We start from the raw sequence: 72,089 nt of genomic DNA on the forward strand, positions 1-72,089 counted from the left end.
TTTCAAATGTTGTGCTTGAATGTTAAGACTTTATTATGTCTTTTAAGTTCTCACTCCGACAAACTGATGTGATTTTTCATATTTGTGCTTGAATGTTATGACTTTGTTATGTCTGTCTAGTTTTTCATTCTGTTAACCATAAGTATTTCGAGCTTTTCTCCCCAGTCCTCCACTGAAAATGGATATCTCATGACGCAGTCAGACTTTTCTGGAAAACAAATGCCAAATAAATAAATAAATATGGGTTTATATCAAATTATCCAATGTTCAGAAAATCAAGCATTATATGGTTGAGACCATATTATCGACTTTCTGAAAACTTGAAGTGGTTATAATGAGATAATGGTACAGTGGGGATCAGGAAATATGACCTTTTTCCCTACTGTAGTTTAATCTCACAGTTGGTATATGTAATTTGCATGGGTTGTGGGGGAGGATAGCCTCCTCTATGGGGTATGGGGGTAGAAAGCACAAATTTTGTTTTTTTGTATTGATCGAATTTTTTGAAAGTCGAAGATATGGTCTCAAACATATGATATTCGACTTCCCAAACACTCGATAATCTGGTATAAATCCATATATATATATATATATATATATATATATATATATATAGTTATATTACATATATATATATTTTTATATTGCCCAAAATAATGAAAACCACTCATAAACAAATTAGGAATCAGGGGTTGTGCCCACCTAATTACTCAGCGAATACTAGGTCATTAAAGACACATCACTGTAGAGAAGCTTTGACAAGTTGAGGGGATGTCAGTGTAAATAGCCTATTCCTGTCACTGAAATATTATACAGTTATCACAATACCATAACAACTGTTGGACATGGCACAGACCACTAGTAAATGTACAAGATGTAGCAGTACAGTGTGTCATACAACCATGAAGCATGGCAATATAACTGATGTAAGATGCAGTGTTGAATGCATAAGATAGGGTGTAACTGTCTACAGGGTTCAAACTGTATTGGGAACATCAGAGATTGTAGTGTTGCTCATGCTTCTGCATTATAGGTTATTTTTGTATGCAATGACTGTAAAAAAATGCAGTTGAATGGAGTATTTATTATGTCTGCTAAAGATCACCTGCAGATGACACTCCCTGACCTACAGTCATCTGCTTTTCAGCATTAATGTGTTCCCTTAGAAAAGCACCTCACAAAATTCATCAATGACACTCCTTTATTTTACAGTAGGTTTGCAGCTTTTGCAGGGGTGCAGTGGTTTTGTGAGAGGGGCACAGAGCTACCTCTGCCAATCTTTAACTTGGTTTTGAGTCCAGGGCAAGCTCTAATCCACCAGCCCAACTGCACTCCAGTGGGTTATGAGTTACAGTGAAGACATTTGTTTCCACTTTACGATATATTTACCAGCCTTCTGCAGATAATGTTTGTTAGAGCTGAATTCCAGGATCTGCAGCCCATCACTATCCTTGCCTGTCATGGTGGCAGATACTTCTGCAAATGCTGGTGTCATCTTTTCTGAATGATGGAATGTCAAAATAAATAGCGTTTTCATATTTATTGTAAATAAAGGGTTACTCAGTGGGGTGCCAGTTAATGGCTCTAGATCTGTTGCCATATTATCTGTCCCAGGTCGTTGAAATAACCCTTTGTAGCAGCACATGGGTTGTTCTTTCAGTTAGATATTTATGGCAATTCCCTTGAAATTTGTAAGCATTTACTGAAGGTAAGGATTTCAAATTGCTGCTGTGTAATCTCCCAAAGAATATGCCACATGATACTGTAGGTGATCTCAGGCTTCTGTACCGTCAAGTAGTACACTACTGGGGCCATCTTTGGTTTCTTGTGGTGCTTATGCACCAGGTGAGAGTGTATACCTGCTGACATATTTTAGCATGAGTTGGAAATGTCCCATTACTGATGATCATCAGAGGTACACAGGCAACTAATGTGAGGTGCAGTTCTTAAGACGAAGAAGTTACAGCCACTGTTAAGGTCAGCAATAGTTTTCACTACAAATTGCCCATATTTGAGTAAGTAGACCTCTACAGTGAGGGTGGTCACATTAAGTGGGTATTAGTATGTAATCTGGTATGCTTTCTCTCCTTCAGATGTGATGTTCTTATCAATGGCCTTTATGGTTGGTATGTTTTGCTCTCTATCCATATCCATGTCAGTCACTAAATCTAGTATTATTTGGAATGGTAGGTCAAGTGATATCTAAAACAACTGCTTTATTATTATTATTTTCATCATTAGACTAACAGCTACTTTGAATGGATCTAGGGCGTACTATTTTCCCTGTGGATCATGCAAATTCTTCCTCTGAACCCTATGATATAGCTATGGTTCCATAATGCAGATCTTTAATCATTTTCCCTTGTAAGCCCAATGATTCTTCTCACCAGATACTTTCTCTATGTAGAAAGTGCATCTGTCCACCACCACTACCAGTCATACTGTTTGGTGAACATCCTGTGGATGTATTCCAAAATTTGCATAACTGAGCTGGGCACAGGGTCTCTCCTGTTGTTGTTGTTGGCGTTGTGGAGTTAGTTGTATGCTGTATCAGTGGTGTGCCTTACTTTATCTTTGTATATGATGGATTGGAATGCTTTCAGTTTTGCTTGGGTGTGGCATTCTTCCATTTCTGTAATTTGTGAGAGAACATCTTCCATTTCTGTCATTTGTAAGAGAATATCTTTATTTATTTTATTTATTTATTTGTCATTTGTCATTTGTTAACCAGATTAGTCCAATTGAACCAGTGGCCCATCTTCAGTAAAGACCCGAGGAGAAAAGTTCCAGACAGTTATTACAAAGTTACAAAAAAGAAAAACATCTGACAAAGAAGTTTTATGTAAACATTACAATAATGCGCTTTACATGAGAACATTAGAAATTTACAAAAGGCCTGAGAATAAAGTTCACATAAGCATTACAATAATGTGCATAACATGCAGTAGAAAAGTTAAGATTTTTTTATCAATAAAAACAGAAAGAGATGTAAATGACATAGGACATCTCTAATCTTTAAGCTCTATCATTGGTGCTTCTATCTTCATTTACTTTATTCAGCACATCTGTGGATATTTTTTGATCTTGACATGTTCCCCATTGATATGTTGCCATTTGTCAATGGATCACCTCATTACAATCTGACAAAAACATGCACGATTATTGCTGTCCAAGGTGCATGAACTTAATTTAAAAGTAAATCAGGTCAGTTTTTCCTCAGCTGACCACCTGATCTCTTTGGGTATTTTTTTAAATCTCTTTTATACTGCAAAGCAAGCAGTTTGTTTCTTTGTATAACAAGGCACTATACCCTATCCTATATTCACCCTATACAACTGTATATCCCATAAACATCAAGGACATTTTAAACAAATCACTAATCCCTGCACTATATAACTCACTTTGATATGACAAATCTGTCTGCATCAAGGACCCATTTAACATGCTTGTTCATTAAGAGACTATATGCCTGTACTGCCCTAAATTAAAATCTAAAGAGACTAATCATAGGATCATAGCATCATAGGAAATTACTAGGCTAATGGCAGTAGGGGCTTTACAAGTCTAGCCAGGTTCTGCCTTTGTTTTCACAATCAGCACCTATTTCCCCTGTTCCAGAGAGACACAGATGGAACCCCCCCCCCCCAGGTGAATTTGTGGTTATCCATCCAATCATCCAGATTGCATTTGAAGAGGGCCAAAGAGGTGCTCTGCTTGACATGAATTCTGAGTCTGTCCCACAGGTGCTGTAACCCCTGGGAGACAAATCTGTCCCACCAGCAGGTTCTATTAATGTCACATACCAGGTTAAAGTCTTTAGATCAAGTAACCCATGAGCCATTGGACTTATGGATATGGAGCATTTCCAATAAAGCAGAGTCAGAGATTACCTTATACGCAAGGTAGAGATCACCTCTGAGTAGTCTGTATGAAATGGAGTAAAGAGACAGTGATTTCAGCTGATCGACATATGACAGTTGCTGAATACTTTGAATTCTCCTTGTGAGGAACTTTTGTGGTCTCTCCAATTGCTGCAGGTGCCTGGAAAGGTACATACCAAAAGGGGCATTGTACTCAATTATTGGCCTGATGAGGGAAGAGTATACAGAGGTTATAACTTCTTTTTTTCTGAAGGCAATGCCCTTACTTATGAGGTGAGCAGTATAGAATGTCCTTCTTACCACTGTGGAGACATGCTGATCAAACGTAAGGTTGCTGTCAACATGTGTGCCCAGGTATCTTACCACTGAGTGCATGCTTAGGGTGTTACTATTGATGTGGTAGTTAGTAGGAGCATTGCTCTTACCTAAAGGGATGATAATACAGATTTACATTGAGTTTAATGCCATGACTTTGGCACCAATCATTTGTTTGTGTAAGACCCTCTTGTAGAATGTTGACATTGTTTGGGGATTCCACGATTGCTCCCAGTTTGCAGTCATCAGCAGACTTTGTCAGCCACAGACCTTTAGCTTTTGCTTGTACTTCAGAGAAATATATTTCAAAAAGTAGAGGTCCCAGGACTGATTCCTGTGGAACACCACAGGTTATGGTTTGCTGTTGGAGGGGAATTCCCCTATTTTGACTGTTTGGGTTCTATTGGTGAGCCAGTTAGTGACCCACCTAACAATATAAGGGTTGATACCTAGCTGGGTGAGTTTGTCAATAATGCCTGAGTGGGGGATAGTGTCAAAAGCCTTGGCCAAGTCCAGGTAGGCTGTACGCACAGTTTTCCCCTCATCCAGGGCTCTGATGACTGTCTCAAAGAAGTTCACTAGGTTTAACAGGCATGATCTCCCTTTGACAAACCCAAACTTAGTAGGGGCAAGTGTTTGGAGATTACTTATATCTTTGTTGATAAGGTCCATGATGATTCTCTCCATGGCCTTGCAGATAAGGCTAGTCAGGCTAATAGGTCTATAGTTCCTGGGGTCAGTGGAAGCACCAACCTTGTGCAAGGGGATAATGTTGGCCATTTTCCATTCAGCTGGGATGAAGCCAGTGCTTAGACTATGACTGAAAAGAGTACCTAATGGTGTTGTTAATTCTTGTTGGATCCCATGTATGATGCAGCTTGGGATGTTCTCAGGTCCCATAGATGCTGTGTTTTTGGCCTTAGAGAGGGCATTTATGGCCTACTCTGCAGAGATTCAAGGTATGGGACAGGTGGAAGGATTGTCATGGGATACATGTGGTGGAGTCAGGGGAGTAAAGTTTTCACAGAACCTGTCAGCTAAGAGGTTTGCTATTATGTCCACAGGCTCACTGTATGTAGTATCATTAACTACCAGTTCAGTGCAAATCTGGGTCTTACCTTTTAGGCTACAGATGTAACTAATGAATGCCTTAATGTTTCCCTCAGTTGAGGATGCTAATTTGGATTCCTAGTTTGCTTTGGAGGACTTCACAAAATGTCTTATTTGCTCTTTTAGGATGAGGAGGGAGTGTTTCCAGTTTAGGCCATGCTCCCTCTTAATTTTAGACTACAATTTCTTCCTTTTATTATAAAGTCTGTTAATAGCAGTTGTCAACCAGGCAGGATTGTTATTCCTTGAAGAGCTTGTCTTTGTCCTATCAGGTACAGCTGCGTCAATGCAGTTATACAAGTGTTTGTAAAAGCATTGGTGACAGTTCCATCTGAGGGGGTGGTGCAGTGAAGCTATTTATATCATCCCTTAGAAGGATATAATCTGCTTTGGAGAAGTTTTTTAGCTTAGTTGCTGCTGAGGGGGGGGGGGGGTCTGGTATAATAGTTACTTCAAATGAGACTGATTTGTGGTCAGATCTGACAAGGGAGGACCTTACAGTGAGAGTGCTATGCAGTCCCCCATATTGGTAAGCACCAGATCCAAGATATTGTTGCCCCTAGTTGGGGTGTCCACCAGCTGGTCCAAGGTGTTGGAGTTAATAAACTGAAGGACAATTTGTGCAACTAAGTTTGAGCATTAGTAATTTACCCAGTCAATGGGTAGGTAATTAAAATCACCCATAACCATGGTGTTTGGCTGCATCTTGAGGGATTCCAGTAGATCCTAGTAGGCAAAGTGGGTGTCTTGATTCATGGAGGGGGGGGGTCCGGTAGCTGGAAATGACTTGAATAGGTGTCCTACCAACACTTAGTTGCACCTGAAGTGTCTCTAGGGAATAATACTGTTTAACCAATCTGGAGGTGTATTTATCTTTAATGAATATTGATACACTGCCTCCTTTAGTTTTCACACCTTACATTCGTGATTTGAACTTGTGGTCGGAGGTTTAACCTAGTATGGCTGTGGTGCTCCCCACTGCCTTGAACTAAGTCTCCGTAACTGCACATGTCAGCATCTTCCAAGATGAGGACTGCTTCCAGTGAGGGCAGTTTCATGCTAAGACTCCTAGCATTTTGCAGCATAACCTTGAGGTTGTTATTTGATGAAATTTTTACGTTGGGAATTTTGTCTTTGTGTCACTGCCTAAAAAGACACTATGGAGGTGGCAAAAGCCTTTGCCAGTAGCAGAAATCCCAAAGGTGACAGAAGAAGACCATCTCTGGCAAAGCATAGAGGTCTATCAATCATGTCATCCTAGGCTGACAGAAACTGGATCCCCTTAGAATGACACCAGAAACTAAGCCAGTTATTGAAGTCAATGATTTTCTGTTTATATTGTGGCATCATCCTTGGCGAGGGTAACATGCTGCTGAAGGCTAAAGACATACCTGCCTGTGACACATAATCAGAGAGCTCAGTCATGTCTCTCTTTGTGTAGTCCACGGAGGTATATCTTAAGTCGTTCCCACCAACATGTACTATGGCTGAATCATAACAGTAGATGTTGTTGAGAGACTTGAGTGCCTGCATGAGCTGACAAATCCTGGCACCAGAAAGACAGCTAACTGTGACTTTCTCCTTGTTCAGCCTGGTGAGGGGGATGTCTGTGTGTCTCAGTATAGAGTCTCCTATGACTAAGATATTTGGAGTGGATGTGCATTGCCATATGGGCTTTGATGGTGAGACACTTGTGCTTGTGTCATTATGTGTATTGTTTGTTTTTGGCATTAAGGTTGGTTTAGTATGTATGTGTTTTGGAGGGCTCTGGTGTTTAGGTAGATTTTTTTGCAAGTACCTCTGCATATGTCGGTCTAGATGTATGCTGTGTGTCATGAGTTGGGGCTGTGGAAGGTGGGCTGATAACCCACTCTGTATTGCTATCTATTACATGAGAGAGCTGTGATTACAGATTCATAATGTAGGTGCTTCTCTCACAAATGGTACAGGAATGATTTAGAAGTAGGGTGTTGTCAGTGTACATGGGGCAGTTGCTACACTGCCTCAGTAGGTCCATGTCAACCAGGCTGGAAGGAGTAAAGGAGGGAAACTGACAGTTCATGGTCCCAAGAATAATCTTGGTCTGGTTATAACAGCTGAAGAGGGAATAGAGCAGGGGCAGGTATTAGTAGGTTTAGATGCAAAGAGCTCTGGTTTAGGTAATATTTGTGAGGCTAGAGAGCAGGCATCTGTAACCGGCTGTCCCTCTGAGAAGTAGTGCATGATGCTGCGCAATACACAAACAGGCTTAAACAGGCACAGGAACAGAGGCTTATTAAAGCAGAAAAACAGGAAACAGACAAAGTTCAAATTATCCAATCAAAATGCCCTAAACAGAGCCCTGAAACAGTAACCCTAGCTAGAGCAGTCAAATTTGTACCTTCCTCCCATGAAGGTACAGAAGAGCCTCTCCAGACAAAAGATTAACTGTTTTACAAGCTCCAAAGGTCACTGACAGCAGTAGGTTTAGCAAAAACCTGAACCTAGTCTATGCTAGTCTTTTCAAGTGCAGCAAACAAGTAAAATGAACAAACAAGCAGATGAACAGTGATTACAGTTGTGAGAGGAATTCAATTCGAAGACAATCTAAAATGCAGTAAAATACAGTTGCACAGTTTAAACAAACAGATATGCAGAAAATATTGTTTTAGTTAATCAGAAAGTGCAGAAAATAGTTGAAAATAAGCACTTATCTTTTGTAATCTCTCAGCAGGTATTTGGAAAACAAGGGCAGAAGGCTTAACTCAGTGCAGCTTTGAACAAACAAATGTAGCTCCACTCTAAATAATTAACACTGAAAATTTCTAAATCATTGTGGTCAGTACAAATAATAATGTCCAAAAAGAAACAACAAAGCTGACACACTACTAAAGGAAATTCATGAAAATGATCCCCTGATGACATTTAGTCACAAGATCGGAGAAAGAATATGCATATAACATACTAGTTTACCTTAGTAGCCAGTGCTTCCTCTATCCTTAACATAAAGTAGACTTTTACACTTGTAGTTTGTATCTTAGCACCTGTAAAATGTAACCACAATGTTACAACACCCTTTTCAGTGAAGGTTAAAGTCTCTGTAATTTCTAGATTTGAAAAAAATAATCTAATATAGAAAGATCAAATAATTTCATTAAAGGGTGACACCCTATATGCCATGCCTCACCCCATCTGACTGAAACTCCAGTATATAATACTTATCACATTCAAACTTCGTATTATCATTTGATTCAGAAAGCTTGTGTTTTACTTGCTTTGGATATCTTGTCAGTGTTCTTCATGACTTCCAAATGGCAGCATGCGAAATCCAGCCTAACTTCTGCTTGGAGCTGCCTCACAATAAGAATATATTTTGGTCTTTGAACCCATCACATTATAAAACCTTGTTTCATTCATCTATTCACAATAAAATGTGTTCTGGTTTGTGTTATTGTTTACTCAAACACTTGCTCACCAGTATTATCAATGCAACTTGAAATTTTGTAACTAAGTGCAAATAGAACCTACATTTTCCACAATATTATAAATAATACATTTCCACTGTATTCTAACCTGATCTGCTACCTGAGAATACCCACTGCATTCTTCTGTGAGCTGCTACCATTACACCTCAAATGATACAGAGCACTCTGATTCACTGCTTTATTCCCCCATTGGCTGTCTGTGCTATCTGCTACCAAACAGTGTCAAACATTCTCTCACTAAAATCTTATAACTTAATAAATGTACTCATCCTTTGGTAATATTTAACCTCTATAATATTCCAAGCCTTGCACATGTATAATTTTGTAAATTCTTTTTTTTTACCAATGCAGTAAAATTTATACACCAGAGTACATTATGAAGTAAAAATTATGTCTGATTACACTGAAACAATATATGATAATTAATCCCCTTTTAGAAACCCCCCCCCCCAACACACACAAGTGCACACAGCTTTCAACTGATGTAATAATGTGTCAAAAACTGTTTATGGTTGCCAACTTAAAGGTGGGTCAAAGTCAATACCTCTGAATTATTCATCTTTTTAATATATATTACTACCCAAAGACATTAAAGAGTTTTACCCAATTATCACAAAATAGACCTAAAGGTGATCAGCTAACAACTCCCTGTGGCGGTATTTGCAGGACACAATTCACAAACTTAATGAAAAGTCACTGCCAGTCCAAGATTGCTGCCCTACCTATTGAAACCTGACTAAATGCTGATCAGAACTGTTGATTTCAAGGACAGGCAGTACTTACTACGATTTATCATCAAAGTAATAACAAACATGCCTACATCATGACCCTGTTTTGCCTGTACTGATGTAACTACATTCTCATTTAGGTTTTGCAAGCCCAGCAATCTTTCATTTCTCATTCCAATGTTCATAGGTTCATTGGAGGTTACTAGGCTAATGGCCCTAGGGCCTTTACAAGTCTAGCCATGCTATACCCATGTTCCTTAATTGACCTTGCTTAGATGATCATTATTCACAGAGCGAGTCTATGATCAGCACCGACTGCCCCTGTCCATGAGGGACATAGGTGTCACCCCCAGGGTGAATTTATGGTCTCCCATCCAATTTTTTAGGTTGCACTTGAATAAAATTATTAAGGAACTCTGCTTCACATGAACTGGGAGTTTATTCCAGAGGATCATCAATCTCTGGGAGATATATCTGTCTCTCCAGCATGTTCTGTTAATATCACAGGCTAGGTTGAAATCCCTGGAGCAAGTAACTCTTCTTACATTTGATTTGCGGATGTACAGCATTTCTATTAGGGCAGGTTCAGACTGAGACTGCTCTGTAGACCAGGCACAAGTCACCATTCTGTAGAATACAGAGTACAGTGACAGGGCTTTCAGTTTTTCCATGTTGGTTATGTTTTGAAGGCCATAAATTTTCTTGATGAAAAGCCTCTGTGATCTCTCCAACTGCTGCAGGTGTCTGGTGAGGTATATGCAAAAGGGAGCAATGTACACTATTAGTGGTCTGATGCAGGTCAAGTACAGAGGAGTTATAACATCCTTAGTCTTGGATACGATGCCCTTACTTACGAGATGTGCAGCATAGAAGGCTTTCCTTATTACTCTTGACACATAGTGATCGAAGTTTAGATTGCTATCAATAGTATTCCCAAATCTCGCACTACTGGGTTTCAGCTTAGGGGAGTGCCGTCAATATTGTAATTTGCAGAGACTTCCTCTTTGCCAAATGGGATAATAATGCACTTTTTTGTGTTTAGTTTTAGTTCATGGCCTCTTTTGTAATATGTTAACATTGTTTAGGGACTCAGTGATTGCACCCAATTTGCAATCATTAGAGTACTTGGTACACCGCATACCATCTACTTTCCCCTGGACTTCCGAGAAACAGATTACAAACAGTAGATGGCCCAACACAGATCCTTGCAGTATGCCACTGGTAACTGGTCTACTGGTAGAGGTGGAATTCCCAACTTTGACAGTATGTGCTCTGTCGATGAGCCATTTGGCTACCCATCTACTAACATCTGGATTAATCCCCAGCTGAGAGAGTTTCTCAATGATACCTGAATGGGAGATTGTGTCAAAAGTCTTGGCTAAGTCAAAATAGGCAGTATGTACTGTTTTGCCTTCATCCAGGGCTTTGGTGATATTCTTGACGAAGTCCACCAGGTTCATTAAACATGATCTAATCTTAACAAAGCCAAACTGGGTCAGGTCCAGAGTTTGAAGGTCACCTATGTCCTTGTTGATAAGGTTCATAAAGATTCTTTCCATGCCTTTGCAGATAAGGCTGGTTAGGCTTATGGATCTATAGCTCCCAGGGTCGGTTGATGGACTCCCTTTGTGCAAGGGAATTACTGTTGCTGTTCTCCACTCTGCTGGAACAAAGTCAATACTCAGGCTGAGGATAAAGAGAGTGCTAAATGGTTCTACTAGTTCTAGTTCTACTGTTTTAGATTGTTTAGTAAGCAGCTTGGGATCTTAACTGGTCCCATAGAGGCTCTGCGTTTGGCAGAAAGAGAATAAAGTACAACCATGCCCCCTGGCTACACAGTCACAGTATAAGTCTGAATAATATCAGAGGTAAGGCATGGAATTGTCTCAAAACCTAAAACACTACCAAAAAAATTCAAAACTGCACAAAAAGACAACTCCATAATGATAAAATACTTTATTATTCTGATCCACAAAACATTTAAAAATATAATACTGGAACATTCTGGTCCTCCTAAAAAATATTCTACTCTGGTACTCCTAACCCATGCCTTAACCTCTACCCCTTAGAATCAACTACTAAATTAATTTCCTCTTCATAGACAGTACAACTGCCCTTATCTCAAATTTATTTCACGTCTCCTCAGAATCAGTACCTTCTTCCTCATCAATCAACCCCCTCTTTACACTAAAACCAGTTTTTACCTCGTATATTGCACAACTACTATATAAACTTAAGCCATACTTACCCCCTGAGCACAATCTCCCTCCAGAATACCTCAAATTAACTGCTGACTCCATTATTTTCCCTGTGTCTGTTCTTAACAATAGAGTAATACAGGAATCGTATGTTCCTTCCGTCTAGAAAAAATTCTTAATAATTCCCGTTTACAAGGGTGGGAACTCCAAAAACATCACCAGTTTTAGACCAATGCAATTCTTCCCCCTGACTTCAATGTATTGGAAAATGTATACACAGGCAACTTCTCCATCATTGCTTCCAAGAAAAACTGCTTCCCCTACACAACATGGTTTTCAACCAGCTCATAGTATAATGATTGCCCTAGTATCCTTTGTAGACACCATCAACAATGCTAGAGAAATGATACATTTCTGTCATTTCTCTCATTTTGGACTTATACAAAGCTTTTGATACAGTCTGCTACAACAAACTCATGACAATAAATGCCTACCCTGGGCCTCTCTGTCACTGCAGTTTTCTAGCTTCTTGTCAGGCAAATATCAGTCAGTAAAATGGCTCTTAGTTTCACCCATTATCTTCAAGTTAATACTGGTAACCCACAAGGTTCCATCCTTCATTCTGTCCTTTTTAACATTTTCATAAACAATCTTTACACATCTTCTCAACAAGCATCGCTTATACAACATGCTGATGATTTCACTCTATTCTGCACCTCTGACAGCCTACCACAGCTACAGACTATCACCCAAGACACCTTCAAATCAGTAGAAAGCTGTCTCTCTGACAATTGCTGCTGAATCCCTGAAAAACAAGCTACTTTTATTTTTCCTTAAATATCATACCCACAAAAAAAACTTCAAAATGTCCTTTCTAAAGAGTGCTGACATTGAAGTTGTTTCTCATACTGAACTCTTAGTTTTAACTATAGATAATAATCTAAAGTTTGATCTCCAGATACAAAACTGTAAGAAAAAAATCACCAAAAGTACGTATGCTTTATAGAGCGAAGAAATTTCTTATAAACCCAACCAGAACAATTCTAGTCAGCATGTATCTTTCACATTCTCTTCTTTTGGTCTCTCCCATCTTAACCAATCTATATTCCATTTAAAATCCAAACTAGAACAATGCTGCAATAAAGTTGCACAGTAGGCAGTCAATCACCCCTATTATACCCATCACTGATCTGTACTTAAATCACTAAACTAGCTCGAATTACCCCATTATCTAGCATTTGCAGTACTACAACTGGCAGTAATATCCTCCAACAGTATCTTCCAAATCAACAACTTTGCTCGACAGGCAAACAACTACTTGAAATTTATAAAGCAAAAAAAAAAAAAAAAACATGGGCCACAGCTTATATTCCAACTATGTGACCAAATTTTGAAATGCCTTTCTGTTTAAGACTTTACTAAGAGAATTCCTTTCCAAATATTGGCCTTGTTCCTGTGCCACAATAAGCTAATACCAAACATTTGTCTTTATTCCATATGTCTTGATATTCTTTTTGCTAACTCCTTTGTTTTAATCAGTGTAATCTGTCTCAAACCAGTATATCTGATTCTCTTATTGCCTGTATTGACAAACAACTCTACTACTTTACCATTCTACTGCTTAACTTGGTCATCTCAGTCTTCTCTCTCATACGACTCTACAGAGTGAAATCTTTACCTTCTGCCACCAGTATTATCATTTTGTTCCTACACATTTTTACCTTGTTCTTGTATATATTTATTATCCGTTTAATACTTATTTATCTCAAATGCATTTATAATGTATATTTTCTATAGATTTCTGTGATGATCATATTCTTCTCTTACCGTTGCATATTTTATTGTGAGTGATTTTGATATAATGTTTTAATTTGTATTCTGTGGAGCTTTTCTTCTTGGGCCTACACTGAAAATGGGTTCTTTCCCAGTCAGGCTTTCCTGGTGAACAAATATCAATGAATAAATAAATAAATCAGCATAAGGCTTGGATGGGTTAAGTTACAGGTATTATAAGGGGATGAGTGTAAGGAAAAAAAATTGTGGCAATATTTATATCAGTAAGGAAAAAAAATCAAAGTATATGTGCTGAGGTGATCAAATTTATACAGAAGAAAGACGATAAAAAATATTAAGAACTAGAGGCTAGTAACAATGGGGAATGCTGGTTGTAAAGGCTTTAGGAAGGGAATGCAAAAAAAGAACAAAGAAGTGATAGGGGAAGGGATATATGGTATAAGGAGAAGATAAGTGAAGGAAATGACATGTAATAATAAAAGAAATAACAGATACTATTTTGTGGGAGAATAACGATGTTAGTGTTATAGAAGTGTTGTGAGATGTCCTGTGTGAAGGTTATGGTAAATGGCTGATTAGGAAAGAAGACAGAAATAGAGAAAGGGGTAAGGCAGATGCGTCCAATGAGTATGTGTTTATTCATGCTAGTAATGAATACAGTAATACAAACATGCACGAGTGACGTGGAAGAAGTAGGATGGGAAATAGAAAAAGGTGTAATAATACCCGAGTGCCATTCATTTTCAGATGATTTTGTTCCTGTAACACAAATAATAGTAAGGACAATGGGTACAGTGACAACTGGTAAGCTTTCAGTTTATACTTTAGAAGTAAAGTATATATGTTACATATGTATATATTGGGAAGGCTGGGATATTTGGGGAATGTATATAATTTTCCTGGAAATAAGAAAGAAAAAAATTATTGTTATAGATTTTTTCAGTTTTATTTGAAAATCAAGACTCAATGCAGTTAGATGGGGAATTGTATATAGTAAGAAACAAGAAAGAGGTTTGAGTTAAAAAATCCAGTTGTATATCTAGCATCTATACATCTTGTTTCGACATTGAAAATGTGAAGGAAAGCTGTTTGATATGGAAAATAATGTATGTGAAATATGAATAGATGGAAACACTGAAGAGAAAGAAAGTCCAGCACTTGGACAGAAGCTCCAAAGGCAGTGGTGTTTCCATATTCATAAAGGATGCACACACTTCCAGACTGGTTGCCCAACATAATGCATCAGAGATACTTGAAGTGCAGCTAACATTGGATAGGACAGCGATTCAGGTCATAGCCTGCTATAGGTTCCCAACCATGTCCCAAGATTCACACTCCATGTTTCTAAGCACCCTGGAGAATATTAGGGTCCAACCTAACACTCATACTGGGTAACTTCAACTACCCCTCCATTAACTGGAAAACTACATGTACTAATAAACTTGCCCAACATTTCCTGGAATTAATTAATTCCAATACCCTGGACCAGCTCGTTCTTCCCCCCACTATTGGTAGCAATATCCTTGACCTGGTCATTACTAAATTGGGTGACCGCTGCTCTACACCAATAGTCAACTCCTCCTTGGTTAGATCTGACCACAAACTAATCATCTTGGAAATCCACATCCCTCCCACCTCCCGCAAAGGTAACCACCATGAAAAACTTCTCCAAAGCTAACTTTGGGATTGAAAAACAGAGTTGACTAACTTCACAGCACCCATGCAAATGGAGAATAGTTGCACGACTGCCAAATCATACACCAATGCACTGTACAAACACGTACACAAATGCATGGATCTCACCATACCCAAGAGAACCAAGATGCTCTCCTCCAAAAAAAGGAAGCCAATCTGGTGGTCCCCTGCCATAAACAAACTCTACAACAGAAGGAAGAAACTGATGCAGAATAAGGTGAAGTCCCAAGACTGCAAAACTCCCTTATCAGCCTCAACAAAAAGTTGACATCCCTCATCAAATCCTCTAAAGCTAGCTATTAAAAAAGAATTGCAGCAGATAGTAAAGACAATCACAATGCCTTCTATAGTTATGCAATACCCATATTTGCTCTGAGCTACTGTACAATGGTACCTCCTACACCGAGCCAACAGATATTGCCAATATACTGGCCGACATATTCAGTGCCAACTTTACCCCTCACCCTTCCCCAAAGGACCAATCACAATACCAGTAGATTGCCAGGCACCCAGTATTACTGCTGCACAGGTTAAAACAGCACTGTCCAAGGCCAAGAACACAGCTTCTATGGGACCTGACAATATCTCTGGCTGGGTTCTACATGAACTAAAGAGTGAACTGACACCTCACCTGTGTGCCCTGTTCAATCACAGCCTCACCTCAGGCTTTGTTCCTACTGAATGGCGCACTGCTACAGTCATCTCTCTCCACAAAAGAGGAGTGACTACAGACCCTGGGAACTATTGCCCCATTAGCCTGAGTCTGATATGCAAAGCTATGGAATGCATTATCATGGACCTAATAAACAACGATATAGGGAACCTCCAAACTCTGGATCCAACACAGTTTGGTTTTCTGAAGGGTAGATCATGCCTGCTCAACTTGGTCAACTTCTTTGAGTCAGTCACCAGAGCTGTGGATGAAGGCAAGGTGGTTCATACAGCCTACCTTGATCTGGCCAAGGCCTTTGATACCATCCCCCAATCAGGAATCATAGAAAAACTCACTAAGCTAGGCATCAACGCCTACATCATTAGGTGGGTTGCAAACTGGCTCACAGGTAAAACCCACAGTGTGAGAGTAGCTGATTCCAATTCAGACTAATGACTAGTCATGAGTGGAGTCCAACAGGGTTCAGTCCTGGGTCCTCTCCTGCTTGGTATCTACTTCTCTGAAGTCCAGGCCAACACAAAGGGACTCTGGCTGACAAAGTTTGCAGATGATTGCAAGTTGGGAGCTATTATTAATTCCAAAAGTGATGTTGACATCATACAGAATGGCCTCTCTGAGACCAATGACTGGTATCAGAACCATGGCCTTAAGCTGAATGCCAAAAAATGTGTCGTCTTCCCCTTTGGGAAAAACATGGTTCCCATGAATTACCACACTGATGGTAGTCCACTGAACACAGAAGGCGTTATAAGAGATCTGGGAGCACAGGTTGACAGCAACCTCTCTTTTGATCACCACATTGCCACTGGGGTCAGAAAGTCCTTCTATGTGGCACATCTCATTACTAAGGGTTTTGCATCCAGGAAGAAAGAGGTCATTGTCTCCCTCTACTCTTCCCTCATTAGGCCAATCATTGAGTACAATGCCCCATTTGGCATGTACCTCACTAGACACCTGCAACAACTGGAGATGCCAGAAAAGTACCTCACAAAGAGCATCCTAGGCCTTAAACATTTGTCCTATATGGACAGACTAAAAAAAAAATCCAACTATTCTCTGTCTCATATCGCCTACTTAGAGGCGATCTCTGCTTGACATACAAAGCCATGTGTGACCCAGCTCTGTTAGAAATACTACATCTAAAGAAATCCCAATCCCTCCTCACCACACACTCCAAAGACCTCAACCTGATCACCACAATCAACAGAACGTACTGGAGGGACAGGTTCATAACTCAGAGACTGCCCAAGCTGTGGAATAGACTTCCCATATATGTCAAGCAGAGCACCTCGCTGACCCTCTTCAAGATAAATCTTGATGAGGGATGAGAAATAGAAAATTCACCCCAGGGATCACTCCAGTGGCTCTATTCCACAGAAGCACTGGGAACTAAGGTTGGGTGGCACGATGCCAGGGTAATCCTATGGCTAGACTTGTAAAGGCCTCAGGGCCATTACCCTAGTACATACCTATGAACCTATGAACCTAAAAGGAGGAGATGCTGGAAAAAAGAATATGATGATAAATCACCCAAAATGTAAAGCAATGGAGTAGATAAAATATAAACATTGTAATAAGGAAGAAATGATAAAGCATTATTTTTTTGGATTGTAAAAGAATAATATAAAAAATCAAAATCAGTGTAAGTGGGAAGCTTTTCAAAATATAAACACAGACATAGTATTCACACCAAAAACTTTGTCAGCACACTTCTAACTTGATGAAGTGCAATGAAGTTCTGTATAGAATTAATAAACTGGAATGAAAGTGCTGAAGTATATTTTACTCTTCTGTCTCCTGGTTTTTGTCTCAGCAGCTGTTAGAAATGTGTCAAGGTTTTTGGTATGATTACTCTTGGGGTCTTGTTTGTTGGATCGAAATTTTAGTCTATAGACATAATATTGTATAGGAAATATGACAAAAAATGAAGCTGACAGATGGCATAGGATATGAAAGTAACAATATGGGTGTTATAGAAAATAAGGTGTGCTGAACCCCTGTATAAGAAAACTACAAATTATGATGATGATTTGGCTAGAATAAATAGATGGTAGTAGAGAAAATGATAGAGGATAGAATGAAATATGATAACATTTGTGAAACTGAGGATGTAAAATACTGAAATATTGTAAATATTGCAAATGTAAATACTGCAGAAATGTAAAGTGAATTGAAGGTGTGTGAAAATAATAAAGACAGAGAGAGATCTCTATTTATTTACTAACCATCAAATAGTCACTTAAGTTTGGCAATCCAAACTTGGCAGGATAAGTAGTAGTCCTGTAAGGCACATGCAAAAGTGGAAGTAGGATATGCCAAATGGTAGCAGTTCGAAAGAAAAACAATGACCAGATGTCCAATTTTGGATGAAATGTATATGCTTCCTAGGCTCTAGGCTGAAAGAAAACTCCACGGCAATGAAGGCTCCTTTTTCAGATCTTTATTGAAAGTAATTGTGATGAGCACTTTTGTCAGTTACAAGGCAGCTTCAGTTCAAGCAGTAGTAGCAGAGTTTTTAAATACTGTAGCATGGGGAAGTGGGGTAGGCAGTTGACATGACTGGACTCAAATAGGGGTGTGTGTTTGTGTGTGTGCGTGTGCGTGTGTGTGTGTGTGTGTGTGTGTGTGTGTGTGTGTGTGTGTGTGTGTGTGTGTGTTTGTGAATTAGTGTGTGATTGGTGGAAAAAATCCACCTAATTTGCATGTAGAAATTTCTGGTTGGTGGGAAAAATCTACCTAATTTGCATATGGAAGTATATTGCTGGTGGAAAATATTCACTAAATTTCCATATACTGTCCTAGACCATCTGCTGTCCCTAACTCCCCCCTGTTTTCCAAAGCTTTACACACTAAAATACAAAGTAAAATCAAGCTTGGTTTGGATGGTTATTACTTTAAAACTGATCAGGTTCTTTATTTCACTTCTTATGGAAATTAAACAAGGACGTAAGTATGAAAAGAACAGTAAGTTAGTAACCATATCCTGTCTGTATGAGGTGCCAATTTTTATGGGGCAACAGAAACTGAATATTAAAGAATATTAAAAAACCTGGTTGGCACCCATTTATATGTGGCATCTGATATAACAATGTTTCAGTAATATTTGTGCCATGAAGATTATATCTGCTTTTATGGGGATCTTTTTAGTCAGAATACCAGGAATTTGTGGGGGAGAAAGGTGTTCTTTGTGTGATTAAATGTTGACAAAAAGAGTGCTTTCACTTACCCCAGAGAGCTTCCTCAGATCACTTTTGTATGTTCATAGGTTCCTAGATAGGTACTAGGCTATCGGCCCTAGGGCCTATACAAGCCTAGCCAAAAAGGTACCCTGGCTTTCGCCACCCAAGAAAATTATTTTCCTGTGCCCCTGTCAAGCAGAGCCACAAAGGTGATCCCTGGCGTGAATTTCCCAATTCCCATCCAGTCATCAAGATTTTTATTGAAGAGTGCTAATGATGAGCTTTGTTTGATATAGATGGGTAGTTGGTTCCAGAGTAAGGGAAGTCTCTGGGACAGGAATTTATCCCTCCAGCATGTTCTGTTTATTGTGGTGACAAGGTTTAGGTCCCAAGAATGTGTAGCTCAGAGGGATTGGGATTTCTTTAAGTGGAGCATGTCCAACAGCTATGGGCTTGACATAGCTTTGCATGTTAGGTAGAGATCGCATCTGAGTAGGCAATATGCGATGGAGTAAAGCTGGAGTATTTTGAGATGGTCTGTGTACGTCATCTGTTTGAGGCCAGTAATCCTCTTTGTGAAGTATTTCTGTGGTCTTTCCGGTTGTTGTAGATGTCTTGTGAGGTACATAACAAAAGGGGCATTGTACTATATAATGGGTCTAATGAGTGATGAGTAGAGGGAAGCAACGACCTCTTTTTTCCTGGATGAGAAACCTTTTGGGATGAGGTGTGCCACGTAGAAGGATTTCCTGACTACTGTGGCGATGTGATTGTCAAAGGAGAGACTACTAGCCACCTGTGTCCCAAGGTATCTTATCACACTTTCAGTGTTAAGTAGACTATCACCTATGTTGTAGCTCATGGGTACAGAGTTTTTACCAAAGAGGATGACAATGCACTTTTTGGCATTGAGCTTGAGACCATGTCTTTGACACCAGGCATCTGTCTCAGTGAGACTCTTTTGTAGGATGTCCACATCATTAGGAGTTTCAATTATGGCTCCTAGTTTGCAGTCATCTGCGAACTTCATTAGCCAAAGACTTCTGTGTTAGCCTGTACTTCAGAAAAGTAGATACCAAACAGGAGAGGACCCAGGACTGAACCCTGGTATACTCCACTTCTCACTGGTCTGAAGTCGAATTTGCAGTCTGCTACTTTCACAGTGTGGGTTCTGTCAGTGAGCCAGTTGGCAACCCATCTTGTGACAGGGATTTATACCTAGTTTAGTGAGTTTATCTATAATTCCAGCATGGGAGATGGTGTCAAAAGCCTTTGGGAGATCTAGATAGGCTGTGTGAACCACCTTATCCTTGTCTATGGCTTTGGTGACTGCTTCAGAGAAGTCATTCAGGTTTAGGAGACATGATCTGCTTTTTACAAACATGAACTGAGTGGCATCCAGAGTTTGGAGATTACCAATGTCTTTGTTTATAGCTTCCATGATGATATGTTCCATGGCCTTGCAGACCAGGCCCGTTAGGCTAATGGGGCGGTAGTTCCTGGGGTCCATGGTGGCTCCCCCTTTGTGGAGTGGGATAACCGTTGCTTTGTGCCATTCAGTGGGCACAAAGCCTGAGGTGAGGCTATGATTGAACATGGTGCTTAGGTGGGGTGCTAGTTCATTCTGTAGTTCATGTAGAATGCAGCCTGGGATGTTGTCAGGTCCCATGGATGCTGTGCTCTTGGCTTTGGAGAGTGTGGTTTTTACCTGTGCAGCTGTGATTACAGGAACTTACCATTCTTCTGGTATAGAGATGGGCCTTTTAGGGGGTGGCGGGGGGGTAAAGTTAGCACTGAACCTATCTGCCAGGATGTTGGCAATATCAATTGGTTCTGCATATTTAGTGCCATTGTATTGTAACTCAGAGCAGATCTGAGTGTTGCCATTGAGATTCTTGACATAGCTATAGAATGCTTTGTGGTTGTCTTTAGAATCAGTGGTGATTTTGTTTTCATAACTAGCTTTGGTGGATTTTATGAGGGACCTCAACTTCTTACTGAGGCTGACCAGGGAGTTTTTTCAGTCATGGGATTGTACTCTTTTTTTGCAACAGTTTCTTTCTTCTGTTGTAGAGTTTGTTTATGGCAGGGGACCACCAGATTGGCTTACTTTTTTTGGAGAATAGCATCTTGGTTCTGTTAGGGATATCATGATCCATGCACTCGTGTAAGTGCTTATAAAGTGCATTTGTATAGGATTCAGCAGTCATACCTGTATTGTCCGTCTGTATGGGTGTTGTGAAGTTTGCCACTTCTGTCTTAAGAAGCGTGAAGTTGACTTTGGATACATTTTTTACGGTGGTTTCCCTAATGGGAGGTGGGGGTGGGATGTGGATATCTAGGCTGAATAGGTTGTGGTCAGATCTGACCAACGAGGAATTGACTTCTGGTGTGGAACACTCGTCGCCCATGTTGGTAATGACCAGGTCTAGGATACTGCTGCCCCTGGTGGGGGTGTGGATAAGTTGATCCAAGGTGTTGGAATTTATTAGTTCCAGAAAACGTTGAGCAAAAGAGTTGGTACATGAGTAGCTTTCCCAGTTAATGGTGGGGTAGTTGAAATTGCCCATTATTAGGGTGTTGGGTTGTACGCTAATATTTTCCAGTATATCAAGAAATGAGGAGTGGGAATCCTGGAGCATGGTGGGGGATCTGTAGCAAGTTACAATTTGGATTGCTGTCTTGCCCAGAGTTAGTTGCACTTGGATAATATTGGATGCATTATGCTGAGCAACTAGCCTGGAGGTGTGGATATCCTTAATGAATATGGACATGCCTCCACCTTTAGTGTTTCAGTCCAGGTTAGGTGGCCGAAAGGTGTGGTATGAATTAGAGCCTGGTAATGCAGGGGTGCCTTGAACCAGGTCTCTGTCACTACACAGATGTTGATGTTCTCCATTTTAAGGAGTGCCTCGAGTGAATGCATTTTGAGGTTTAGACTTCTAGCATTGTGTAGCATTACCCTCAGATTTTGCTTGCTTGTGCCTGTTATGGCGGTGAATTTGTCATTTGAACCTTGCCTAAAAAAATGCACTATAGGGGTGGCAAGAGCCTTAGCCAATATCTGGAATCCCAAGGGCGACAGGTGCAGGTCATCTCTGGCAAAGCATCGTGGTCTGTCGATCATGTCATCCCAGGCAGAAAGATACTGGATCCCCTTACAATGACACCAGAAGCTTAGCCAATTGTTGAAGTCAATCATTTTGTCCTTGTACTGTGGTATCATTCTGGGTGATGACAGGATGCTACTCAGGGCTAGGGTCATACCTGCCTGGGTTACAAGATCAGAGCTCCTCCATGTCTCTTTTCATATAGTCCAGGGAGGTATGTCTCAGGTCATTCACACCAACATGGACAATGACAGAGTCATATTTGTACTTGTGGAGTGACCTGAGTGCGTACGTTATTTGGCAGATCCTGGCACCCGACAGGCAGCTAACAGTAACTGTCTCCTTGTTTAGCCTGGTGAGTGGAACATCAGTGTGCCTGACTATAGAGTCACCTATGACTAGAGTGTTGGGTACGTTGTTATGCCTTATGGGCTGTGGTTGAGTGGCACACTGAGTTTGTGGGCTATGTGTCATTTGGGTTGTGTTGGGGGTGGAGGTTGCATGCATTTCTGCTTTGGAGGTCTCTGTTGCTTGAGCAGATTTTTAATGAGAGCCTCTGCGAATGTAGGTGTGTGTTTTGTGTTGCTATGTGTGTGTTTTGGTGGTGTAGGTTTTGAGGGACTATGTGATGAGTGTGGTGTGGGGCAAGTGTTTACCTTCTCCGCTTGACTGTCTAGTCCATTCTTGGGTAAAGAGAACTTTGCTTACAGTTTGGCTATATAACTGCATCTCTCACAGGTTGTAAGTGTTGGGTGGTAGGAGGAGAGGGTTGTCTGTGTACATGAGGCAATTGCTGCATTGCCCCAAGATGCCCAGATTCATAAGGTAGACAGGAGAAAACACCGGGAGTTGACCCTTAGATATGGCTGGATAGGTGCTTATTTATTAAGTACTAAAAACTGTTTTCCTCTAGACAAGTGAGGAAAGTTGAGTGCTGTAGTAATTTGTAGCTTATTTAGTGCTTACAACGAGTTCTGAACAAGTGCTGAGCTCAAAGAAACGGGTTTGAGTGCTAAAACTAAAACACTGGCTAGTTCTAAGGGAAAATTTGAAGAGCAGACTTTATAGCACCAGGAATAGTTTAGCCCTAGCTAAGGCCGATGCATAAAGTGTATTTTTTTAATATAACAGCAATAAAATGAGCAAACTGATTTAAACAAAGTAATCAATAAAAAGCTAACAACTGGGCCCCTATTTAGCAGCAGAAGCAAATAATAAAACAGACCAAAAAATCAAACAAGTAAAAATTCAGGAAATTCAGTAGAGAATTCCATAAGCTGAAACAAGTGTAATTATGGAAAGCCTAAGTTTTACTTTCAGATAGCAGTGTAAGGGTGGAGTGCATTAGCCAACATGAAGATGACAGAAGCTTTGCTAGCACAGTCGGGGGGGGTGACGTGCAAATGTTGATAAAATATTTTGGTGAAATGAAGCAGAAAATATCAACATAAGTTCTAATTGTAGAACTGCTATATGAAAGATTACAAAATGAGGACTTGGTTCTTTTGTTGCATGAGTCTGCAGCAAATGCTGGAAATGCTCTGAAATGGTCACAGCCAATGAAACCGTGCGCTGAAATGGATGGGGAGGAACCTGTAAAAGTAGATGCTTGGAGGAGGCCAGGTTCGTTATAGTGTAACACAGGAAATCAACATGTTGAGCTGGAAAGAGGTAAAAGCAAAAGAAGCTATGTAGCAGTAGCCAGTGTGGTTGAGAAAAGGCTGGAGAGAAAAGTAGCTGTCAAAAATTGCCCTGTAGTCTGAATTTAAATTTAAACAGACAATAATTGTGACAGATATACTGTGTGGAACAAACTTATTAAGTCTTTAGGCTTTTCAGTAGTTGATATTCAATCTTTCATTCATCTAGAAACTGAAATTTTCTGTGCTGTCACTTTTGAATCTGTGGACTTATTTACTTTTACAATACAAGTGACTGAAAACCACATACTATTTCCTTGGAATGCATATATATATCATGAGCGATCTTTTTACTAAAAAAGAAAAAGTTTTGCAGTTTAGAACTGATGCTATAGAAGAAATGGACATTCATGACTCCCTTAAAATGTATGTAAAGAACTGCATAATAATTCTAAAACCAGTGATAATGTAGGTACTTGGTATGGGGCATAGGAAGTGTGAGTCACTGTAAAGCAAAAAGACACAGAAATATGTAATTTATCTTGTTTTGTGAGTATAGCAAGCATTAGTAACACACCGAAATATACCCCCGGATTTACTATTCTTCCATGCAGGACTAGCTTAGTCTTGCACGGAAGCGGCCGTTTAGGAAAAGGACAGCAGCGCGCCATGCACATTAATGAAGGCTCACTGCCTGAGCTCCTAATCTTACATGGAGCATGTAAGAGTGCAGGGGGCATGTCTGACAGCAGAGCTCTCAAAATATACATGCCCCTGCAATGAAGAACAGCAGAAAGCCCTAAAAGAATGAGTGAAACTGCTCATAGGTGTCTGCATACCCCCAGTAACAACCCCCACATGTACAAGAGCAATAGGAAACACAAACAATATAAAGATACTTTTTTTATGAAACAGATGAGATTTAACTGTAGGTGCATGGGTTTGCTCATTGCTTAGCTATGGTTAATGCAGCTTAAATGGCACAAGAGGATAAAAAGCAAGCTATACACAAATGAAGCAGTACACAATAGTGTAGTGGGCAGAGCATTTGCCTTACAAGCAGTCATTCCTGGTTCGAGTTCCACTGCAGCACATTCCATTTTCCATGTCAAATCATTTTATGACCAATATACTTAGTTGCATAACCTACTAAATAACATATATTTCTGAACTGGAGTACTGCATTAAATGCAGACGTGAGGTGTCAGTGTCATAATGTTGCAAAGACCACAGTTAAACACATGTGCCCCATACAGTATATGTACACAGGAATCAGGGATACAAATGTAAGGTAAAATGTGCAATGAATGATAACTCCATACAGCTTCCAAATCCCCCACTTTCCCAAGAACCATTAGGCATTACTGTCTAAATTAGTGCAACGGTAAGCAGGAGTAAGCACTAGTGAGCAAGAGTAAGCAGTAGTAAGCAGTAGTAAGCGGGAGTAAGCATATGTAAGCACCAGTAAGTGGGTTTAAGCCACTTTGCGGGGGGGGGGGTAAACAATGCACACACAGGATAAGCAATACTGAAGCTAACTTTCTGTAAGCATATTTAACCGGAGGTTAGCATTGCTTACCCTCATGCAAACCCGTGCAAACCCACTTACAAGTGCTGAAAAGTACTTTAATCACTTTGTATCCAACAGCCCTTGTTCTGGCCAACAACAAAATAAACAGCCTCAGCAAGGTTCGAACCCAGGACCCTGAGCACCACAGCCAAAGTGATTTACCACTAATCCATCACAGCAATACATAAGATGGAGGTATCACCAAACAAATCCTCACTATGGGAAAAACAAACTGAATTTGTGAAAGGAATCTATATACAGTCTTATGCTGTATAACCTACTACATAACACAGATATGTGAACTGGAGTACTGCAGTAAGGCCAGATGTGAGGTGTAATTGTAATAATGTGTTGAAGTCCCCTAATAAACACAAGGACCCCATAGATTGTACATACACATGAATCATGGATACGAGGCACATATATAACATGTAATGAATAATATATCAATGCCAAAAAGCAAATATAATGCAAATGAAATATTAAGCAACTCTAAGCATTGCACAGGCCAACTTAGTAGGTGTAAGCAATGTGTAGGCCAGCTAACTCATTTTGCCCATTGATATACCCCTTTAAACAATGCCAACCTTAGGTAAGCAGGTTTGCCCATAGGTTAGCCTTTTCAAAACCGCCCAATCACGGCAAAGTGTGGGAAATTGTCCCTATTTAAACCCAACAGTCCGGACTGCATCTCATAACTGGTTGTAGCTTCCCCTTGCAGGCACCATGTCAGGAAGGGGAGAGGGAGTGCACTTTCGGGTGCAGCGCTGGGGCATCCAGGAGTCCAGAGTCATGGCAGGACTCCTTGTCAAAGACCATGAGCAGAGACTGCTGCAAGGCCAGTACCAGGGTTCCCAATATAAAGCAGAAGCCTGGGACTGTCTCACCCGTGACCTCACCAGTGCTACTGGCATACCCCAAACTGGTAAGCAGGTCAGGCATCACTTTGCTGACCTGAAGTGGCAAAAGGAGGATCTCTTGGATCAGTGGATCCAAGAGGCTAGGAGGACAGGGGATGTCCCAGCTGTGTGTAAGTATCACTCCACTACCTGTTTAATAATTTCCAGCTCATGTATATTATGGATAGGTATGGCTAAATATTCGTCTTGTGTTCATCACAGTGGCAAGTGAGTGGGCCGCAAACCAGGAGGCCCATGGCTGTCACTTGGAAAGGTCGCGACGTGAGGAAGGTTAGTAATACTATTGCGTGTACTGTCATAGGATATAAATCTAACTGTATTAGTAAGTCAACTGCCTGTAGAAAACCTGTATTGTTTAAGCCAAGTACTGCATAAACCAGAGGATATGGCAGGAAGAGTCTCATATAGGTTGTATGTAAATAAAAGCATAATAACCTGACAATGAAGGTCTAACTGCTGTACTGCATCTGTTTGCTCTGGTATCATATGATAATGTAGAATTGCAATCACTTAATAGTACTGTTGTATTAAGCATTGTAACCCACATAGTGCAACATAAATAACAAATGTGTAGGAATGTCTGTATATGATTGGTGTAATCCGCAGAGGTCAGCTAGTACAACTGGGAGAGACATAGACAGACAACAGTGAAAAGATGGGCAACAAAATCCAAATAGCACATACAACTGAGACGTGAACTGTTATATTTTTAGCATACACAGCCATGGTTTGAATCCTGGGAGTGGTAGTGGTCTGCATACAGAATCATACCCCACAACTGTACAGATATTTCCAGAATGTCCAGTAAATCAGCCCATATCTGCTGCCTGGCAATCTGTCCCCCTGGGAAATCAGTGGGATGATCCCAGACATATAGGCAGCAAACAAGAAATACAACTGATTGTCACACATCAATAAGAACAAACCTGTCACTCTAGCAACTCCCCAAACTGTTATGAGAGTAATAAGTCAAGTATGTCCTATCTACACCCCCATGTTGTCAAGCTGTGACCAGAGTGTTTACAGTAACAGAGTGAGATGTATGTGCATAATAGTAATGTGGAATCTATTACTTTGTGTGGCAACATTCAGGTAGTGCTAACAAACATTGCTCCCACAGGTCTGTCAGATACGAACACTGTGCCCAGAAATAAAAGAATGATATCCTGTACTGGCACTGTTTACTTTGGTATTGTATGGCATTGTGACTGATGCAGTTGCTCTGAATAATAAGGTATTACTCATCACTGTCACCCACACTGTGCTACATAATATAACTGTGTAGGAAATCCTGTATAACAGTGTTGTAAGTCATTAAAGGTTGAAGAGGCCAATAGTCTACATATGTCCTGGTTCACCTTCATGTGGTCAAGACATGGCCAGAGTCTGTGCAAAAAGAGATGGACAGGTATGTGCATAACATCAACCTGGAACCTGGGAGTATGTGTAGAAACTGTTAGTGTTAATGAACAATTCCTCCACAGGTATACCAGGTAAGAGGTGTATACTGTAGGTAAAACCAGTCCATGTATATAGATGTTGAATGCCATATCACTGTCCAAACTAAGGCAATAGGAAAGTGTAGTAATACTTGTAAGGTACAGATAACAGCACTAATTAGGAAAGTAATGCAAACTACAGGAATATACTAGTTGTTAATTGACATCTTTCTCTTTCCCCCACCATATCTCCAACAATACACAACAAGGACCTCTGAAGCTGAAACGCAAACAAACACCAATCACAACCAAAGTGTCACATAGTTCAAAACACCTGTGTGCCACCCAGCAACAGCCCCTAAGGCAAGACAATGTACCTAACACTTTAGTCATCGGTGACTCTATAGTCCGGCACACTGATGTCCCTCTCACCAGGTTGAACAAGGAGAAAATTACAGTCAGCTGCCTGTCGGGTGCCAGGATCCACCACATAATGCATGCACTCAAGTCACTCCACAACAAGTACAAATATGGCTCTGCCATTGTCCATGTTGGAATGAATGACTTGAGACCTACCTCCCTGGACTACATGAAAAGAGACATGGAAGAGCTCTTGGATCATGTGGCCCAGGCAGGTATGACCCTAGCCCTGAGTAGCATCCTGCCTTCACCCAGAATGATACCACAATATAAGGACAAAATGATTGACTTCAACAATTGGCTAAGCTTCTGGTGTCATTCAAAGGGGATCCAGTATCTGTCTGCCTGGGACGACATGATTGACAGACCACGATGCTTTGCCAGAGATGGTCTGCACCTGTCGCCTCTGGGATTCAGGTTAATGGCTAAGGCTCTTGCCACCCCTATAGTGCCTTTTTTAGGCAAAGTTCAAAGAACAAAACCACCACCGTAACAGGCACAAGCATGCAAAATCTGAAGGTAATGCTACTCAATGCTAGAAGTCTAAACCTCAAAATGCACTCTCTCGAGGCACTCCTAAAAATGGAGAACATCGATATCTGTGCAGTAACTGAGACATGGTTCAAGACTCCAGAGAGCACCCCTGCAATACCAGGCTACAACTCTTACCACATTTTTCGGCCACCAAAGCAGGACTGAAACACTAAAGGTGGAGGAATGTCAATATTCACCAAGGATATTCACACCACCAGGCTAGCTGCCCAACACAATGCGCCTGAAATTCTCCAGGTGCAACTAACACTAGGTAAGACTGCAATCCAAATTGTAGCTTGCTACAGATCCCCCACCATACCCCAAGATTCTCACTACACCTTTCTAAACATACTGGAAAATATTAAGATAGAACCAAACACCCTAATACTGGGTGATTTTAACTACCCTGCCATTAACTGGGAAAGCTACTCATGTACCAACACCTTTGCCCAACGGTTCTTGGAATTCATAAATTCCAGTGCCCTGGATCAACTAATCCATAGTCCCACCAGGGGCTCCAATATCCTAGACCTGGTCATTAACAACATGGGAAATCAATGCTCCACACCTGTGGTCACCCCCTCGTTAGTCACATCTGACCATAAGCTAATCACCCTTAACATCCACATCCCACCCACACCCCCCAGTAAGGAAATCTCCATAAAAAACTTCTCCAAAGCCAACTTCATGCTACTCAAGTCAGAAGTGACAAACTTCATGACACCCATGCAGACGGGAGCTGAAAGTTCAACTGCTGAATCCTACACTAAGGCACTGTACGAGCGCATCCACTCATGCATAAATTGTGCCATCCCAAATAGAACCAAGATGCTCTCATCCAAAAAAAAGAAGCCAATCTGGTGGTCCCCTGCCATAAACAAACTTTACAACAAAAGGAAGAAACTGTTGCAGAAAAGAGGAAAATCCCAGGATGCAAAAAACTTCCTTACCAGCCTCAGTAAGAAACTGAGATCCCTCATAAAATCCTCCAAAGCTAGTTATGAAAATAAAATTGCTAAAGATTCCAAAGACAACAACAAAGCATTCTATAACTATGTCAAGAATCTAAGTGGCAATGCTCAGATCTGCCCTGAGCTAAAACAGAATGGCATTAAATATACTGATCCCAAGGATATTGCCAATATCCTGGCAAATCGATTCAGTGCCAACTTCACCCCCCTCTCACCCCCTAAATGGCCCATCTCAATACCAGAAGATTGCCAAATTCCGGTAATAACGGCCACACAGGTAAAAAACGCACTCTCCAAAGCTAAGAATACAGCATCCATGGGACCAGATGTTATCCCGGGCTGTGTACTACATGAACTACAATATGAACTGGCACCTCACCTAAGTGTCATGTTTAATCATTATTAATTAATTATTATTAATCATAATTAATCATTATGTCTTATTGATATACATATTTATCATTTCTTTCTCACTCTCTGCTTAAATAGTAATAGTTAAATTAAAGCACGAAAGCTCTCTGATTTTTTTGAATTTTTAAAATATTTTAAATACTATGTATGATGAAGATATGATGGCGGCGATTGTTTATCTGAGAAGTCTTGTATATAACAAAAAGCAGCAGCTTTAATAAAGCGTTCATACTAATTTTGAAGTGGTTATAGTATCCTTTTTCTCCTTGGCTTCTACACTTACGTGTCTGGTTTGTCATGTTTAATCATAGCCTCACCTCAGGTTTTGTGCCCACTGAGTGGCACACAGCTACAGTTATCCCACTCCACAAGGGGGCATCCACCTTGGATCCCGGAAACTACCGTCTCATCAGTCTGACAAGCCTTATCTGCAAGGCCATGGAGCGTATTATCATGGAACTTATAAACAAAGACATTGGCAACCTTCAAACACTGGACCCCACCCAGTTTGGGTTCGTGAAGGGCCGATCCTGTCTCCTGAACTTGATTGACTTCTTCGAATCAGTCTCCAGAGCTATGGACAAGGGTAAGGTGGTCCTCACAGCCTATCTAGACCTTGCCAAGGCCTTTGACACCATTCCCCACTCTGGAATCATAGATAAACTTACTAAGCTGGGCATTAATCCCTACATCACCCAATGGGTTGCTAACTGGCTTACTGATAGAACCCACACTGTAAAAGTAGCCGACTCCAAATCCAGCTCCAGACAAGTGACAAGTGGAGTACCTCAGGGTTCAGTCCTGGGACCGCTCTTGTTTGGCATCTACTTCTCTGAAGTACAGACCAACACTAAGGGACTCTGGATAACAAAGTTTGCAGATGACTGCAAACTGGGAGCCATTATTGAATCCCCAAATGATGTGGATAGTCTACAAAAGGGCCTTACAGAAACAGATGCTTGGTGCCAGAGCCATGGGCTCAAGCTCAATGCCAAGAAATGTATAGTTATCCCCTTTGGGAAAAAACCTGCATCCGTGAATTACCATATAGGTGGCAGTACACTAAACACCGAAAGTTTGATAAGAGACTTAGGGACACAGGTGGACCGTGGTCTCACCTTCGATAACCACATCGCCACAACAGTCAGAAAATCCTTCTATGTGGCACACCTCATCACTAAGGGCTTTTCATCCAGAAAAAAGGAGGTCATTGTCCCACTGTACTCATCCCTCATTAGACCCATTATAGAATACAATGCCCCGTTTGGTATGTACCTCTCAAGACATCTGCAACAACTGGAAAGGCCACAGAAATACCTCACTAAAAGAATCACAGGCCTAAAGCAGATGCCCTACGCTGACCGCCTTAAAAACTCCAGCTATACTCTGTACATCGTCTACTCAGAGGCAATCTTTGCTTAACATACAAGACCATGTCAAACCCAGAGCTGTTGGACATGCTACACTTAAAGAAATCCCAATCCCTCAGAGCCACACGCTCCAGGGATCTAAACCTCATCATCACAATAAACAAAACATGCTGGAGGGATAGGTTCCTGACCCAGAGACTCCCCAGACTCTGGAATAGATTGCCCATACATGTCAAGCAGAGTGCCTCTTGGTCCTCTTCAAAAGGAACCTTGACGATTGGATGGGAGAAAGGAAATTCACCCCGGGGATCACGTCAGTCGCCCTGCTAGACAGGGGTCCAGAGAAGTAAATAGTGTGGGAAGAAATAGCCAGGGAATTGTTATGGCTAGGCTTGTATAGGCCCTAGGGCTGATAGCCTAGTACCAACCTATGAACCTATGAACCTATACCCACCTCAACTGGTATGTGATGACTCCACTGTAATGTTGGGACATATGACCTATTGTTTGATAATTATATAAATCTGTTTCTATGCATGTGCTATGTTGAAATACTCTAACATTGCTGGCATGGTACCATCAGTCTACCTGCATGCTGTTGTTATTACCACTGAGGTCCCATATATGCATGTGTTCCATTTGCAATGCAACTGTTCCATATCTGGTGTCTGGGTTAATGGGAATATCTATGTATGCTGTTATACCTAATCCTGGAATGTGTTGACTATTACTAATCCACATATGCTGATACACCATAACAACCATAGCACGTATGGGAATGCGGGTCCCAGTGAACCCACTTGTCTCATCTCAGCTGGCAGTGGCACCGGGCACCAGCACGTCTGGGGCCCAATCCGGGACCTCCTCGTCCATTGGTCTGCACCACCTTCGGGTGGAACCGCATCAGGGGATGGGGCTCGCTCATCCCCTGGGGAGCGGGTAAAGACAGGAACCTGTCACCCATTGCCAGGTCCGGGTAGTGGAGCGTAGAGAGCTCAATCAGCAGTTTGGAGATCTTCTATGCCAGCTCGAGGGCCGCTTGTCTCAACGAGAGGGTCGGCCTGGCTCTCTGATTCAGCCCCCAGCACAGCCACCTTCAGGGCTGTGAAGGTGCAGTGGTGACTAACCATAGGTGGGGATCTCAGTCCCTGTGTTTCCAATAGGGGGCTCACGGGCTTCCGATTTCCCAACATCCCTCCCCATCAAGGTGTTTACCCTCCACATATGTCATATACCACCCCTGTATACGTCTTGTTTGTCTTGTCTGTTAATCTACCCAACCTACCTCCCCAAATATACCTGCTATCTGGCCCCAACATCCCACTCTCACCTGAAAAAAAAGACAATCTGTTCCCAAAAAAATATCGCCCCATACATAGCTGTCCATTTCGCACACGTGTCCACTAGACACATGTAATCTGGTCTAATTGGCATCGCAGTATATTATTGTTGTCCTCACCCCTCTCTCAGGGGTTTGAGTGTCCAAATCTACCTCCAAATTCAGTGTATATGCACAGCTGTTGCTGTAGAAGAAATGGGCAGTTATGGACCTTATCTACACCCTCCTGCACATCCCTAGCTATTTTCCCCACTCTCTTTCCCTCTTTGTGCCCCTTTTTCACCACTTTCCCACCAACCCTTTTTTCTTTTCTTTTAAAGAAATTAGCATGGGGGTAAGCGTGAGTAAGCATGTTTAAGCAGCGGTAAGCGAGTTTAAGCCTTTTTTCGTGGGGGGTAAGCAATGCCTACACACTTTAAGCAATTTAGAAGCTAACTGAGTATAAGAAATTGTAACCGGAAGGTAGCAGTGCTTACCTCCACGCAAACCTGTGCAAACCTGCTTACAGCTGCTTAAAAGTGCCTTAATCACTCTGTATCCAATGGCCCTTGTTCTTCCCAGCAACAAAATAACCAGTCTTTGCAAGACTCAAGCCCAGGACCCTGTAAACCATAGCCAAAGTGATTTACCACTAAGCCATGTCAGATATACATAACCCTGATGTTTTCACAAACATATAATCCATCCCAGTCATTCAGTGGTACAGGGAATGTATTTCAACATGTAGATGTATGTGTGTGTGTGTGTGTGTGTGTGTATAAATATATATATATATATATATATATATATATATATATATATATATATATATATATATATATATATATATATATATATATATATATATATATATATATATATATATATTATATATATATATACATACACATATAATATATATATATATATATATACATACATATGCATTCTATATATATATATATATATATATATATATGTCTACATATATGTCTATATATATATATATATATATATATATATATATATATATATATATATATATATATATATATACAGCAATAAATATATGTAAGCATAAATATATATCTATATAGGTATATACAGACATACACCTATAGATATAAAAGGGAACATAACAAAATCATATATGTCCACATGCACCATTAATGGGGGTGAGGGGGCCCAAACAACATACATCTTGTACATATAGATGTTTCCCCCTCACAGCCAAACATATCTGCCCTGCAATACAGTACCAACTGTTGCAGATCCCATAACCAGGACCTGACACAACATTGGCACAGGATGTTAACTGTACCCTATCCCACCTGTATGATGTCAGGCTGGTATCAGTAACATATCATGCAGTACAGTCTGGCTACCATAGGGAATGTACAATGTGGAAGCAATAAACATTCCTAAGATACATATACACAGACACATATAGGCAGATACACACACACACGTGTATGTATATATATATATATATATATATATATATATATATATATATATATATAGATAGATATATATGTAGCAACACATACACACACAAAGATATGTATAGGAAGATACATATGTAGAAGGTGCACACAATACGGAACATCCACTATGTCTACAGTTGCCACCTTACCAAATGGACACTGTATGAGCCACCAATACAAATGACAAATGTTGCCTGCAACATATACCCACAGAGAGGGCAAAGGATATAACACCACACAGAGGTTTGCATACATGGGAAAGCTTTATTTGTGTACTATTACAGTTGTATATGCCATGTCATATAGCTGTTTAGACACTGACATACATATAAACAGAGTAATGCAACTGTGAAACTGTTATATTAATGCAGTCGTCTGGAAAGGTTTACATATGTTGCTGTCCAGGCCGAGTCCTTCAAGTAGTACAATAGTAAAGACAGACTGGGCCACAGGATACCAATCAAAAGTAAGTAATGCAGATGTATAGTCCAGCAGCCTCCCTCTACACTCTGTACACAATCCCTAGGGGGTAAAGACCTCAGTTGATACAATGGGATGTATCTGTTACATAACAAGGCATAACTGACACCATCACAATCACACTCTCAAACAGAACAGTCTGTATGGCAGGAAGCAGTAGCCCTCCATCTACCCAAGGTGAATTGTATGGTAATGTACATCCAGATACCTTAAGGCAGCTTACCCCTGATATCCCCACATGTTGTAACAGACTAGGTTAGTTATGGTGCACCCCCCCCATAGACTCAATAATACAGGGCCATATACCACTGTACATACACTGGCCTCTGGAGTGCATAAGGGCATACATGTATTTTGTAGCTGACACCCACACATTTATAGATCCAAGCCCACAATATGTGTGGCGGCCACAGCAGCAGTGGACTGATGGCAGGATTGACATACTCACAGCCCACTACATAACAACCTCCTGACACATATCATATGTACAAAGCCTAGTATGTAGGTGGAGGACAGATGCTGGAACACAGGCCCATATGTGAAAAACTGTTGTCATACACTAAGCAAGTTGCTGGTGTTGTAGGATAGTCAGCAATAGACCCTTAGTCAGGAATATGAAGATACAAACAGAAATGGATGTAGCCATGTACTGATAGCACTCACCACACACACTGTCAGTGATATATCTGACACAAAACCTGTTTAGTGGACAGACAAAACATAATAGGCACATCTCTGGCCATCAAGTGGATAGGCCCACTGTTGAGACCTATGCAGAAAAACTGCATTCCAAGTTAAACTAGTATGTGCACACACACCCTGTAACACCAGTACTATACAATGCATACAACAACACTACTTACACTCTGTAGTTCTGAAACCTCCAACAATTATGTAGCTGGCCTGAGTGTGCAGGTTCTCCTGTAAGAGGTATTGCTACCTGCTGTCTGTGACACTGCTGTCCATACACAGGAACGGTGTCCACCATACAGGAAAGGTAAAGGGACCACGTCCACATGATGTTGGGATTTATAGTAGTTGGTTGCCATGACAGTGGTAATTGGAAATACTACACAGCATGCTGCATGCAGGTAGCAAGTGTAGGACACTGACTGGTGCAGAGGCCATCGCCTGATCATGTGTATCACCTACAAAATCCATGCTGCAATCTATTTAAAGGAGCTCAATCCAGTTACTGGAGAGAGACTGAGAGAGAGAGTGCGTGAAATTCACATGCAAAAAAAAAAAAAAAAACATCAAGCAAACCATCCAGAAAAGACTCCATTCCCAGAACAGGTATGCAAAGTATATATGCATGTAATTGACCATAGTACTTGGTTCATAATAATGGGATAGATGATGTGGAATGATTTATATGTGTCTTCAGGTGTTGTTGTTGTACTGATGTTCAGCTGAACAACTGCTAAGGACAATAGAGTCCATCCCTGTGGGTAGTGGGCCATATCCATCAACCATGCAGAGCAGCACTGACTGATAAGATGCAAGCCATCATAGTGTGTGTTGGCTAATGGGAAATATGTATATTACTGTGGCCAATAGCTGGTGGTGGAAGTAATGCCATAATGAACATGTGGGTTCTACAGCCCACCTCTTGCAGGATACTCAGGTTAACCTGTATTGTAGCATGCAGAAATGCCATAGGTGTGTAATAGGGTTACCTGCAGTCCTGCCCTACATATATCCCCCTAATGTCAGGCTGTGTCCATATGTGGCACCTGTCTGTGTTGTAGCAAGGCAGAACAGTGCAGCCGTGGACCTGATGTCTGAATGTACCCCATATATAGGTATGCATATGTGTGCGTATATATATATATATATATATATATATATATATATATATATATATATATATATATATATGTGTGTGTGTGTATTTTCACAAATATACAGATACCCATGTGTAGACATATATATGATCACATATGTACAACGGCCCCCATAAATATTCCAAAATGTGCACGCTGATTGGTCAGCGTGCACATTGTAAATCAGACTTATACTAATGGAAAAATGTCCGGTCACCCAAACTTTTTCCATTAGTATAAGTCTTTTTTTTTTCTTACAGCAACGGAGAAAGCAAGATCTCTGTTGCTTTTTAGAAAGTGTCTCGCTATGTTTAACATAGCGAGACAGCTTTAAAAAAAGCAATGGAGAAAAGAAGACCTCCACTGCTTTTTTTAAAGCTGTCTCGCTATGTTAAACTCCTTTAAGATAGCGAGACACTTTCTAAAAAGCAGTGGAGATCTTGCTTTCTCCATTGCTTCTACCCACAGCTCTGATGTACTGAGTAAGCATACACATGCGCAGTACATCAGAACTGTCACAGAATACCGGACAGCTGCAAAAGGGCAGCAAGGAGGCATTATACAATGCCATTATTTAAGAAAACTAAGTATTTTTTTACTTAAATAATGTCATTGTATAATAGCAATAACCCACTTCTGGGTGTGGGTAATGCTGGATTTACCCACGGTTGTCTTTGTTTGGCCACTCGGGCTTCACTCTCATGATGAAACCATGCCAACCGTGGCTAAATCCAGCATTACCCACACCCAGGCATGGGTTTTGCTTAATTATATATATATATTTATATACACATATTTAGATATATACCTATATACACATGTCTATATATATATATATATATATATATATATATATATATATATATATATATATACAAACACACACAAACATATATGAATGTAAATACATGTCCCCTATATTACCACCACAGTGCCATATGCTATGTACAAGGAAACAGCACACATGGCAATACACACAGATATCTACATCTGTCAGTGTGTGCAACATGGACGGGTATGTCACATGTGAACTGCTTGTTAAGACCACATTGCCCTTGTCTGTGAAGTATGGAATGGGAATATGGGGAAGTATGGAAGGTATAGTTTTGGAGGTGGTCAGGGTTGGTAGATATAGAGGGCAGCCTACAGGGGTGGTATGTGACACATGTGGTGGGTAAACACCCTGGATGGAGTGTGTGGTCTGTGATGTGGACACCCAATGGGCCCAATATAGACACAATGGGAAAAAGCCTCCCACCTGCTGCTACTCACAACAGCAGTCCACGTCCTGAAGGTGCCTGGCCTGGAGGCTGAGCAGGAAGAGTATGTGGGCCCTGTGAATGTGTACTGGGTGCCTCAAGGTGCTGTAGCACATCCCACATGTGTCTGTGGATCCGTTATGAAACAGACCCTGGACCTGACCTCAGGGGACAAGAACATGTCTGTGTGTGCCCTGGGAGGGGGGACAACATCCCCTGAGTTGGTTCCACCTGAAGGTATTGCTGGACCAGTACATGAGAAGGCCCCAGGGTGGGTCACACATGTGATGTTGCCTGGTAACATGGGCAGATGAGTTTGGAGAGGTGGTTCTGCTGGCCAATAGTACATATACATGCTATTGTGTCACTGTTATAGAACATATATCGGTAGTAATAGTCTACACAATCCTGGAACATGTCCAACAGCATGCATAGATAACCCCAATAACACAGACTGTCAGATGTGCAGCAACCACATAGCAAGCATACCACAGGCATATATGGAACCACTGTGGCCCTGAGAATGGCATGCAGATAAATAGTTTGTAACAGGCCAGCAATGATAGTGTTCACACAGGGAACCTGGCTACAAACACATTGCAGAAAGTGTGGTACAGTACAATGTCTGCCCCGCTGGTAGGTATGCTGTAGCCATACCTATTGAGTTGTGTGTACAATTTGTTGTTGCTGATATGGTGTGGGGGTTGGGGGAGTGACAGTGATGTGTATTAAGAACTGTGGTAACCTTGCTGCATGACTTGCTCACACCTGTGTCCATCTTTATGTCTTTCAGGCACGATGTCCCATGAAAGGCTTCCGGCATACTCAGCAGCTGAAAATGACATTCTGGTGAACCACCTCATACAGCACTATGCTTTCTTGTTTGGCTGGGCCGTCGATGATCAGCAGGAGTGGATCACCCTGTGAAACAACCTAGTCCACAGGGTCAATGATGGACTGCATGACCGCAATTATGAGCAGGTCCATCATCATTGTTCTGACCTGCTTTGTAATGTCTGTCGGAGTGCTGCTGCAGTCCGGGGATCACCTCACCATGGAGGCGGCCATGCCATCCACCCCCTCTGACACGTGTGGAGGAGCTCCTAGCCAGCCTCGTGGCACCTGCCCATCTGCATAGCCACCAACCGCCGGACACCTTTGTGGAGGTGGGTGCTACCCACACATTGGCCCAGGAGCATGCAGGTAAAGCCACACAGCACATCAGTAGACCACTGTTGCATATACATCCACATCTGTACAGGTAGATCATGCATATCTGACATGTCATAGATATAGTTTGTTGCTCCATAGTAGTGATATACAGATGTGCATATGTGGTAGTATTGTGGACATGTACTGTTGATGTTACTGTAATGCTGCACCCACCCTGTAGCAATGCCACAGGTGTGGCCACTTGCATCTCTCACCCTCTTATGTAGGTCCCTCTGGTATACCACCAAGGCAGCAGTCTGTAGCTGGTGAGTATGGTTTATGTAGATGATTGCCAATACACAGGGCATGTAATGGCTATGGTATATTCCATGCACACATCTAACACACCTACCCAGAATGCATGCTGTACATGTGCATGTATTGTTGTTGTTAAATGCATGGCATCACAGTGGTGACCATGATGGGGTATTGGAAGGGTATGTCAGACACCTGCAAAAGATAACTAACATCCTGTCATTGTGGAATATGTCCACAGGGAATAACATAATGGTGGGAGACATGGCCTACACTAGGGACATGTTTGGAACAACACTCATATACAGTGCAACACCACTGCATATACCTGTAGGACAATGGCAACTGTTGCAGAGTTACACTATGGCATAAGGTATTACTGTGGTCCACATTATCAGCTGGGACTAGGCTGTAACATGTGGTGTTCAGTGTATTGCAAAATGACACATGTGTAGGCCTTACTTGTCAAGCATCTGCAAAAAGGATGAAGGTTGGGGGGATGTCAGTATGATACACCAGTGCACTGCAGCAGGGATCCTAAGGATGCTAAGAATGGCTGTATCTGCACATAGTCAGGTTCAGGAACTGTGGCAGACATAACCCTACCCCCACAGCAATAGTGATGGCAGTGTGTGAACACCAAGGGATGTGCACATGAGTAGACCTTGCAATCATGCAGATTAGGGGGACATGTGTAGGGCAGACTGAACATACACTGGCAAATACAGATGGCCCACACTAGTATACCCCTGCCAGGAGTACTGACTGCTGTAGTACATATAACAATAGGTGCAACAAACCATCATGATAAGGGTGTGCACACATATGCCCACACAAAGTATATGCATCCTGGTCAGTATCTGCACACCTAACACATTCCATAGACACTGCATGTGAAAGTACAGGACATATGTCACATATTGGGCTCATGTACTGTTAAGATATGCAGTGATGTGGTCCCATGGCAGATCAAGGATGGGTGTGTCATATCAATAAGGGGGTGTATACATCCCCATAGCCACAGTATGCTCTAGTGGTTGTCAGTGTAATAGTATTGGATTGGTCATACATGGTCCGCTGATGTTGAGAGCTGTAAATCAGTCACCAGGTATTCACAAATGACATCTGTCCACATATCATCCCAGGAATGTGTTGCTGAAAAACATAGGGGCTGTGAGCATTAAAGCTGACATAACTGACACAGTACTACACATTCAGCAATGAGTTGTACACCTGTGAGGTGTGGTGCACAGTACATGGCAGGGTGTAGAACAGGTCCACAGCAATACTGTGTACATGGATGCAGTGGTATCCAGGGGAAGGTGCATCACCTAGTGACACAGCACATGCATCACACATATGTATACTGTTGCTAGCATGGATCAACTATAGCTGCACTGCATTCTGTTGTGTACCATATGTTATGCATGTTGACAGATGGGTAATATGAGGAATTTGTGTGCTATCATTGTGCAACCTCACCTGTATGTGTACGTCTTGGTGAGTAGTTAGTTTGTCTGTAGGGTCACTCTGGTGAAGTAGAGGGAGGTTGATGCATGTAGGATGTGTGTGTGGGCATGTGTGTGTGCTTGTGTGGGGGCCATGTATGCACATGTGTGATTGTGGGGTTATTCATACAGCAGTACCTCCCTTTGGGATCGTGCAATACATGGGCATGGACTGCCACATTGCACACCAGGAATATTTGTCATGAATGTAATCACAAGACAGCTAATAGTATAATAAGGTCTGTAGCATGGAACAGGCATTGAAAGGGAAGGTAGACACCAAGTATACCCTTAATATCACATTCAGCAGGGAGGTGACTGAAAACCCACGTATGCAGCACTACAGATGTATTGGGGAAGTACTAGTCAACACCAGGGAGTGTATCCATATATTACAGTTGTCACACGATAGGCTGACTGAGCAGCATATCTGGCATGTACAGAGCAATACATACACATGACACTCCAGTGCATGATATTATGGAGTGTACATAGTAGCCCATATATATAGGGGCCATGCTGATAATGTCTGGACGTACACAGGGTGAACACTGAATGACAGCAGTGAGGTCATCTAAAACCACTACACACAGGTCAGGCAGGTAATGTAGCAACAGGTCTTGTGTTGTGATCACTTGTCTAGGCATTTAGACGACTGATATTTTAATGAGTGATATCAATGTGTGTATGTTAGCAGGTGTGATGCAGGATGGGGAACACGTGAAAATATACGTGGGACTGTCTGTAAAGTCACAGACAGGTAGGTATTATGGTGGTGTGCGTGTGTGTGTGTGTGTGTGTGTGTGTGTGTGTGTGTGTGTGTGTGTGGGTGTGTACTGTTATGCAATGCTGTACAGGTTTTAAAGTGCGTTTATTGTTTTCTACCACAGGTGGCGAGGTGAGTCAGGGTCCCTCCTGCATGCAATCTGATGTTTGTGTCCATACAGACACCAAAGATGATGATAAAACTGTTGAGGTACAGGTGGGGTTGTCAGGGGCTGAAATAGCACCAACATTTGGCACCCCCCCTTTTAGCCACCCCAACCCCACATACAGTTTCAGTGCCTATACATACCCCGTCACCAGTGGCCATAGTGGAGGGACAGCTGGTGTTTGATGGCAGTGCACAGGAAAGTGTGGTAACCATGCCTACTGTGTCTGGTCACAGCAGGCATAGCCGGATGTCCGGCAGGGCACCACATAGGCAGATGTCCCAGGGTGCTCATGGTAGGGCCACTGGTCATCATGCCCCTGGGCAGATGCTACACAGCTGGTACCAGCAGGAGTGTATTTCAGGCTGTCATGGTGGAGCAGGCATGTATTGAACATTACACCAGACAGGGCCTGAGGGTGCAGATGAATGGTTTCACATGTGCAAGTGACAACGTCCGTGAACTAGCTGGTGCCATCCATGTAACTGAGTTCATGGATAGATGGTCCTGTGAGATGATGGCCCTCATCAACTGTGGTCTGTCCGTGCTTGCACATGTGGTGGGAGTGTGGCGATGGCTGCGTGGATGTAGGCCAGCAACGCCAACCGCTGGCAGTCAACATGGACATGCTAGGACACCAATGGGCTCCCGTAATGGCAGTAGCAGCCCTGGCACTGCGAGGGGGTGGTGCTGTCCACACCAATCCACAGCAGGCCACGAGCACTTGATCCTGGCCAGTCCCAGGAGGGACCTGATTCCAGCGGACATTTGTCATCATCAGGTGAGAGTAGCACATCAAAGCCTGTATTGGGATGTGCCCATGGAACCCCTGGCAGGCACAGTCCATGTGTCCATGGTCAGAGGCAGTGAACTGCACACCCTGCCAGGTATTGTCTGCAGCTGTCCATAAAAACCTGTGTAGGGCAGCCACATGGCAGAACTGTGTGCATGCATACCCACACACTATACGAACACACCTAGGGAAACCCCATACCTACACACACCACATCACCATGCCCAGTTCACCTCAGTACACTCCTCACCTACACACATGGTGTCAAATGTATGGCCCACCCTCGGCCTCTTGCAAACCAACAACACACCCTGTGCATATGATGATACATGTGCCACATTCCTGTCATCCATGCCATCGATGCAGGGACAGGCTAATATGGTTCTGATGTACAAGGTGACTGTACTACAGTGTAACACAGTACTGCAGTGTAACATGTTGTAAGGAGTAAAGTGTAATGCATATATGTCAGGCAGTTTAGCCGGCCAGCAATTATGCATTATAGCTGTTAGTAACACTGGTTGATTGTGGTCTCTATCATGATATCCATTTGTGTTGTAAGTGTACATGTGTCAGCACGAGGATGGTCTGCAGTCATATTCCACAATGGGGTATAGCACTGTGTTGACACCATGGCTGTGACATATCTGGGGTACAGTTGAAAACATGTCACAGGTTTGTATAACAGTTATTGCCTGTGCCACCTGGACAGGTGACCTGCTGGGATGTGTATAATCTGCAACCTGATGTAGACCCATCCACATACACGCACACCCTTACTTGGCAGCACTGGGACTAGAACCCTACCTAGGTATGTAGTGATACTGAAGTGTGTGGCTTTCATTGCACACACAACACAGCATTTAGGGTGAGGTGTGTTCCAGGTTACATGCTACATGCAGAACATCCCCAGACATGTACAGTATGCTAATGGGGGATATAATGGGTGTATATGGACAATACATAGTGTGACATACCTTCATATACACATTAACAGACACATAACAGGCAGACACACATCCGGGAGACCTGGGCCTATCATTGCTAATTAACTTGACTGTGTGTCCAATGTGTTACAAGTAGGCTGCACACAGCACATGCATAACTGGCATGGATTGTGGTATCAGTTACCTGTATGATTAATGGTGACAGTGGTAACCATAACGTGGTACATGGGACATATACCGGGTGTACCTTGGTGTAATGACAGTGTACACAACACCCACATCCCCCAGTGGATATTGTAATTCGTGAAACCCATGATGACACTCTGACATACCCACCAGCACACATTGGCCATGACAACCCATTGTATATTCCAACAGTGGTACTACAGGGATATGCATCTAATGCACATGCCACACACAAAGTAGGGTGTTGCATTGCCATGCCTCACCTATGGGCAGCAACAACACTATCTGTACTACTGTGTGGCAATGATTATTGTAATAGGAATATGTGGCCTTGGAATGCAGTACTCTACAGATATATGGACATGCACACATACTCACACTTGCCAGAACACAATGGGTATCCCATGCCTATCAACCCACTTGTACAACACTGTTGTGCTAGTACTGCAGAGCTCATGTAGCCGGCATGGAGAGGAGCTTAACAGGGTACAGCAGCAGCAGCCACAACTGTCTATGGCAATGGATGTTGTGGTGGTTGTGAAGGCCCTCATGGAATTCCCAAGTACAGGTATGCTAACAGACAGACACTACTATACTCAGTCATGCGCATGTACACATGTGTCAGTACTGGGGTTCATTGCTGCTGGTGGTCATAGCTGTGTACCTAGCTATTGTCCAAGGAAAGATGGGTTGTTTAGGGTTGTGTTTACAGTGGTATCCTGCCACCTGCCATGTAGCAGCAGGAAATATATCAAAATACACTACTGTGGTGACCCTCAGGGAGAGAGTGACATGCATCAGCCAATCCTCCAGGTGCCTACTGCACATGGCCACTGAGGTGATCAAGTTGACATGTATGCAACATGCATTACAACACATGGTTAGTGTCCGTGATGGAGACCTGTACCCAAGCATGGTCTGTTGACTGTGGTAGTGTAGCAGATGTACCCATGGCATGTGGTGCATACAGGGTGTTATATCCTATATGTGCCAGTTTTTACACAGCTGGGCAGATATGTCAGTGTCAATCAAGCTTACATTGCCTGTACATATCCCAGCTGGATACCTGCCATCTGTACAGGGACTGACAGTCATCATCTTGGCAAGTAGCTATGCAGTAGGATGAATGTGTTGACAGATAGATGTTTGACAACAATATGTACGCCATAACTACATGTCAGAAGCCCTCACTAACATGTGCTGTATAGATGGTAGTCTATAATTACATTCCACATGTCGGATCATTACGCAGTAGGGGTTATATACTGTAACACAGCTCACACACCAGGGATACAACAGCGAAGCCTGAGAGTCTAGCTATGCCTGCAGGTGTGCCTGTTGTCAGTACTACATTCAGCACTCTGCTCTTGCCTGGGTAAGCACTGGCAACAGTAGTACTGCCATGATACACTACATGCCAGTGTGACAGCACTTAGCCTGGGCTACTAGCCCTGTAGGTAACACATTCACACAGAAAACAGTGCTGTACAGGCCTCATATATGTCTGTGTCCTACACATGACACTCACACCACTTGCTACTGTAATGACAGCACATAGGCGCATGTATTGTACATGGCATTACATACACTTATTACAGATGTCATTACCCTGCTTGTTATCAGACTGGGTGGTGTGAACTGGTTACCAGGGCTAAGCCATGCTTAGCAGGTATCAACATTGCTCCAATATAACAACTAAGCTGAGCTGTGCACTGGTAAGTGAAGCCTACACTGTGTAAGCGCCCATACATTTACCCATAGCTTAGCACCGCTTAGCTTCACGCAAACCCATGCAAACGCACTTAAAGCTGCTCAAAACTGCCTTAACCACTCTATATCCGACAGCCCTTGTTCTGCCCAGCAACAAAATGAACAGCCCTTGTTCTTGAACCCAGAATCCTGTACACTATAGTCACAACACATAACCACTATGCCATGATCACTGTGAAGACAGCTGTTGTTTTCCAATATATCTGTCAATACACATATTGATTAGTATTGAACAATTGCCTTTACTTTCACAATTGTGTAGTACCTGTTATTAATATGACTGTTGCATCACATGTCATTTTACCATAATGTACACATAGTAGATACATACGGTGAGATACATCTGGGAGGGTATACACAACCGTGAGGTTTTCACATGACAGGAATATGGATATATACATATAATAGGTTGATATATGTCTACATATACATACACATGTATATTCATACATATGTCTGTATGCACATCTGTATAGTGCAACATATATATGGCCATGCGAACATTTCCTCACATGTACATATATGTATATGTATATGTATATATATATATATATATATATATATATATATATATATATATATATATATGCACATCCTATGTGTACAGATATGACTGTTGATATAGATATATATGTAGATATCTATAACTATATGTGCATACATATCTATTCTAATATACCTATTACTGTCAGTATATATGTAGATATCCATAAGTATATGTGCATATGTATCTTTAGCTGTATATGTGTAGACATATATTGTTGTGTATATGTATATATCTGAGTGTTTACATATATATATATATATATATATATATATATATATATATATATATATATATATACACACATACATATCCATCTATGTATATTGATATGTATATGTGTATATATCTATATAGATATATGGATAATTATATATACATATATGTCCACCATGTGTCCCAAACATGGAGTGGAGCCCTACCTCAGCCCCAGTAGTCCCAACCTCTTAGTGCAAGGGGATGTCAGGTATGTAGTGCAAGTATATATGTAGATGATTGCTACTGTGATAGAGGTTGTCTTCATAGACATGTTGTGTGTGGGAGTTGACATCTGCTTTTAACATGTGTGTCATTGACTACTGACAGACATCCTAAGGACATCATAGTACAGTACCACTGCTAGCACAGTAATGATCCTGTGGACTACAGCAGAGATATGGCCAATAAATGTGGACAGTCTGACACACTCTGGTAAGTCCAGAGGTATACACAGAACCCCTTAGTGCAAGACATGTGGACCAAGCCTGACAATGTGGATGTTAACAGCCATGTAGATGGGTATATCACATGAATACTGGTATACATTTGCCCCCATAGGTTATGCATTCACACACCTCTGTCTGTCCTGACACATAATAACCACTGGTACAGAGGTGCCATGGTCACACATTACCCACTAGTTAGTGACATACATCTGTACAGCATCCCACTGCTTTGTCTGACATACATGACTGTTATGTTGGCCTGGCAGCAGTACATCTGGCATGAGCCTGGACATAGCATCACACTGGGTAAGTACTCTAAGCTGCTAGGCATGTAACAAAGCACTGTGCAGGCTACAGGCAGACTGCCAAAACACTGGCCTACATTTCATATGGGGGATTACACCTGAACCTGCATATATAGCAAGCTCTACAGGCATGTCAAAGCACAGAGTAACAGACACCTGTGTGAGAGTGCATAACCACAATCAATGTGAACACAGCCACAGTCACTTATGGTAACTAGCGTAATATTACAGTATATGGACTATCTGATCAGCACCATCTTCATATGTGCCACTCACACACTAACCTTACATATACTGGGCCACTACACAGTGTGGTCCAATTCCTGTCTGTGGTATGGGACATGTGTGTGTTTGGCCCTACAAACATGTAACCTGATACGGTAACATACAGTGGAGCTGCATGTAACATCAGATAGAACAGGACCAGGAACAATGACATCTACCACAGTCTGTACACAGGCCAAGGTACATATTCACAATACACACACTGTCAACAATCACCATAAGTGCACAGACCTCAGTACTGTACACACAACCACAGAATGCCCAGGCTATGCCCTCAAAGATAACCCCTACTATACATAGCATGTGTTGCAGTCTTATATCTCACTGGCTTGTTATCAGATATGATGTCAATAAACTATGGTGTACAGAACATATGCACCTCTTACTGCATGACATATGTACACAGGTTGACAGAGAAGTAGCTGGAGGCACAAACACAGGGCCAATATTGACATGTTTCTGTGATAACCTCATACATTTACTGTTGTAACAGGGTTTGTTGTGACATATGTCCTATAAGGGATATGAAGTCAGTAACTCTCATGTCTGTCACCATGTACTGACTGCAATCCTCACATTATGCTTCTGCAGTTCACAGATAGGTGTTCTGTGAGTAACACAAGAAACAAAAGGCACCACACACTGCCCAGTCTGCAGATGACTCTATGGATGGGGCTTTCCTCAGAAACATAGTGCTGTCATGACAGGTATTAAAACATGTAGACCAGCCATATCCACACACACACTGTTAAACCAACATTACTCCAAATGCAGAATAGCAACACTTACATTCTGTAGTCATGTCAGGCACATCCCCCTCCTGTGTGTTGGCCTGTTTCCACAGTGTATGTTGTTAGAGGTAAATCCCCAATCCATCAGTGATGCTGTTTGCCAAACAACAAATCTAGGTCCTGCTCACAGTGAATGAAAAGGCCCAACACCAACATGATGTTCCTAGATATTGGAGTGTGTGTCCATGCAATTGGCTATGGGAATGTACCACAGCTGTTCCACATACAATCAGCTAGATGAGGGCTGCAATTTGTGCAGAGGCCATCAGTTGATCATGAGCATCACTTACAAAACACATGCTGCTGCCTAAACAAAGCAGGTGTAAGTCTCCCCATCCACCAGAGAGGGTGTGAGAGATGCAGACAGAGGCAAAGTTAAGTCAGGGAGGTGGTGGGAGAGTAAACCCTAAGCATGTTTGTGTCACGCACCTACCAGTACAGGGTATCAAACCCCTGACTATGTATTGCTATCACATGTCTATGTAGTTATTGGATGCACCACATAGCTTACATGTTGATGAGTTCTCCAAACGTCTATGTGATGGCGAGTGACATCTGCAAGAGTGATATGATAGTGATACGGTAGGTGTAGTACACGTATCTGTCCGCATGAACAGGTGTCAGTGTCAACACAGCCACACTCTCTCAGGGACCCACACACATTGGCACACTTGGCAGGGTCAGGAATACATCTCCTCACTAGTTAGTTTGCCACAGTACAGTACTGTGCAGGTATCACATGCACCACAGGGGTTTTCCAGAGGTTATATAAGCAAAGGGTATGTGGAGGTGACTGACATCAAACAGCATGCTTCAGTATGCCAATGGGGGTTGTAGTGAGCATGAATGCGGTCAATAGCATCATACACCACACACACAGACACAGGGTGCCAGTACTGACATGCATGGGTGCATTACTTCACGGGTGTGTAGTGGTTGACTGTGCTGAAGGCTATACAAGGCTAGGTGATGGGTATACCTTGGCATCAGGCCACATGACAATGGACTGCAGTGTGGCTCAGGGGTGTAGTGTCTGGATTGGTCCACACAGGTGGGTATTGTATCTACCATCCAGTCACCTGGGTAACTATTGTGTCTGGCCATTGCTGTGCATTGCTTACCATGTATGTGTTCTTTAGTCCATGACATGGACGGTGTCTGGGATGTGCACATGTCCCACATGCATGTACAATGACATGTGGAATTGTGCCTGAGGTGTCTGGCCCATGTTGTGTACACTGATTATTATCATCAGATGTGCCAGTCCTGGCCTCATGTGGTGGGAACTGGTAATGGAGAGCAGGTAGACCCTGCACCTACATTGATAGTATGATACAGATATTCCCTGGTGTCAGTGGCATCTGTCCATATAGGGCATGTGTTTAAGGCATGGTATGTCCTTTGTGGGTCAAATTTGATGGCACCATAGGTGTTGCAGGTGTCCAGTGGGGAACATAGTGAAGGTGCACTGTCTGCATGTACGTGCATTTTGTATTGATGGACAGGGTGCCATGCCCTCTATAGTCCACTGCAATCACACCATGGTTACTATCTGTGGGCAACATGCAGGGTACTACCAACATAGTGGTTGTTGCCTAGGCAAGTGTGTTTGTGTATGAGACATGGGTTGAGTGTCAGTGGTGTCAGTGGCATCTGTCCATACAGGGCATGTGTTTAAGGCATGGTATGTCCTTTGTGGGTCACATTTGATGGCACCATAGGTGTTGCAGGTGCCCAGTGGGGAACATAGTGAAGGTGCACTGTCTGCATGTACGTGCCTATTGTATTGATGGACAGGGTGCCATACTCTCTATAGTCCACTGCAATCACACCATGGTTACTATCTGTGGGCAACATGCAGGGTACTACCAACATAGTGGTTGCTGCCTAGGCAAGTGTGTTTGTGTATGAGACATGGGTTGAGAGCATTCTATGGGTAATACAAGAGTTGCTAACTTTGTTCGCCAGGCCTTGATGTCACATGTAGGAGTATGGGCACCCCAGCCTCTCAACTATTTCAAATCTGTTATCCTTGTAAGGTGGACATTGTGACATATAATAAGGTCACCATATAAGAAATTTGCAAAACCTGCTCCACAATGAGTCCAGTTGTTACATACTCACAACCACCACCACACAGGATACGAATTACAAGCACAGACACACACACACATAGACTCAGACACACAAACATGCACACACTGCCATGTCTGGGATTAGAACTCTTACCTAACTAGTTTATTACTCTACAGCACTATGCAGTTACAGGATGTGCCACAGAGATTACTGCAGTACTCCTTCCCCAAAGGTGTATTTCACAGTGAATGACATCAGCAGTATTGCCAAAGTATAGCATTTGATCTGTAGTGCATGTGACTAGCCTAAAAATCATTGCTCCCTACATGGACATAGATACACACACACACACACACAGAAATGGCCACACTTGCCATGTGTGGGAATAGAACCCCCACTAGAGTACTATACATTACATTGTTATAGGACGCGCCACAGAGATTACTCAGCTACACCTTTCCCAAAGGTGTATTTCACAGTGAATGACATCAGCATCCTTGCCAATGTAGGGCATTTGATCTGTAGTGTGTGTGACTAGCCTACAAAGCATTGCTCCCTACACAGATGTAGATAGACACACACAAACATCCACACTTGCCATGTGTGGGAATAGAACCCCTACCACAATACTATATCACACTACATCATTACGCTGTTATAGGATGCACCATGGAGATTACTGGGCTACACCTTTCCCAAAGGTGTATTTCACAGTGGATGACATCCGCAGCCTTGCCAAAGTAGGACATTTGATCTGTAGTGAGTGTGACTAGCCTAAAATGCATTGCTCCCTACACACACACACACACACACACACACACACACACACACACACACACACACACACACACACACACACACACACACACACTCGCCATGTCTGGGATTAGAACTCCTACCTAACTAATTTATCACACTACAGCATTACGCAGTTATAGGACGTGCCACGGAGATTACTGAGTTATGCCTTTCCCAAAGGTGCATTTGACAGTGAATGACATCAGCAGCCATGCCAAAGTAGGGCATTTGAATTGCAGTGAGTGTGACTATCCTAAAAAATATTGCTCCCTACACAGACAGACACACACACACACACACACACACACACACACACACACACACACACACAGTAGCCATGTTTGGGATTAGACCTCCTACCTAACTAGTTCATCACACTACAGCATTACGCAGTTTTAGGATGCATCACAGAGATTACTGGGATACTCCATTCCCAAAGATGCATTTCAAAGTGGATGACATCAGCAGGCTTGTCATAGTAGGGCTATGGGGAGGGCAGTGTGTGTGCATGGGCCATAACCCATTCATCTAGAGGTTGACACACCACATGCAGGCACACACAGAGTTATATTCCGCAGGTACATGTATACAGCTGCTAGATGACTACTGCCTTGTACAGTCATGTTGCACAGCTAGCACTTGCATCACATAGTCTGTAATGCTGATGGATACCAGTGGCTAATTTCTACAGTGAGTAACATTTACACATCATGTGGTTGTAACCATTTGGCTGCAATGCTGGGTGAGACAGGCCTCATGATGTATGGCTCTTTGTCACAGTCACTCCCTTCCACACATTTATGTATGTCTACTTTTGGCTTATTATAGTGTGTTGTCCTTGGATATTTGTCTGTATTCCTATCCAATGTTTGTGCACAGCATGACTGGTGCATACTGAGGAGTGCATGCACTAACATCTGTAACTGTCGGATATGTATGGTCCACTGTTGTTTGCAGACATGGGCTTCATTTGTTTAAGTGTGTGAGCATCCCCATTATGACATTTCAGTATGTTGTTGTCTGACGTTGCCTTCATTTCTCTAAGTGTATGAGCATGCCCATTATGCCCTTCTGTATGGAATGAGTGGATCCATTCTAGGTAGTTTGTACTCCAGTGCAGACCTTTGTGTTGTACACCTATAGGTAGCAAACTGTTTCTGCAGGGTATCCGTAGATCATTTGATAATATGGGGACAAACTGTGAAAGGGATAGTGTGTACTGTAGGTGATTGTGTCTGTGCTGCTTCTGCTACATGGTACTGGTGTTAGCAGAGATATTCAGGCATGTGTACTATGATACACTGTGATGTTTTGTGTCCTCAAGTACTGTCAGGTGGACATTCTTGCTCACAGTCTTGGGGATCAAGGGTGAATGCAGCTGTGTCCGGTATTGTGGGCAGACGCCTACATATTCATGGTAAGTTATGATATTTTGGATAGGGAGCTGCAGACACTTGGTGCGGGGTCTGTGTATCCACTTCAGCACTTTGGTACAGTGCTGGCAGAGGATCCCATACTTGTACATCCATCGACATGACAGTATGGCCTTATATTGATGTGGCAATACCTTACAGATGTACAGATTCACACAGGTTACTCAGAGACAGGGGCCATGAGTCAGGACATTACCCCTATTGTGGTGTACGGGCAGGTATGTAGCCACCCATTTATGTGTTTGCAGCCAGGGATAGTGTGTGCACACAGCTGTGTGTCTGACCTTGCACATTCCATGCTGCCCATGTTCATAGCCCCCTCTATTATTATATCCTCTTCCATACGTTATTCATACATTCCCTGATACTTTCCCTAAGGGTATCACCTCATGACAGATGTGTTTTTGTGTTGGTCCACAGTTCATGCAATGGGACATGGTGGACATGTTACTGTGGTTTATCCACATGGCCTTGCATACGGCTTATGTGGAGTGTGTTATGTTGTTATTTGGGTGCCCATGACATAACATGCATTGGCAGTACGTGTGAGACACAGGCCTTTGGCAGAGGCCTGTAGGCCATTTGGTGGTGATGCCTGCCAACAGTGGCAGGCTGTTGCATTCTGTCAGTCCTACAGTCCCCAGACTGCCCTACAGTATATTCCCCTGGGGTGACAGGGTAGGTGTGCTAGGTGTTCATGCCAATATTTTTTATCAGTATTGATCAGGTGGTGTGGATGCTGGCAGGGTGCTACTTACAGCTAGGGACACACCTGCATGGGACACCTGCATTGCATGCTGCATTCTTTCACTATTGCCATATACAAGAAGGGGTTATATTGTACCCATTCCCAACAGCAGGGATATGACCTGAGAGGTACCTGTGGGTGGTGTTTGGGTGAGCTGGGTGCATGTGTGCTATGGACACTACTTGCATCTGATGCACAGATATGCATGGGGCATTCCAGTTATACTGGCATGTACAGGTACATCAGCTGTTTCCCAATACATCAATCCTACCAACTTTGTGATCTGCAACTGTTCCCTACTACAGGCCCAGATAATGTGATGCATACCTGTATGTACAATTCCAAGGGTGTGTCCATTTCACAGTTACACATCATATACTGTATGTCTGGGGTATTTTCCCCAGTGTACTGCTTGTATATCTAGCCCAACAGCCATGCCATGTCAATCTTTCAGATGGTGACACATATTACTACCATATATTTACAATGGCTTACTACTAGCATGTGTTATACTGGGGGGAATTGTCTTTGGCACTGCAGTTGTGAGGACTTGGCCCTGTCATCAGCAGTAGTGGGCAATGGCCACCAGTTCATACCTCAACATGTATACATACTAACCACTCTCACACAATATGAAACGCACACCAACCTAATACACAGATACCTGCATATTGTACAAATGCTACAATCTATCTTGCTACCTTGGCCACCTCTGGGCATCTGTACTCCACTGGTATTATACCTACACATACATGTTACTACATTTCTACATAGGATTGGGGGGGGCACACCTGACTGTTACTACATATCTACATAGGATATGGGGGGCACACCTGACTGTTTCTACATTGCTACACAGGATTGGGGGGCACACCTGACTGTTACTACATTTCTACATCAGATTGGGGGGCACACCTGACTGTTAGAATGTGTGTACATCAGATGGGGGAGGCACAACAGACCGGTACTACATTTCTATATAGGAGTGGGGGGTACACCTGACTGTTACTACATGTCTAAGTAGGTTTGGGGGTGCACACCTGATTGTTTCTACATTTCTACACAGGGCACACCTGACTGTTGCTACATTTCTACACAGGAGTGGGGGGGTTACACCTGACTATTTCTACATTTCTACACAGGATTGTGGGGGGCACACGTGACTGTGTCTACGTTTCTACATAGGACTGGGGGGGCACACCTGACACTTGTACACATTTGCTATTTCTGTACTGATATGTCAGGTACTCCATTTCATTCTGTATTTTAACCTGTCATGCTGACTAGAGGCATAGCAGTGTACTACAGGTCTTAGGTTTGATTGACATACATATCAGTTTCTGACTTCCTACCCTTCAGAACTATCATCCCACTGCCTGACCTGATGTAGTCTGTCTGTGTAGGCTGGGGGGGGGGGTTTACCCATAGGCATCATTCAGAGGCCTTGGCACAGCTTTTGTTTGTGTTTGTCTACACCTGTCCAGCTGGCTGAGACTGTTGTTGGGTATGTGGACCTCCCTGACTGACATGTGTATGTCATATGGACACACATGTGGCCCAGCACATTTCCTGCAGTGGGTTTGTCACCATGTGTAGCAATGGCTAATATGGTGACACCAGTATTTGTTACAGATCTCATGCTGCCACTATAGGTGTCTACTATCTGCTGGCATCCCATTCAGCCACCTAATTCCCTTGCATGCTCACATCCATACGATAGATACAAATAACAACACTCCAATCAGCAATTGGTAAGGAGAGTGACTTACCGTGTGGGTGTGCCAGTATTGAGGATGGTGCTGGGGGCTGCCTATGTTGGCTGCACATAGTACACTCCCTATACATGTTTGAGCACAGGTAGTATCATCTTTGGCATCCCTTTTACTGTATGTGCGAGTCAGAGAGAGGTGTCATTCCCTGGGTCCCTACTGTGTCAGTGTATGTGCTATGCGTTGCCTCCTTGCCAAGCCCATGGCACACTGGGCATGCCTCCATCTGCCTACTGGGGCAGGCTCAGGTTGTTCCTCCTCTGAGTCAGTCTGTGTTGGCCTTGGCATTGATGGGGAGCTGTGTGGCCCAGCCCCGTGCTGTTCCTGCTACAGCTGTTTCCACAAGATAATATTGTGTAGCATGGCACATATGATAATAATTTGGGTACATGTAGCTGGTGGGTACTAAAAGGCTCCACCAGATGTGTCCAGGCACCAGAACCATGACTTGAGCATCCCAAGCACACACTCTGTTATGATTGTGGTCCATGCATGTGCCTCATTATGGCGTTCTTGTTCGGGTGTGTATGCATTTCTGATGGGTGTCATCGGCCATGGCTCCAGTGTGTAACCAGCATCCCCCACTAGGTGACCGTAAGGGATGTCCCCAATCTCTGGTACAGCTGCATCAGATGCCAGATGTGGAAATGGTGATAGCTTCCAGAGCAGCCAGCACACACATTCATTATAATGCCCTGGGTATCGCAAACGACCTGGCAGCTGATGGAGGGGAAGCCCTTGCAGTTGATGTAGACCCTACCCCGCTCACCGGGTGGTGCTTTGATGCATATGTGCATACAGTCTATAGCACCCACCACCTCAGGGTATTCTGCTATTTGGTGGAAGAGACGCATATTGCTGGCCAACACCTCATGGGTGTTGAGGAACTATACATGCTCACCAGCATGTGCTGACATGGCATCCAGGAACTGGTGGAATACTCTGGATGCTGATAACTGTGAGATCCCCATGATATCCCCAGTTGGGCATTGGGAGGTACCTGTGGCTAGTATTCCTAGTCCTACACATACCTTGATATCCACTGGGATGGGTTCCCCTCTGTTAGTTCTGTGTGTCAGGCGTGGCCGACACAGCTCAACAATTTGCTGTAGGAGGTCCCTGTCCACGCTACAGCGCTCCACTATCTTCAGCTCATGTAGCCCCTGGTAGGCTACCCTGGATCTGTACACCCTTCTCTGTCTCCTCACTGTGGGTTGGCTGACAGCATTCTCATCCTCACCACCTTCAGCCTCTTCCACATGTTGATGTCTGATAGCTGCTGCAGCCCCAATCATTCTGTTGTTTTTGTTTGTTAAAAGTTCCCTGCTTGTATACACCGGTGGTGTAGAGTATGTGGGAAAAACCAGAGGGAAAGGTGCATAGTTTATAGTTGTGTTCTGGGCTGGGCTGGTCTGCTGTCTGTGTAATTGACTAATTCTGATACATTTCACCTGCCAGCTATGCTAGTTCTCCTAGATTACCTTCCTACTGCTGTTTTCCCTTCCCATTGCCTTCCTGTTTAAGCCTAGGGGTGCGCCGCACAAACAGAGTGTTCAAATGTGCACAGAGCTGCTATTTCCTGGTTTACTTTTTTTTTCCTTTAAAACCCAGTGTGCGGTGCTCACACCCGCTTTGGCAATGTAAAGAGTGCTAGGCAGCCTCAGACACACCCCCTTGCTTAGCTGTGCTAAGCTAAGTGCAAACCAGAGCCACAGGGCTCCAATCCACTTACAATATGCCTGACACCCCCCATGATGTCAGCTAACTCCTAGGCTTGCACCAAGCTATTCCTGCTCTTACACTGTTGAGTGCTGACTAGCATGCAGGGGAAATCTGGGATTCAGTATCATTCCCCTCATTTGCATAGGATGTGCCTGCTGATGCATAGTTACAGGCCCTACACCGAGCCTCCCCCCTTAGCAACCACTATTCACTGGCCATGTTGTCTTCTGCCTGCCATTGAGTATAATGGCAACATAGTTATTTTGGTTAGAATGCTTATTTTTAGGTATTTTTTTCTACTAGAGACTTTTTAATTGAGTTTTTAGTGCAGTCTTGAAGTGATTGCAAGAAGGTAGTGTGGTTATAAAGGAGGGAGATTGTTCCATAATCTGGATATGATGCATGAGAATAGTGTTCTCCCGCTGAGTTCTTGGGTTTGGTCACTAGAAGTAGATTTTTGCTTCTGGAGTGCAGTGATCTAGTGTAGCAGTAGGGCTGGAGAAGGTTTTCAAGAGCTGGGACTTTAAGAGGATGGTTTACTAACTTGTGGGTGAGAGAGCGTTGATTCAGGTAAAAAAGTTGAGGGAGTTCAAGCCAGTCAAGTTCTCTAAGTGGGATACAGTGGTGGTTGCGATAAGATGCACCAATGGCAAACTTAGCAATTTTATTATAGCAAGCCTTCAGCTTGTTTAGGTCTGTTTATCTAAGGTAGGTAAGTATAGGAGAGACATAGAGTAAAGTGGAGATTAGGTGGGAATTGGCAACAGAAATTCTGGCTGTCTTGGTGAGGAATTATTTGTTTCTGTACAATGCACCTAGTTTTTTGTGAACCTTTTTTATGGTAAGAGAAATGTGAGTGTCAAATCTGAGATAGTTATCAGTCTCAACACCAAGTAGTTTGGTGTGTTGTGTTGGGGAGATGACAGTATTGTCTTTGGCTAGAATATTAAGTGGGGGGTAATTGGGTTAGATTTAGTGGGTTGGAAAATAAGGAGTTTAGTCTTGCTAGGGTTGAGTAATAACTGGGCATTAGATGGCCAGTTTTCTACAAATGAAAAGGCTTCCTATGTGATCTTATGAAGTTCAGGTATAGTTGGGGCTGAGCAGATCAGGGTGGAGTCATCTGCATACTGTATAAGAGAGGCATGCTTGGTAGCTGTGACTAGATCATTGGTGAAGAGTGAAAATAGTAGGGGACCAAGGATGGAGCCGTGGGGAACACTGAGTGTTACAGGAAGTCAAGGCGATAGGTCATTATGCCAGAAACTGATTGCTGGTGGCCAGTTAGATAGCTGTGAAACCAATCAGTAGCTGATTGGGAAAAGGATAGGTTAGTGAGAACAGAGATTAATAGTTTGTGTGAGACCATGTCAAAAGCCTTGGATAGATCCAGAAATATAGCAGAGAAGAGGCCATTATTTTTATGATGAAGGATAGCATTAATGAAAGAGAGCAAGGCAGTAGTAGTGCTGTGGTATGGCCTGAAGCCATGCTGGGTGCTGGAGAGGAGGTTATTAGCTAAGGGGTAGTCTAAGACTTGAGAATGGATGCATTTCTCAAGTATCTTGGAAAGTGGAGAAAGGATGGCTATGTGGCGGTAATTGGAAAGTTTAGTGGAAGAGCCATCTTTATGGAGGGGAATGATGTGGGATATTTTCCACAGTGTGGTGACATAGCTTTCTGATAAGGACTGATTAATTAAAATAGAGACTGGATAAGCTACGGATTCTGCTATTTTTTGGTATTCAGAGGAGAGATTGTCACCTGCAAGTTTTGTAGGATTAAGTTTCAATAGAAGTTTTTTATATAGGAGGTAGGTACTTATGAAAAAGAAAAGACTGTGGGAAGAGTATTTGGTTTTGATATAGGGAGGGTGGGTAAAGGGTTGTGTTGTTTAGTCAAAGACAGAATGGTTTCAGTAAAGTGTTTATTGAATGAGTCAGCAATACTGCTAGAGGAAGGGGGATTGGTAGGTGGGGGGGGGGTCTATTTTACCTGGGTGAAGAATTGAGTTTATTGTGGACCAGAACTGCTTAGGGTTGTGATGGGAGGAGTTTAGGGCAGACTGATAATATTGGGTTTTATCTTCTCTTATTTGTTTTTTTACCTTATTGCTCAACTCTAGGAATGACTGTCTAGAGGAGGGTGTTTTTGTTACGTGCCAGTGCTCCCAGGCCTTATGTCTGATTTTCATTAGTGCCCTGGTGCTTTTTTGTAGCCAAAAGGAGTACTGTGTTTTGACTCTGGCTTTTTTATGGGGGCATGTGTGTTTAGGATGTTTAGGAAGGTGCTATTGAAGAAGTGGACGGCTTCATTCAGTTTGAGATACTTTAATGGTGTCTAATCCCATTTTTGAAGGGATGAGATAAAGGAGAGAGGGTTACAGTTTACTCTATTTCAGATTTGCCTATAGATGATGGATTTAGCACAATTTAAGTGCTGTCTCAGAAGGAATGTTGGACTGTGGTCACTGAGGCTGTCTGGTAGACAGCCAGCTAAATATGAGTGAGGGTCTTTGTTGACTAATATCCAGTCAAGAGTAGTATGTTTGTCAGAGTTTTTACTTATCCGGGTAGGTGACTGTATTAGTTGGGAGAAACCATGAAGGTTTAAGTGGTGGGCTGGGTGATTGTTACTACCAGATAGCCAGTTGATATTAAAATCACCTAGGATTATGGTTTCCTGGGGTAGAGAATGGTCAGCCCAGTTCAGAAGGTTTTCTAGGGGTGGGATGTTTTGGCCAGGTGGGAAGTAGCATCCTATATATTGATTGTTTTATTTGGGTTTAGTTTGAGGTTGGCATATAGGATTTCTTCATTTCCAATGTGGGGGGCAGATGTGTTTAGGATCTTGATGTTGAGGTGGTGTTTAAACATTAGAGCTACACCACCTCCTTTCTTAGATAGTCTAGCTACTCGAAGAATGTTATAACCTGTTGGGAGTATTTCCTCACTTTTGATATGAGGCTTGAGCCAGATTTCGGTCAGGATGAGAATATCAGGAGAGTATACAGCTATGTTGGCATTTAAGTCATGGGTTTTATCAGTTATACTTCTGATATTTAGACACATGAAGAGGAGGACAGATGGCTTACTGTTGCATGTTAGTTCCGAGAAGGAGCAGCTATTAGGCAGATTTTTAGGTGAGAAGATGGTAATGGTAGGAGCAGGGTTAGGGTGGATATCACCACAGAGGGCTAATTTAGATAGGGCAGTAAACACAAGTTTTATAAATCTGGTACTTAACCTGTCATATTTTAGGGATATTTTTTGCTTGAATGTAACAGGTGACTGGTAGTACGGTAGGTGTATTGGGATGGAAATTGCAATGGTATGACAAGTGTAATTAGTAGGTGGGTGATGGATAGAAGTGAAAGTAAGGGTGCAGTGATAGTGGTGGGGTGTGTCTATTATGGAGTTCTGGTAGGATGTAAGGTGTGCAAGAAGAGTGCAGGTAAGGTGTGTAAGCACATTAGGTAGTAGCATGACTGTGTCAGGTGAGCAGTTACTCTGGAAGTGGGTGGGGTACTGTAGGCGGTAGAGGAGAGGTTACTAGTATTGTTCTTATTGTTGCTGGTTATTGGGAGGGGTTAGTGCCTAGAATAAATCTAGATGAAGTGGAGGCAGGTGAGATTAGGGGGTAGTGTGGGGCATGAAGTGAGCCCATGCATTGATTCTGGATTGCTTTCTAAATGGCATGGGTTTGAGATTGATAACTATATGCACAAGCATTGATTTATAAAACCGATATTACATGTTACACGTTATGCAAAGTTATTTGCTGGGTAATAGGTCTGGTATTCTTACAGATGACATGAACATAGATCTAAGGCATAGAAAAAAGAAAATTAACAAACATTCAGCATGGACTGGATATTCTAAGAATATATGATTTACAGTTAATTGAGGAATGTTCATTTACATATACAAGACAACAGTGAAAAACAGAAATAGATTATGTTATCTGTGGTAAAGAATTACAATACTGTAAGGCAGAAAGTGAATGTGTGGGTTTTTTCTGTCTTTCTGATCATGTTGCCATCAGAGCAGTATTTGGAGAAAGTGCTTCTACTATTAAAATAGGGGAAAGGAATAACATTACTGATTGGGAGTTATAATTCTTTACAGGTTATGCAGAGCTTCAGACAAACTTTATTTCAAGATCATTTAGGTATGCAGGCATATTAAATGGTGGTTACAATACAAAAGAAATCTAAAAATAAACATATAGAAACTGAAAATGATTGGTGTTACTTTAAGAAAGAGATATATGAAGAAAGCAAATTCTGCTGAAATAATTCATATTTAATAAACACAAAGAAACCTTTTTATGGCTAGTTAAAAATCCATTTGAAGCAACTTAATTCATGTACCAAATAAAACAATCCGATATGTCTAGTGAAAACAGTAACAGGGCATATTATTTTCCTTTAAGATGGGAAAACAAAGATTTGACTGTATAAAATGAGTCATTTATTTCTTAGCACTAAAAAAAGTTCATAATAAGTATAAAACCTAAAAAATAATATAAACCCTTTTACATAGTCTTACGAAAGTGTCTAAAATACCGAGATACTTCAAGGCAGTTTTGTGTAGTTGCTTCACTGGGGATTTCAACTAGTAAACATGTAATGTTTTTTATAGTAAAGACAATATAGAGAAATTATTTGTCTATGAAAAAATAAATTACAGATACAAGAAAAATTAATGTGTTCAGGTAAAAGTGTAATTTAGCTGGAAGGCCTTTTATTCCGTTGTGGAAGTTGGCTGGAACAAATCACAATATCCCCAAAAGGCTTTCTCTAACTGCTGCATTCACAGAGTACCTATGGACTTCATTAGTTCAAGACTTTATCAGGGAGAATACGACCTTTGTAAGACATATATAGCTGACAAACAATACAGCATCCCAGTAATGGTCTGAACCTGAAAGTTTATTTCATGCAACTCTGAAGGTTACCACCACCTTGTAATCTGTTTGCTGCCTTCATGAAATAAATACACAGTTATAACACAGTGCACCCAGTAATCTGTTTACATGGTATATGGTAGGTAATAGGAGAAGTACAGATGGACCTTTTAAATGTTCCCTGGGATTCATTAATGCTACACTATGTGTTCACTGTTCTGAGTGAACAGACAAAAGCATAACTCACAGCTGCCTCGTATTAATTTTAGTTTTCCTACTGATTTTCTTGCAGCCTTAAATGTCGAAGGGATTCATAAAGATTTCCACAAAGTGTACATGTACACAGTGTAATCTTTCTGAGTGACTAGAAAACACAAAACAATGTAGTAGGGATGTTCTTGAATACAAATCATATACACTCAGTGTACACTTTGTATAGGCATTAATGAATCTGACTGAAAAATAATTTCTGATTGCTGTAAGATACAATTCAAAGTTCAAAGCCAGAAAGACAAAATTGAAACTCCTAGCACTGCAATCATATTACTGAATGTCTCCATGGCTCCAAAATGAAAAAAAAAAAAAAAAACTTAAGGTACATTTAGAGAATTTGAACCATTAACACTGGTTTGCAAAATCTAATACTGGGAGCACTTGACCAACAAGCAGCTTGTTAAACCTAGTTACAAAAGTCTTCCTTAAACTTTATTAGGAGACACTCTCTGGTGTCTTCTTGCTGTTTTTATGAGTTTACAAATTTACTTTTAAGATTTGATGTATAATGATATGAAGATGATATATTTAACCATCAATAAGATGGACATTTGACTGCATTCGTATGATAATCTGCTGTTTGACCTTCCATGACTCGACTGAAAGTTAGGAGGCCTGATTTTTATTCAGTATAAGCAGTTGTCAAGGTAGGTGTCCATCCTTTACTAAGTTAAGTAATGAATTCAGTTGTAATTTAAATGCTGCTACCCATCTTTGATTTAAACAAATAGCTGCCAATATGAAATCTGAAAGCTCTAGGTGAGTCTTCCTCACTTCTGATAGATAGGTTTATAAGTATTAGGCTAGCTGACCTTGTTGACTATTTTAAGCTCTAGCAAATTTACCTTTGATGAGAATCAAACCCTGTGCTTCTTGTGTGTAAGGTAATCACCTTAACCATGATGTCCATCCCCAATCTATGCATCTGGTCAGTGGTAACCTTACTTCTTAAGTCTTGATACATTATTCATAGCTTGTATTATGCTTGTTTTGTATTAGGGACAGTAATTTCCTTTACTTTGTCCTAGGGAAAAGACAATTCCTGGTAACACTGACATGTATACATGATGGATGCTGCTTGTTCCCAAAGTGTGCAGATGTCCTATTGCTGTGTTAGAATTTTTCCAGCTCTATACATATGTAATAAAGATTGACAAATCTGTTGCAATGTTTCTTTTAATTTAACTGAAAGTATATTACTTGTGCAGCATAAAAGTTTTGTATATACCACGCTAAAATTTCATTTGTATACTGAAATGCAATTATTCTTTTTCAAAATATTTAAAATCATGACTAGGCATGGTTTGATACCAGGGTCTACCAATTCCATGTAAATAATCCTTTACCATTTGTTTCCAGCATGTAGATGGCAACAGAAAAGATGGGGTTGATGGTTGTATAGCAGCTTATCACACTTCTGAGTCTGATTTTTTTTTTTGCATTTTTATCCTAATATAGAAAGGAAAGTAAAAGGTAAGGTAAATGTGAATGTGAACACTTTGCCCTTACTGAACAAGTGCATTTACACTTTTCATGGAAGCTTATGTGCCATTCGCATTTACTTCACTTTCTGTAATAATTCAGTAGAATTTATCACTATAATTTCTGATCTCTGCCAGGAAGTTAAGTTGTTCCTGTCAATTGCATCATTACTTCAGGAATACAGCTACCTATCATCCCTTACTCCCATCAACAACCTAGTTCTCTGAAGGCTATCTGAACTATAACCACTACAGGCAAACCAGTGGAGAGAGCTAAGACTTACTATCTGTCATTTATTTATGTTGGACTCTTCATGCTTCTTTGCACTTACTCACCTCTACAACTAGTGGCTGAGTACTTATCCAGTGCAATGTGTGGTATTGCCTTCTCCATCTTTGATCACTTCCTTCATGGTACCATTTTATGGAGTTCCGTCTTGCTCCACTGTGCAAGAGTTACATCACTGCCAAGATCTATGTGGTTTGTCAGCTATTTCTGTCTTCTCACATTCCCTGGAGTAGTATGCTTATTTAATGTTTCACTCATTTGCAAAATGTCTTTCATTTGATATTTGTTATAGCAATTGTTCTTGTTACATTCATTACTTAATCTGACTATATCTTTATCTATTTGCACACATTTTAAGCAGTGTAAAGCATTTCTTATTATTAAAAAATCATCCTAATCCTTTTACCTTCTATTTAGGTTTTAAAACATCCTTGTACAAGCCATCATTGTTTAACCCACAATAACATCTATGTTACAATATGCACATAACTTCCTTACTCTGAACATAATGTCTACTTTGTACATCTACAATGACATTTCTTGTTTGCGTGTTATTACTTAAGAACTGTCATTTGACTGTAACTGCTTTAAACAATGTTGATGGTCATTCTGCTGTGTATTGGTAAAATAAGACTTACTGTTTAACTGCTTAATATGTTCTATCTTACTCTCTACCTTTGGCTATAGATATGCCTTTATGCCAGGATGTGGTAAAACAATTCCTGATGGTCCAAGCAGAACACCCAGTTAATAGATAAATGCACACAAACATACATGCATTTATTCATTTGTGGACTGTGCAAGTGAATTGAAACAGAAAATGATCGTTTCTAAGCAATGTCTCAGAATATTTAATGCAAACATGAATTATTGATAAAACAACATACTTTTTAAAACTCACAAGGAATCAATTGAAGTTATAAGACCCCACTCATCTTGAATCATAGCATTTGTATTTAGACTTTTTTCCAACAGCTTGATTTTTAAGATACAAATACAGAAAAAGCATGCAGCATTCCCATGGAGTGGGGGATCTTATTCCAAAGTAACATGTCTACAGAAGGCAAACTGATGCTGCCTGAGGGTAACTTGCAGTGAATATAAGAGATAAATAAAGCTGAAACCACCACAAAAAAATACTGCTATATAAAATTCCAACTCATTTATTAGAACAAGTAAAAATAAGAAAAGAACAGATGGTCGCTTTCGCGTACCGGCTAGTACGCTTCTTCAGATCTTAACATCTAGATTTTTAAAACCACTTTTATACAAAAGCTCATACTCAAGAATGATCAGTTAATCAATTTATCAATAACAATTATACAATTGAATAATCAGTCAAAAGTGCAGTGCAATAAAAGTATACCAGCTGCCTGATATCTCTGTAAACCCTAGTAGCAGGAAGCACAAAAAGAATAAAACATACCTAAAAATCCTGTCACTCCAGGAACTGCGCATTCCATAGAACAGTGGGATTAATGAATAATGCAAATAAATGACTAAATGAACAATGCTTTAAAACAACCAAATGCTCATCACTTCTAGCACATATTTTCCAAAATATATATTTATATACGTAAAAAACATACACATAAAAAATATACATATAAAGAAAAAAAGAAAAAAATGATATATATGTCTGTATGGGTCTGAGTTTAGTTGAAAGCCGAAAGAAGGACGAAGCGAATCAAGGAGGCCCAGAGAAGATCAATTCAGAGAACCGGCGCGACTGATGATCTGTATATATATGTCAAAAAATGACATGAAAAAGAAAATAGAAATACCTTATATACTATATTAATTCATGTACAAGATTTAATTATTGACTAATTTATTATAAAATAATGTCTATTATACTATAAAAACAAATATAATTATTAACATATGAAATATGTAAAAATATATATATAACCAAATAAATATGGCCAATGATGAGTAAATGAATGAATAAATATATGACAAAATACTCATATTCAATGAAACCCCTATAATGTACTTTTTGGTAAACAAATACTAATGCTATTGTAATTACAGATGAATATATTTATATAAAGTATAAATACCTTCATTTATTGCTGCGTGCTTCAAGTATGGGCTTTATATTTATAGACTGGTTAAGACCAGATGATAAATGTGCTCTCAGTTTAAAAATCCATTGTAACTCTAAGGTCTCCAAATAATTCATATTACTACTCCTTCTTCTTCTATGGGTTACTAGTTGTAAAACACTAAATCTGAAGTCATGTCCCTCATTTAACATAACATGTCTGGCTAAAGCATTCTGTTGGTTAGACTTTTTGATTTCATAAGAATGATTATACATCCTATCCTTGAGCCTTCTCTTTGTTAAACCAACATAGAATGCTTTACATTGTACGCATGTAGCTAAATATATGAGACTGGTACTATTACAAGAAGCAAAAAATCTGGGTTCAAAAACATAATCTATATCTGGATGCATGAATACCTGTGAATCAGTAATCAAGCTACATATATTACAAACATTGTTTTACTGAATTCTGTTCATGTTCAATGCAAAGTAGCCGCTTCAAATTTTTACTATTTCTATAGGTAAACCGAGGTGTTATACCCACAATATCTGCAATAGATGAGTCTACTGTTAAAATATGCCAATTTTTTCTTATGATCCTTGTTATTTCTTTATTGTCATTAGTGAATCTAGTAGTGAAAGTTAATCTCTTATCATTCATCTCCTTAGTAGCTGATGTAAGACTCTTAGAGCCAATATACCCTTTTTTATCTATGTTATTGTTATTATTATTTTTATTTTTATTTAATATCAAATTCCTAATATCTTTCACCATGCCTCTATCATAGCCTCTCTCAATGAAGAGGCGTTCCATTACATCAGCCTGTTCTTCTAATTCGTAGCTCACTTTACATAGCCTAGTGAGTCTCATAAATTGACTCCTGACTATGTTGGGGAATATATGGCAGGGATGCATGCTGCTAAACTAAAGCAGAGTGTTTTTCCAGCATGGTTTCCTGTATAAAGAAGTTAGAACCTTACCATGTCTATCTATGCTTATGTTGATATCCAGAAAATTTATAACTTCACTAGAACAATCCATCGTGAATCTCAGAAAACTGGTAGTGGACTCTAAATAGAAGATAAAATCCTTTAATTCTTCTGTAGTTCCTTTCCAAAAAATAAGGATATCATCCACAAACCTTCTGTAAAGCAGAACTTTATCATAATCTTGTACATGAATTAATATAGTATATAAGGTATTTCTATTTTCTTTTTCATGTCATTTTTTGACATATATATATACAGACATATATATCATTTTTTTCTTTTTTTCTTTATATGTATATTTTTTATGTGTATGTTTTTTACGTATATAAATATATATTTTGGAAAATATGTGCTAGAAGTGATGAGCATTTGGTGGTTTTAAAGCATTGTTCATTTAGTCATTTATTTGCATTATTCATTAATCCCACTGTTCTATGGAACGCACAGTTTCCTGGAGCAACAGGATTTTTAGGTATGTTTTATTCTTTTTGTGCTTCCTGCTACTAGGGTTTACAGATATATCAGCAGCTAGTATACTTTTATTGCACTGCACTTTTGACTGATTATTCAATTGTATAATTGTTAAATTGATAAATTGATTAATTGATCATTTTTGAGTATGAGCTTTTGTATAAAAGTGGTTTTAAAAATCTAGATGTTAAGATCTGAAGAAGCGTACTAGCCGGTACGCGAAAGTGCTCATCTGTTCTTTTCTTATTTGGACTTGTTCTAATAAATGAGTTGGACTTTTATATAGCAGTATTTTTTCGTGGTGGTTTCACTCGTGTATGATTCTTATACTTGTTCAGTTTGTTTTTTGACGAGTGAACCTTCGGATTTATAGCAGCATCTAATTTCATCAGCTTCGTTTTTTGCTTCGTGTTGGTGCTGTTATATTCACACGATGGATGTTACACCTGTTGAATTGGACTACAATCCTGAAGTAAGAGATATTAATTTGAGATGGAACAATATCATGAATCAACGTATCAATCCTTTACTTTCGTTGGATCTACATTTACCTACAGCAGCTCCTTCAGGAGGTAATATAGACAATTTTACTGAGTTTCAAGCATTGAGTAGAGAATTAGAGAATGACTTATACAAACTACAAAGATATGTATGGCAGAGAAGACATATGGAGGCATCTCTGCATTTTCATGTAATTCCTCGTGGTATGAGGGTTTTTTGTATGCCCTCATACGGTGACAGCCATCCTGAGCTTCTTAAGAGATGGCAGGAACTGAACATAGAGCTCAGTAATAATTACATGATATTGTTAATTGACTATTTTTCTCCCCTGGATTTGACGTCCAAGGTAGAGGCTCTGAATAGGGATCTGCGTAACCGCTTCAAAAGTGAGAACTACACAAAGAGGTTAGATAATATATACTTACAAGTCAGTGCATATAGTGACAAGTTACAACTCACAAAATACCGTAAGCTGCAGCGTGATTTTAGGGATTTTTCCCTCGGGCAAGTGTTTGTTTGGCCCAAATCTAACACTGTTCAACAAGTAAAAGGCGATACAGCATCAGCGGTGTCTAACCTTAACAATGGTGAATCTTCTATGGCTGATGATATCGTTCCTTTGCACACAGCTCCTTTAGAACATGAGAGCAGTGTTAGTGAAACTTTCACCACACCGCCGGATGGTAATCAGTTACCAGGTAATCCAGCCCATGTGGGTACTCCTCCACCAAATCCACAGGCTTACAGAGAGGGACATATGGGAAACATGTTGGGAGCCAGACCTAAGTTTTCTACCAGCGGTATACAACGTTTTTTGCCTCTTCCTGTGAGAAAGAGGCCAATGTCAAGAAATTGTTCCAGCAGCAGAGGTCGAAGGAAGAGGAAGTTTTCTGGTGCGGATCAAGATCAGAGACGCCATGTGAGAGACTAAAGGAACTTGTGTTTAATTTTTCAAGGTTTGATTTTACAACATCTGATCTTTCTCTGCTTAATAAAGGACTTACTTATATTCCCTCACAAGGCAGTAGCCTGAGTGAGATGTTAATTGATCTAAGAGTATTTGGACGTTTAGTCTCCCTAAAATTGTTTTTTAATGTTAAACAAACCATGAGAGAAAGTATTTCTGTTTGTCCTCTAGAGTTTAAGCGTAAAAGTACATTTATGCCAGCATTACCAGCCCAAGTAGAATGTTTTATTAAACTCTGTGAACAAGATTTTTATAAATACTTCTTACATACTAAAAAGAAATGTACATTTTTTAATACCTCTAGGGATGAATGGCGTTCTTTACAGAGTTTAACTCATAATACAGAGCTCACAATTAAGCCAGCTGATAAGGGGGGTGGGGTTGTTTTGCTCAACACCGCAGATTATAATGCAACTATGTATTCTATGTTGAATGAAGTTACCACATATAGCGAGATTGATACTACTGTGTTAGCAAGAATTGTTAAGCATATCCATGAAGGAATTTATGATTTGTTGATGTGTAGACAAATAAGTCAAGAATTGCATGATTATTTTTATGTGGAACAACCTGTGATTCCTTATATCAAAGGACTTCCAAAAGTGCACAAGAAGGTGGTTCCGCTACCCATGCGTCCCATAGTCTCTGGAGAGGGATGGGCCACAGAGACGATATCTGTATACATTGAGAAGGCATTAAGTCCTATGGTTAGAATGATTTGTACCATACTCAGGGATACCTACCAACTGATAGATATCTTTGAATATTTTTCTGTTAATTGGAAAATTGACACCTGCCTTCTAGTCACATTAGATGTAAAAAACTTATTCACATTGATCCCTAATGAATATGGCATAGAAGCCATTAGGGATATATTGAATCACAATGTTAGTTTCAAGCAGGATCAACAGATACTTATATGTGCCTTATTAGACATGGTTCTAGCTAATAATGTCTTTATGTTTAGGGACAAGTTATATTTGCAAAAATGGGGTGTCGCCATGGGCACCCCATGTGCAAATACGTATGCTAACCTGGTAGTTTACCACTGGGAAAAGAACCACCTTTTTAATAGCAAATATTATGATAAAGTCCTGCTTTACAGAAGGTTTGTGGACGATATCCTTATTTTTTGGAAAGGAACTATAGAAGAATTAAAGGATTTTATCTTCTATTTAGAGTCCACTACCAGTTTTCTGAGATTCACGATGGATTGTTTTAGTGAAGTTATATAATTTTTCTAGATATCAACATAAGCATAGATAGACATGGTAAGGTTCTAACTTCTTTATACAGGAAACCATGCTGGAAAAACACTCTGCTTCAGTTTAGCAGCATGCATCCCTGCCATATATTCCCCAACATAGTCAGGAGTCAGTTTATGAGACTCACTAGGCTATGTAAAGTGAGCTACGAATTAGAAGAACAGGCTGATGTAATGGAACGCCTCTTCATTGAGTGAGGCTATGATAGAGGCATGGTGAAAGATATTAGGAATTTGATATTAAATAGAAATAAAAATAATAATAACAATAACATAGGTAAAAAAGGGTATATTGGCTCTAAGAGTCTTGCATCAGCTACTAAGGAGATGAATGATAAGAGATTAACTTTCACTACTAGATTCACTAATGACAATAAAGAAATAACAAGGATCATAAGAAAAAATTGGCATATTTTAACAATAGATCCATTTATTGCGGATATTGTGGGTATAACACCTTGGTTTACTTATAGAAATAGTAAAAATTTGAAGTGGCTACTTTGCATTGAACATGAACAGGATTCAGAAAAACAATGTTCAGATAAGATGAGAATGGGTACATATCCTTGTAAGAAGTGTAATATGTGTAGCTTGATTACTGATTCACAGGTATTCATGCATCCAGATACAGATTATGTTTTTGAACCCAGATTTTTTGATTCTTGTACTAGTACCAATCTCATATATTTAGCTACATGCAGGGGCGGCTCGTGGCATCAGGCTGCTGGACTGCAGCCCCCTCAGCTCAATAGTTGAGTAGTTGTTTTTGGTTTTGTTTATATTTTTATAATGTAAAAAAAAAAATCTTTTTTTTTTTTTTTTTGTACTTTAAATTTCGAGTCTGTGACTCAAAAGTACGCGCATGCGCATTGTGCACTTTAACCACGGTTTTAAACAGCTTCTTTTTTTTTTTTTCCATTGCAGCCTGGAGGAGCAATGCAGGCATCACTGTGATGCCCAGAAGTCTATGCGGTTCCAAACTGCATAGAATTGGAAGGGGCTCGGACTGCGACGTTCGCAGGCACGTCATGACGTGCCTGCTGGGCTAAAGCCTAAATGCTGCTGATTGATTGTCGCTCTCTTCCCGGGCTTTATGTGCTGGGAAAAGAGCGAGAATCAGTCAGTTCAGTTTAGCTTAGGTCGGGAATCGAGCTTCAGCTTTCTTTCTTTACTTTGGTAATTGTGATCATTTTATTTTTTTTTTGCATTTATTTTCATTTCTATTTGGAATCGTTTTTTTGGGTGGATTTATCATTTGGATTATAGCGCCTGTAGAAGAGCAGAAGAAAGAATAAGAAAGAAGAAGAAAGAAGACGAAAAGTATAGAGTGAAGGACGGGTGCAGAATTAAGTAAGAATCATTAACATTTTAAGTTCCTTTGTTGTTATTATAATCTTGATTGGTTATTTAGTATCATGTTTTTTGATAAGAAAATGTGCTGTAAATGGCTATTTGTGCATTGAGGAAGGGAAGTACATTACTGAAAGCTTTTCTTGCTGTTAAAGTTATTTATTCATACCTTGGTGTTGAAGTCTGTTTTTTGGGGGTTTTATGCTTGCTGATTGTGATACTGTTGTATTTTATTTACTCGGCCATATCCTTTAGGATTTACTAATAACCCCACCCACCCATAAAAACAAAAGTTATGAAGTTGATACCTCTCAAAGACTCAGAAAATATTTTTGCTGTCAGTGATTCGTTTGGGAATATGTTAGCGGTGCTGTTGTTTATACAGCACTACTATATGTGAATTCATAAGAGACTGGTTTGAAGACACTGGCTGTTGATGTTTGTGTAACAAGAACAGATAAAAGAATAAAACAGAAATAGACAACAGAAGTGTAATACAGTGTAACATCCTCTGCTTTAGAATTATTCATATGGGAGGGACAAGTGTCTATTATTTTTGAAGAAAAAATATATATAAGCTTACCCCTAAAGTTGATCTGTGACTATTTTCTACTCTGTTCCTATGGTACATTACAGTATCTGCATGAGATTTTTTCATTAACATGAAAGTCCAATATCTTTGTGGTTGTCAGGGAGGGGATGGTGGGAGGATGCAAACTGATTCAGATACAACCAAGATCTGACTGCTTTATGAGCTATGCTGTTTGGGGACTTGCAGTTTATTCTGGATGTCATTAATTTATGAAAAAGATACATAACTGATGCATCCTATATTGGTTTCTCCTTCTAATGTCTTAAATGAAAAATGATTCCTAAACATAGAATTCAATGTTTTTTTTTTTTGTTTACCATGGCTATCCTGATTCCTGCTGCACATTCAGAAAGCATGAAACTTGGATCACTCATGACTGTAAT

This window comes from Protopterus annectens, chromosome 7.part1 (genome assembly GCF_019279795.1).
Source record: "Protopterus annectens isolate FY-2018-M chromosome 7.part1, PAN1.0, whole genome shotgun sequence".
In the NCBI taxonomy this organism is placed as follows: Eukaryota; Metazoa; Chordata; order Ceratodontiformes; family Protopteridae; genus Protopterus; species Protopterus annectens.